General features: G+C 45.6%; 2 protein-coding genes across 2 annotated transcripts; both read left to right on the forward strand.

The window, feature by feature from the left end:
* The first annotated feature begins 29,014 nt into the window (after positions 1 to 29,014).
* LOC125756226 (adult-specific rigid cuticular protein 15.7-like) lies at positions 29,015 to 32,736 on the forward strand. Its single transcript, XM_049412083.1, has 4 exons — positions 29,015 to 29,093; positions 29,813 to 29,908; positions 30,283 to 30,727; positions 32,483 to 32,736. The coding sequence occupies exons 1-3, from the start codon at positions 29,082 to 29,084 to the stop codon at positions 30,655 to 30,657; spliced, it is 483 nt and encodes a 160-aa protein (XP_049268040.1). The 5' UTR covers positions 29,015 to 29,081; the 3' UTR covers positions 30,658 to 30,727; positions 32,483 to 32,736.
* Positions 32,737 to 41,688: 8,952 nt separating this feature from the next.
* On the forward strand, positions 41,689 to 50,719 carry LOC119372954 (adult-specific rigid cuticular protein 15.7-like). Its single transcript, XM_037643169.2, has 4 exons — positions 41,689 to 41,718; positions 47,114 to 47,212; positions 47,998 to 48,354; positions 50,529 to 50,719. Exons 1-3 carry the CDS (start codon positions 41,707 to 41,709, stop codon positions 48,316 to 48,318), a joined length of 432 nt encoding a protein of 143 aa, XP_037499097.1. The 5' UTR covers positions 41,689 to 41,706; the 3' UTR covers positions 48,319 to 48,354; positions 50,529 to 50,719.
* The last annotated feature ends 21,370 nt before the right edge of the window (positions 50,720 to 72,089 follow it).

Below are 72,089 nucleotides of genomic sequence, written 5' to 3' on the forward strand. Positions count from 1 at the left end.
GGATCGCGGGTAGCAGCAAATGTCGGAACCGCTGTCGACAAGGAACCGCTGCTTCGTGATTTGGTCGGTGACGAAGATGCGACGGCCTCCGGGTTGGCAGCTTGCGGCCGTCTCTACGAGCTGCCGTTGGAGTTTTCCGCATGCCCAGCGGAACAGGGTGGTCGACATTGCCGGGCTCTGTCCCCGAAGCGTCGGTGGTAGTAGCACGGGCCGTTGTTGTCGGGTTGCCGCGACGAACTGGTGTTAAGGTCGCGGCTTTGCGAGTGGCGGCGCTGGTGCATCGGAAGACGTTCACCCAAGCGTTGTTGAATGGAGTTGAGCTGTCGATCGATGTCGTCGATGCGGCGTGCAAGCTCCGCGGTGTTCAGCGGTGCGGCGACAGCCTGGATGGTGGGTTGGCGAGAATATCCCGGACCTCGATGGCATAACGTGCGTCGAGGTGGGCGACGACGTAATCGTAGCGGGTGCGGTCTTGCGTGATGCGCGCCAGGGAGAACTGGGCCTCGACCTGGGCGAACCAGACTTCGGGCGAGTCCGCCCAAAACGGCGGAAGCTTGACGGCGACACGCCAGGCGTCGTATGAGGCAGCGTGCGGGATGCCTTCTGCGGGAGCTCTGACGTCCTCAGCGGAGCCGGCAGGCACGGCCTCTGTTGTGGAGGCGCTGCGGGAAGGCTGCTGTTGCTGGGTCTGCAGTGCCTGTTGAAGTTGTTGCACTTGCTGGCGCAGAGCTGTGAGAGCTTCCGGGTCGGCCATGGCGGTGCGGTTTGTTCGGTTTCCGGGTCACCAGATGTGGGATGCCGTGTCGATGGAAGGACGCATACCAACATAAAACGCAACTGTTTATTAACGTAGTAGCAGCAGCAGGGCAAGCATGCCGATGCTGCGCTTCGGAAGGTTAGAGAAACAGACATGAAACCAAGCTTGGTAGCTTGGGTTATATAGCCAGCAGTGGTGACGTAAGCCTCCGACGAAACTGCGTGGCGCTGTCTTTTATCGGAAGCGTGTTGCAGCAGGTAGCTGTGTCACGCCGGGCTAATCAGTGACGAGACGGAGGCTGCGTAGGTCTGTGCGCAGTGGTCGCTACAAATTTATGGATTAGAAAGGATTCTCGGACTTCGCGATCATGGTGCGATTTGAAGCCTGATTGTAATATCGTCACCATGATTTTGTCAAATGAATGACCTGTTTGACAATGGAAGATGCGGCAAACTGTTAGTGTGTGCTCTGTGATTGTTGAAACGGATACGAAATGATGTTTCGGTCTGACCGATGTATTGCATGTGACACACTGAGCATTCAAGTAAGTAGATTACGTTAGTGCTGTCGCAGGGGAAGTCTCCGTTAATCTTAATTGAAAAATTAGATACTGTGCTTTTAGCAGTCTTTGCAGTAGTCATATGCACGCAAACTTTACACCGTGGTTTGTTGCAGGGATGAAAACCAACAGGAGCTATGGCTTTAGTCTTGGATGAAGTTGCCATGTCGCGCAGGTTCCTTGATCGGCGATAAACCACTCTTGGTGATTCAGTGAAAACGTTCTTAAGCCGATCGCTCTGTGTCAATAGGTTGTAGTGCTTACGAGAATGTGCGACACGTTAGGAATAGATGCATAGGATGAGGTTAGTTCGTGAGGTCGGCGCTAATCGCTTGTCAGTGCTGATGAGATCTTTACGGTCTAGAGAATCGGCCCGCTTGAGAGCGTCGTCACTTATACGTGAAGGATTGTGCGGTTCTGTAAGTGCTTTACGAAGCTGGTCACAGTTACGAGTGTATTCACTGTCGTCCGAACAAAGTCTTTTGAAACGGATAGCTGGGCTATAAGGGATACTCGTTTTGCAATGTTTGACATGACTGCTTTTAAAATGGAGATATCGCTATCGGTCAGTGGGCTTTCTGTGAAGGTTCGTAGTTAGTTCACCATTGCACAAAGAGACAGTGACGTCAAGGAAGTTTATGCTGAGTGGTGAATAAGAATGGGAAAGGGAAATCGGTGGTTCTGCATTATTGAAGTCAGCAATGAAAGACAGCAATGCAGCTTCACCGTGGTGCCAAATTAAGAAAATATCGTCGATGAAGCGTCTGTAAAAAAAGCGGTTTAAGATCACGAGTGGCGAGGAAATCGTTTTCTAGCATGCCCATGAAAATGTTCGCATAGTTTGGACCTATTTTTGTGCCCATCGAGGTGCCGCTGGTTTGAACGTAATGTTCGCCGTCGAATTCAAAGTTGTTAAGCTCGAGGATTAGTGCTAAAATAATGCCTAGGGTGGTATCGTCGATGGGTTTGTCTTCTACGGAGTCGTTATAAGCGTGGAGTACAGACTGAATCCCATCTGCATGGGGAATGTTCGTGTACAGTGATGCCACGCCCAGTGTGACCAGAAGAGCATCACCTGGAACATGCAAATCAGCTATGTCGGACAGAAAGTGGTTAGTATCCTTGATATGTGAACAAAACTTGGGAGGAATGTAACTGATTATGCTATCTACGTAACGGGACAGGTTTTCCGTGACGGTTCCTATCCCTGAAACTATTGGTCGGCCTAGGTTAATTGTTTTATGAATTTTAGGGAGCAGATAAAATCTGCCAGCTACCGGGCTCAAGGGGACTAGGGATTTTAGTGCAGATGCCTGAATTTTGTTTTCTTTAACTAGGTTTTCTAAAGTTGATATATATATATATATATATATAGTCGTTGAAAACAATTGTCAAGACCGTGGCGCCAACTCAAAGTTCGCATGCATTTGTTAAATAGTGCATAATAGAAAAATTGATACAAAATTTATTTTTGCATGTTCAACTTCAAAACAGCGCTTGCACTACTACAGAGGTTCTGTTTAGTTGTGCTATTTAACGATTGCGTTTCACTGCCAGTTACATATTTTCAAAAACAACGAAAATCTTCACGGTTCGCGATTTCTTCTTAAGCTAACTCAAAATTTCCTGAAGCGATCTTAACGTTAGTGTGGTTTTCATAAAAGTTTATTCTTGCACAAAAATGTTTAGCGGTGAAATAGAGTTCAAATCTACTCGGACAAAATTGTGAAATCAGAAAAAATATGCAATTTGTCGCATATTTGACCGTATTTTTTGTACTGATGCGGTCCAAGCAAAAACCCTATATATATATATATATATATATATATATGCAAGATCGACATATTTGTTGTGGGGGGGAGGTGTTGTACACCCCCGGCTACGCCAATGCCTGTATTCTAAGTGAAGATTACTCTCATCTCCAAGAAAAAAGAAAGCGCCGTTGTAGCACACGCGACAAATAGTCATTCCTCTTTTTTTTTTTTTTGAAGGAATGTTTCCAATGAAAGACACATCTGTTTTTGGATGCTTATAGATATAAAGCGTCCTCGACCTTTAGAGGGCAGCTTTTGATGAGTATCATTGCGGCCCAGAATGTAGGACCCTTGAATTATACCTCCTTTAAACGGATGCTGACATCGGCGGCTCACTTGGCTCATCTATAGTTCATGGTGCTATGTATAAACGAATTTGACACCAACGTCCCCTTTCGTCAAACTATGGTAACGTTTCCACTCTTCTAAACACGTTGCAAGAGAGAACCCCCTACAGTGGCAGCCCATTGCGTCTTGTATTTAATGTTGTCTAGTGTACTTTCACCACATATGGACAAAAAAAAAAAAAACAACCTCACCTCACCTTCTCTTAGCCTCACGTCTCTTCATACCGCCAGTTATATAATTCTCTTTTTTAGAACAGAGCCACTAGGAATTCGTGGCCCAGCCTTTATTATATGGCATTAAATTGCCGCACAGCAGGGTTTACATTTAGCCTATTGGCGATTACTGTTCTGTTTTCCAACTTTCTCAAAAAAAAAAAAAAATTAACCCGCAAGGCTGTATGCTTCGCCTTCTCTTCTTGCATATAGAAATGACCTGCCTTCCAGCCTTTGTTTTGCTCACTATATACTCTACGCAAACGGCACCAACTTTTATGCTTAGAATGACAACAGAAATGAAGTCATATCGAGACGGAAATATCAGATTTGCGTAATCCAGCACTATGACGTGCTAATAATGAACTACACATCAATTTTGCTAAAAAAGAGCCGCCACGGTGGTCTAGTGGTTACGGTGCTTGACTGCTGACCCGAAGGTCGCAGGATCGAATCCCGGCCGCGGCGGTCGCACGTCGATAGAGGCGGAGTGCTAGAGGCCCGCGTACTTGGATTTAGGTGAACGTTAAAGAACACCAGATGGCCAAAATTTCCCGAGACGGCGTCCCTCGTAGTCATATCGTGGACCTGGGACGTGAGACCTCCAGCAATTATTAGTAATCTTGCTAAAACAAAACTTACGCTATTTGAACCTCACCGGCGCTTTCTTCATTCTCTCGCAATTTTACCTCTTCATAATGATGTCCTAATAACGCAAAAGTACTCGTATTAGTTTAGTTAACCTCCCTGCCTTTCCTCTTCGTTTCTCTCTCTCGTATTAGTTTTAATTCCTACCTAACTTTAAACTTTTTGCTAAAGCCACCTCACATATAGTTGACTTTGACCTACGAACTCGAACGAAAACACTATGATAATTTCTCCAGTACCTGTCCGTGCCTCTTTACGAGGCACTGCTCTTGTTTACTGTGACGTCATTCTTGTATAGCTCATTTTCTCCAGTGTTCTTGCGTTGCTGCATTTATACCAACTATGCCGCCGTGTCTTTTTCACTATTGAATTTCTTGTTCAATTGCAACCTCATCCCCATCTCCAAAGCTGCGGCGATCCGAGGTACCTGAAATGAAGAAATAAATAAAGTTGCATTCATATCCCATTCTGCCTCTCCTCGTACAAGAAAATGTTCACCATACACATGTACTTATGAAACACTTGCAGAACCATGCACTGGGGCTTGTCGCACTTAATCCACCCAGAACACTAACAGTGCCACTTAAACTTTTTTTCAATTACGTCACCCATATGTCAATTACCCGAGTTTCACATCTGTGATCGCATCTGAATTAAAATTCGAATAGCAGCATTTGTCCCAAATTTCAGTGTTCGTCAACTTTTGTAAATGTAAAGTTGTTATTTGTATATTTGTGATCATTTTTCACCTTTTTTTGTGTTGTGCAATACTTCACGTTCGGTGAATCCGTTACGCTTAAAGGGTCTGTGCAACACTTTTCCAAGTAATCGTCCAATGGCTTCATTCAAAGCACTTATTGCCTCACGAATAGACCGCCGCAAACATTTTTAGAATCCCGCAGTAGGAGCGGAGTTATAGGGATGTGTCGCACGCTTTGAGCGCTTTCTCTCTCCTTTCGTACTAGCGAGCGCTGTGAAAGCTACGCAGAGAGAGGGATGACAAGGGGGCAAGAAGACCTTTCGTCAGCGCGCGTCATGACCTTGAGCACTTTTTCTTTCTTTTTTTACAGCGAAAGGCTGTTATGAGATCACAACAACAGTGCTGTAGTTGTCCAACGCCGCCGATGTACGTAACCGCTATCGTGCGAAATAAGAAAAAATGATCAAGGATTGGATGGGATTTGAAACACAGGCCCTATGCGTGGCAGTCGGTGTATGCTACCACAGAGCCATGCTGGTGCTTGAAACTCCTTTGTAAAAACCCTATTCAGGCGTCATGTCGGGCAAGGAACCGCGTTAACATATGTAATATAGGGTGGCAGAAGAGTAAAATAACATTCAGGCGTCACACAATGCTAACTTCGCAACGAGTGTGTGGTTTAAAGCTTCCCACCCACTAAAAAGAGCTCAGCCCTAATTCTTCGTCGTCATCAGCCACATGCAGCATCAACAAAGCGCACATAATGCCTTACATGTGTGTAGCGAGTACCTCGCTTATCCGCAGAAAGAAAAATAATGTCATAGTGGGAGCCTCCCTACTTCACAAAAAATATCATTTGTGGCGTAGGGGATAGGTTACATGTGTAGTTGTATTAGATGCCCCAAGAGAGTTTGGAACGGGCTCTCGAAAGGCCACTCTTCGAGCTTTCGCTGTGACTGTGCTGCGCGTTGCGCGCAGGCGTGGCGTTCTTCTTCGAACGCACGGCTTACTTTCAGTGTGATCGCTAGCGCTCGCGGGGGCATGTGGCGGCATCCCGCGGCGGCTACGCTAACTAAGCAGCTCATGATGTTCAAATCAAACAATGGCCGTGGACTTTGGGTTTATGGCGTGATCATTTGTGTTTATGGCATCATTTGTCGAGAGAAGGGGGAACGATTTTTCGCTGACTCTGAGAATTAATTGTACATTCCAGGCCGCGCACTGCGCTATAACGTTTGGCTCACGTGTTCTCAGGAGCCTCGACTACCAATCGCAGCGTTTTCTGACCATGATAAAAAGTATTGCAGGGCCCTTTTAATGTGCATTTGCGCCCTACGGAAACAGACACTGCACCCACAGCGAACCATATTTGCGCCATGGCGTTACTATTGCATAAACAACGCGTCCTATTTGCGTAATTAACGTTAGGCTTGAATAACCTCTCTTTTTTTTTCTTTGCGCAAGAACCAAACAAAACGATAGTAAGCGAAACGAAGCTTCACTTACTATCGATACTTACACAGGCTTGGGATCGGCCCAATTCTGTCAAAGTTCGCTTGATGAACAGGAACCAAATTCACATATCTGTATTCTTTTGTAATTGCATATTGCCATTGGCCGTTATATGCCCAGCATCACTATCGGTTGAAATTTTCTCCCATGAACACTTGAAGCGTAAGACGTATTCGTGTATATGGGTGCTGAGAAATATATTTATTCAATCTTTTTAGATGTTCTTAAGAGAAGAGAAGCATCGGTGACCAGTGTAAGGTGATAATTCTTGCTATGTTTATTTGATTTAGTCAATCCTAATGCTGCGGCGTTTTGTTCAAAACTGTACAAAAGTTCGTTCCATGTTCCTTGTAACAGGTCAGAACCTGCATTTATAAAACTCTGTTACGCTATAAGAGTTCGCAAGAGCAAAGTATAGCCAATCCGGATGCTAGGCATATTATCTTAAAGGGAAATGGACTGCAGAATTCTCAAGAGACCTGAAAATTTTTTATTGAGAGAGCTGACGGCAAAAGCAAAGAACATGAAGTTAGTCAAGGTGTTCCGGAAGGTAGTGTACTCAGTTCATTTTTACTTATTTGCGTTATGGCTGAACTGTCCTACATCTTACCTTCCCCTTTGAATTATTCACTTAATGCAGAAGGCCTGTGCATATGGGCATCGGACTCGAGTACCCAAGCGGTTCAGCAGAAGCCCCAAGCTGGCCTAAAAATAATTAATGATTTTTTTTAAAGCAGCGGCATGATTCTTTCCCACGAGAAAAAAGCAGCACTTGCTTTTATAAGATTATGCCTCAAGGAATTCAAGCTCGAGACAGACTCGCAACGTTTACAACTTGTGCGAGAGCCCAAGTTTTAAGAGGTAATTTTAGACAGACGGCAGTCCTGGGCTCCTCAAATAAAAACACTAGAAGAAAAAAAACGTCAGCTGCCTAATCAATATTCTTCGTTGATTTGCCAGAGTGAGATGGGGTAGTTCCCGTCCTTCTTTGTTACGTGTTCACTCGGCAATCATTAGACAAAAAATAACTTGCTCTGCCCCCTCCTGCACGGGATATCCCGTAATTTAGATTAAACAATCCAAAGATTGGTGGCCAGAATCCTTCGTATATGTCTTGGAGTACCACTAGCATCTGCCGGTGCTCCGGTAATTGCTGAGTCTCGTCAACCAACTTTCCATGCCCTGAGATTCACTGAAATTTGTCGACATTATTTTCGTTTGGCAACTCAACACGCTAACGGTCCTTTATGCCGAGCTATTCAGGATAGAACAGCCGAACAGATCCAGGAAGGTATAGTACGATGCAAAAACTTACTGCCTACGCACGAGTACTGGCCCCCATGCGCAGCTAATCCCCCGTGGCGGTTCGCAATTCCAGAAATTGTAACTTCGATTCCGGGATCAGCTCGTAAGAGTGCTGTGCCCATAATTGCGATAAAGTAATTAACCTTGTCACATCTTTATACTAAATATGTAGACCGTATTCACGTCTACACCAATGGATCATGTTGGAAGCAAAGTTCCACGGCAGCATTCTTTATAGCTGCATACCAAGAGAAAAAAGCTTTTAAGCTTTGCCAGTTTACAGCATTCGCAACAGTAAAACTTTGTGCAATACGCTGTGCTTTACGCTTCATATGTTGACAGCCGGGTCCTCTTCACTGGGTAGTTCTCAGTGACTCGCAAGCCTTATTACGCTGTTTAAAAATAATCAGCTTAGGAAACAAAGGTAGCGCACTCACTTACAAAATACAGAAGACATACGCCATAGCGAGATATTTAGGCCGCAACATAATTTTCCAGAGGGTTCTAAGTCACTGTGAAATTATAAGAAACGACACAGCTGATCGCATGGCACATGCAGCCCATCAGGAGAATAATTTATCACTACTGCCTCTAGCGTATATAGAGTGATGCGCGATGTATACTGAATAGTCTGTGCTGTCGATTGTCCAAGGAAACTTGGTTCGCAAATGGAGCACAGAACACTCAGTTATGTAGCATTGATCCAGGCGTAGAATTTAATATTCCGATAAAGATTAGCCGATCTGTAAAAACAGTCATTCTTAAGATTCGGCTAGGCACGGCCTATACGAAGACCTTCGTGCATAGAATAAGAGAATCTGACAGTGCTACATGCTCATGTGGAGAAACTTAAGAAGACATAGAGCGCCTACATCTACAATGTAAAAATTATGATGCTCCTCGAAAGAAATTTTTCCAAAAACTAATTTGTTTGGATAACGGCCCCCACCAATAGCAAGAATTTTGTGCCTATGGCCAAGAGGAAATTTTCAAAACATTGTTGCGCACGCTGTAGTGCAATTTTTGGAGAAATCAGAAATATCACGAAGGTACTAAATCTGATAAAAATTTTGTTCGCGTTATTATCAACCGGTATATGGATACACGATTCTTGTATTTTCGTTTTAGCAGATAATTCTTTGTGAAAACATAACTGTTGCAGTTAGAGCGCGGCACTTAAGGGACAAGTCCCAAGTGACTTATGATCGGGTATGACAGCATATTAGCGAACTTTTATGTTACATGTGGACATTTCAATTTCATGAACACTTGTGTTTGTTCAACTTTTGCGTTGCGTGGACACATTTTTGTATTTAAGAACTTGGACTGAGCGCGCGAGTGTTGCACTGTGTGGCTTTGTATAGCTTCGTGTTTGTTCTCCCCTTTGTGAAGACAACTATTATGCAAGAGAAGGGGAGTAACCGGCGCCATGCATTGGCATCAACCTCTCCTTATACTATACATTTTAAAAAAAGGCAGCCGGCTAATAGCAAGCAGCACCTGCGAGCGAAAAAGCGTTCTCAATTCGGCCGCATAAGAACGACATCGACATACATGGGAGGCCTGCAGTGACCTATAAAAAGTGGTTGATAAGGTCACGCGAAATCCCTAATTGTAAGAGCGGACCATATCAGAACTGCGAGGTTAAAGGCCCCGATGATTGGCCAGGTGATACACCTTGGCAGTTGTCTTTTTCAGCCTGCCAGCGACTTTCTCAAAATAACTGCTTCGTCGCTTATAGTGACACCTTGCCGCGACGCCGTTGTGTCATATTTGTAAGACCTATGGTTATATTGAACATTATTTGCTGAAGTGCAGTGAACTTGATAAACATCGAGGATGTTTCTTTGAAGCATTCCAACGTTTAGGCTCGCCACACGACGGAGTGAACGAAGTGTTGTTTCCGTGTGGGCAGTGGACATTCACAACCCAGGCAGCACGCCGGCATTGGACCAATCTCGGAACAATGTTGGTAAACATTGGCAGAAATATTGGTCCTGCGTTGGCTTTTGGGGGTTTGCTACACCTAAATATGCATTGGTCCAATATTGGATGCCAATGATTTTCCAATAATGGCAAGGATGGCTGTAGCCAACATTGTCCGTCCAACATATCGCCAATAATGGCAAGGATGGCTGTAGCCAACATTGTCCGTCCAACATATCGCCAATAATGGCAAGGATGGCTGTAGCCAACATTGTTCGTCGTACGTATCGCCAACATTGTATAAATATTGGCAGCTCCAATATTTTTTGCTAGCCTTTATCGTTGGCTGCACCATCGTTCTTTCATTTCCAGCGTTTAACGCTGGAAATGAAAACATTTTCACTGAATGTGTAGTTTAACGTGAGGTAGATTTTTGTGCACGTAAATAAATGCATGTTGCCCACGCTTTTGCTTTTAGGCAAGCAGCAGGGATAATGAGCGTACAAAAGCTGAGAGTACACACAAGTTTATTCTGCATGTATACATATGGCAAAGATACTGCAAGTTTTGAAAATAATTTCGCATTTCGCGCTTTGTTCTGCTGACCGCTTGCTGGCAGATAACAGCTGCACAGAACCTACACTAATTACCTTCAATAACGTCCTTATATTAGAAATCGGGGAAACGGGACCACTCACAAACACACACAGCCTCCCTAGGTGTTAGCGCTTATTTGATTTGTCAGTTCACCGAAGGTTCTAAAGGAACTCAGTGAAAAGCGAAGCGTGATAGAAAATGAAATAAATGAACACGTACACGTGAACAGACATTCGATACAGCCGAGATCCATAACCACCTTGAACTACCAGAAAGTTCATCCCCTATTTATTAATTAAAAGGTGACTGCGGCAAGAGCTTGAAAGTCTGCGACAACTTCACAACTAATAAAAATTTGTGTGTTACAAATCCATCATTTCTTTGCGCGAATCGAGCGGCGAAGGGCAAATGAAAAAAGGGTGTTAAGCTGACGCACTACAACGCGAGAAAAGAACAAAATAGCACACGCAAATGCTGACAACATCGCTGAGGGCGAGAACTTAACCAACCTACTTCGAAGCGCACAATAAAGCCCACCACATCGGTATTCACAAACTAACAAATTATAAAAAAATTACGCGGTAATGTAGACAATAATAAACGCAGCACACATTTCACTTACGAAAAACACGGAAAGTAACATGCGACGAAGGAGAAAAACGACTTACTGAACGCGATACGAACACAAAAATCCGGCGGAAAGTTAGCGAGTTGTCAGAACACATCGGCGCTCATCTGCGGATCGCTCTTCAAAAGTCAAAACAGTCAGGTCCGATGAAGAACAGGGCAGCTGCCTTCTCACTGTGGCATCGCCGTCGAATCTCGGTATCCGTAGAATCGTACCATCCTGTCTCGGTATCCGACTCCGTTTTTTCCCGATGACTCTCGACTGAATACTGAGGGGCGGGTGCCCGCCGATGCTGGGAGCCCGAACGAGGGAAAGTAACCGCAACTGACTGAAAAGGAATAGCCGCCTGGCAGAAAGGGCCGAAGCGCGTCGTACGCATCTTCCGAGGTGCCGTCGTCTCCCGCATCTCCCTCAACCCCCCCCCCCCTCGTTTTCAAAGGCATTGAAAGCGAACCGTCGTGGGCGGAGCAGCCGTCAAGTGACAAGTGTTTTATGACCAGCGACCACCGCGCTGCCCCACTGCCACGAGGAGAGGGCGTGAAATTCCGGAGCAAAACATGGCGCCGCGCTGCTTCTCCGGCCTCCCGATCACCGAGAACATTTATTTAAAGTGAACACGTCTGGTTGTGCGAAGCGTTGAAAGTGCAAACATAACTCATCGATCATTTAAAGATTCCGCGGGCGATACCGTAGTCTTGGACAGCACGTCGCTGTAGCGCGCACACAAAGAAGTTATAATCCTGTAATCCAGCCAGTCGTGTAGCAAACACGAAAATACACAGCGTGGTTGAAGTCACATGAAATGTTTTGAATGTTTGCCGCTAATAAAGCCGTGAGAATAATTTCGGTGCGTGTGCGGTGCGTAGAAGGCGCACCAGCGCAGAGGCCCATGGCGAAGCAGGTGACTTCTATTCTACTCCATTAACTCGTCAATGCTATGTACAGCTTCAATCAATGTAAAAGTAGGGTTTTTTGGTTGTTTTTATACAGTTGCGAAGTATACGCTGGCTGTATCACACAATTAACGTTAACTTTCAACAAGCATTGCAAAGTGAGATTTTGTTTTGTGTTTCCTTTCTCATAGATGTATTTCCAACAGCGCGCAAAACTCAGTTGAGAACTTGGTACTTATTTTACATTGCTCAACATCTGTAAAACGAATTTTGTCCAACTATTTAGCATATATTTTGTGCCACACTAAATGCCAACTTAAAAATCAAGACCCTGTGTGCGCCATTGTTCCCTTTCCTATAGATTGGAATTTGCAGTTTTGTTTGTTGGCTGACAACGATGGACTGTTTTTGCCATCTTTATACAGTAAAAGCTCGTTAATTCCACACTTATTAATTCGGAAAGTCGGATAATTAGGACGCGTTCTCTGGTCCCTGCAAGCATGTTTATTGTTTAACGGCATCACACTCTCGTTAATTCGGCCATACCTGTCCGCAACCCGGTTAATTCGGACGAACCTCTAGTAGGGTGGGGGGCGCTGCGACGAACCTTTGCCCCCCTAATGGGGAACCCTGCGCACGCCTATGGTGATAAGTAACCAGAAATCTTCTTTGAGGTGCGCTGGATGCCGGACAAAGTGATTTTCATAATAGCGTGCATGCAGGTGGTGGCTCGATTCGGGCTAACCTTCCCTCAGTGATGGTAAAAGGGGAAAAAACATTCTTGCCGATTAATCATGCATATATGCTTGCCAGTGTTTAAGACATTGGAGCGACAACGTGTAAGTCTGGACAATATTGTCCGGCGCGTAGCATTGGCCGTCCAATATTGTTTAACCAGTCAGATTGACTGGACAATATATCCGATCTACTGCCATTACTTAACCAATATTGTTTTACCAACGGATAAGCTGGTCCAATATTGCCATCCATACGGCCTGGTTCTGCCAATATCGTATTTACATCGGCAACCATGGGCCGTTGTTGCCAACCTCAAAGAATAGCACGACCAATATTGTATGTTGGCTGGCAAAGATGGACCATTATTGGCATCCTTGTAGGCTGGCTTGCCAACATTGGTTTTATAGTGGTTTGTATGGGCCATCATTGGGCCATCGTTTGCCAACGTATAAACAATATTGGACCAATGTGCTGTGCTGCCTGGGAAAGGAGGTGTCGCGGCTACTCTAGAAGTTTTTAAACGTGACAGACGTCGAATTTGACTGGTGACGAACTACATTCGCTGTTTTTAAACGCTAAACCTCGTATGTGATTGAGGATGCATGACACTCACCATTCACACTCGCGATCACACTGGTAGCGATCACGAGCGCTGAACGCTTACTACCACCGATAGATCCAAAGGAGCAAATGTGGCGAGAAAACAAGAAGGTGAAATTGTGCAAGCTGAGCAGTCATGCAGAGTTACTGTTAGAGGGAAGGCGTGTTTTACAAAGCATTTAAAATATTTGGTCGAACTTGAGCCCAGACAACATAGGGCAGCGGCGGCGCTTCCGTGGCCCAGCACGCATTGTTACAACAGGTTATAGCAACACAGGCGACTGGATAAGCGAGCGGTGCAACAACTGGGGGTGCGAGAAAAGAAAGTATGCTTAAACGGTAACACCTTCCGGGAGCCTCCAGAAGCGAGAATTCTGCGAACGATGCGAACCTCGCTCCGCAAGACTTGCCGACTATGGCAGTACGGCGCTTTCTGCGTGAATTACGGCCGATGCGGAAAGAGTGCAGCCAGTTTGTTAGCCTCCTTTCACAATTTTGCTTTCAGTTTCTTTATACTACCCTGCAGCTACGACGAGGAGGGTCGCACGGATCCTCTCCCTTGCGTTCGCTTTTCTTCGTGTAAAACGAGAAAGCAAAGAGTTTCTGCAAAAACCCCTCCACTCGTATGTTTCTCCTATTTAATCTTTTTTTTTTTCACCATGGCGATCTCGAACAAGCAAGCTTGAGGACAAGGAGAAACATACAACCGGGAGAGAAGCACAGAAAAAAAAAAACTGTGAGGGACAAAGAATTGCGGCAGAAAGCAGTTCTCTCCAGAATGGAAGGGGCAATCAGTAGGTAAGTTGGTTCTCTTGCTTTTTTCGTTTCCTCCCTTAAGCGGACAGGTCCATGCGCACTGCTTGATTTCGGGCGCTCGTGTTTTAGAGCTCAAAAAAAAAAAAAAGAGCAAGCACGAGAGAGACAGCTCGGAGTGACCCGCCCGAGAAGCAGCGAAGCGGAGCGGGCGCTGGTAATTGTGTTTCCTGGGACAATCGCCCATTTCCGTGTTTTTTCTTCGCACACGAAGCAAGACAGCAGAGAGAGCGACGGGGGAGGGATAACGAAACGGGCCGGTCGCGCACACACCTCACAAGACGCGAACGAGATGTAAGAAAGCTGAAAAAAAAAAAAAAAAACTCGGAAATTAGGAAAGAAAGAACGCACGCATCGGGCAGAATGAAAGAACAAGAAACGAGAAAAATCAGGCGCGGTACGCGGGTGGTGTAAGCCACGAAGCCACGAATATCGAAGACAACAGTCCATTGACGGTGCCGCTTACACGATAGCCTTGCTCCGCAAATATACAAATTCATCGGCCAAAAAGGTCTTGCGAAGATATGGCAAGAGCGAGGCTGACACGAGCGGTGCGCATCGGGTGATTGTGGGAATCGCACGCAAGGTTACTGTTTCGGGGCGTTGTGGGTGCGATGTGTTTTCGTCCGGTTGCAGTCGAACACGTGCACGCAAGTGGGTGGGATTGGGGGCGGTTGCCTACTTGTGGCGTGGGTGGCTGCGCTTCTCTTTTCCCCCGCCTTAAAATCGATAACACGCACAACACGAGCGTAAGAGCTCACGTAACACAAGTTTAAAAAATGTGATGTTGGGCAAGAGCAATAACGCTGAGAACTTTGTCACTTTTGTGGGCCGCTATTGCTGCGCTACTTTAAACCACCGGGGCTGTACCCACCAACCGGCATTGTAGATAGCATCAGTGAGTGAGAACGCTTTTCATGCAAAACGGTCATTTCCTAGTTCTCCCGGGCGTCTTAGGAGAATCCACTTATTCCAGCAAAAGTGTACATGAAAGCGATCCCTCGCACAGTGTGCACACATTTCGTCTTCCTCGGCTGCTCATTTTATGGCGTCGACCGCTGCTTCACCGTTTCAGGCGTCAAAAATAACAAGTCCAGCCACGAGTCGCTTGGCCCCGAAAGCGAACGCGTACACTGTCATTTTTCTTTTCTTTCTTTCTTCGTGCATCGCAAACCAGAAGCGGAAGCAACGCGTGATCTGAGACAGATCCAGAGTGGCGCTGCTTGGCTTTGATGTCCGCCGAGTGAAGCCACACAATGAAACGGCGCGCACCGCCGCCTGCCGCCGTGCGTCCTTCATTCTCTCCTCCATTGTGGCCCGAAATTGCCACTTTCATCGCAGTTCAACGATTCGAGCCCGTGTACGTCAGGCAGTTCGCTTCGCATCTAGCAGCAGAGCAAAGCGAAAACAAATCGAAAAAAAAAAAATGTATCCGAATGTTAACTTTAAAGTAGCGACGCGATACGCCGCGCTAAACGCAAATTAAACCTCTCTGTCGACGAAATCACCAGTGGCTACAATGACCATCTCTGTCGATGGTCATTTTAGCGTGGCGTTGATATCTATTATGGTACAAATACAGCAAAAAGAAATATCCTCGTTTCATCCGCGAACCAAATTCGTTTTTAAATTGACTATTACTGCAATGGCTGTCACAATCGATCTTTAGTTACTTTCTTATAAGAACACAAAGTGACAGCGCCTAGAAATTATGGTGAATACGTGTAGTATACAAAAAGAGCTCAGTTGGAAGCATACATGGACAGTTGGATATTCTCAAAAGAGCGTCAGTAATGTTCCTGATAGCGGGCGCAGCAAAAGACAATTATTGGTGAGCCATGCCGTCGAAGCAAATATCCTCTCGACTGTAGGTTTAAGATTGCTTTATTCTTGCGGATTACGGAAAATTTTATTTACTCTTTGGCAGAGAAAGACTCTTTCCATGGACCAGCGGTTTCGCGAAGCCGAATAAGACTGTAAATAGCCCACGAGAAGTCGACACCTGCAAGAGGCGGTTTCACCTGATATCACAAGGCTACAAACTACCACGACTTTATATTACCTTTACTAAACTGTCTTACTAATAATAGAAAATTACCATAGTTTCATTTTCCAATTTTTACGACCGTTCTAAAAACAGCATCTTTCTACCCGGGAAGTAGGCAGCAAGCGATTAATGCGTTTTCGTCTCTAAATCGTTCTTTTCAATTGCGTGCTCGCAAACTGAACCTATGGGTGAGCGGGATAATCTTCCACTGAATGCATCTGTAGAATCTTCATGAACCTGTGTACCCGTCTAAAGCAAAATAAAGAGTGACACAGTGCAATAGTTCTTGTACTGGCGTCTTACGGTCACTATTTTCAAGGCATATTGGTGAATAACTCGTCCACTTCGAAAGTATAAACATTCTGAAAAAGCCCGAGAACCTTCGCACGCTGGTTCACTACCGTAAGTGAGTACAACGACAGCAAAATCGCCATCTTGGACTGCGCGTACTCGAACCGGTGCGTTATCGGTTGGTGAGATCCCTGCTATAAAGCCTGTGTTCGCTTTCGTTTTCGTTTGCTTAGACTGTTTGATATCGTCGCCGCCACTGACCGATTCGTCGTTGTCTGAACTGTTCAGCAGCGTGCATTCGAGCTAGCGACGCAAGAATGAGCTCCGTGTCTGCGAACGGTAGTGCTTCGTCGTCGGTACCACTATCAGATAGCGCAGTACCAGGTCCATCACGACGTCAAGTGTTAATAAGCGGTAAGTCGAGTGTCATTTTTTCCCCTTTCAGCTTTTTACCGCTTTGATTTGATGGCGCCGCGAGCGAGTACTTGCTCGCTGTGCTCACTCACGGTGCGCAAGTTTGTCAGCAGTAATCATCTGGCTATCCTACTTGTTCGCAGATACCTTGACCTACACCCACCCCGATGATATCGAGGACTGGGTCGAGGCACGCGCGAGTGGGCACAAATAGGACAACTGAACATTGCCTACTATTTCGTTGAGGTGAATGCGTGCGACCTTCGTCAGGTCTGGCACACAAAGTCAACGATGAGGTCGTGATAGTGAAGGGGGCAGTGACACCGTCGCAAGCAGTCAACAGTAGGCCCCATCGTGCGTGGATTTCCGCAAGGCCTTCCGGCGAAGTCCTTTCGGCGAAGGCAGAGTATGCAGCCATGTCGGCGCTGTCTTACGGAAAATAGAAAGTGCCGTTTCGCGCTGCCTAACCGTCAGAGTGTGCACAGATGTTGCTACAGCCTGGAATAAAGGGACGAAACGTAACGTCGAGCCCTCGACAATTGAAGAGGTAAACTTCAAACTGCCGAGCACGGTTGTTGACCCCGACCCCGTGGCACAGCGTCGGTCGCGAGATATCCTCGTACCACTGGGAAGAGAGGAAATACAAGCATTGCATCGAGATTCTGGTTACCCGGGGCTGATCAACGTTCCAGGTAAGCCGAAAGCGTTACACGTAAACGCGTGTCAAAGACGAAATAGAGAGATCATGCGGCGCAGTGAGAGCAAGCTAAACCTGCCTTTTTACCTGGCCTGTAGGGGGGTGGGGGGTGGGGGGTGGCAGATTTTATTTTTGGTATACCTGTTCACGACTTTAATTACCATGCTCACAGAGTTGAAAGTTCCATGAACAGTTACCACAACTTTCCGGCCTGGTTCATAAATTTACATACGGCATCTGATTTCTAGTTCATTCTGTAAAGGTAAATAGCACTGTCCGAGCACTATGTTGTAGCAGCAATACTTCTGCCATTTTTTTTTCAGGGACGCTAATGTTGAAAACATTCAATGCTCCACCGCAGCCACCCAGAACAGGTGCCGCCCAGCCTGTGCTGCATGCCTCCAAGACAACGTTGACGCACTACCTGCCAGCTGTGCCCCTTGCAACGAATTTTATGAAGAGTTAATTAAGTTGTCGTCTAGAGCTGCAGCATTACTTGAGGAATGCACGAGAAGCCAGACCACAGCCGTTTGGCATGCTGTAAGACGCATTCGCCTGACTGCATCCAACATAAAAAAGTGTCAAAGATGAGCTCCACAACCTGCACGAATGCAGTCAACTCAACTTTGAGCTCCAGCTTTTCAGGAAACTCTGCAACAAAGCATGGGCAGAAGTATGGGATGTTGCGCGCAGGCAGTTCACATATGGGCCTGGCTGTAGCACTGTGTGGCACAATTGTGCGCCCCGACATTCCCTCGTTGTCGGCGTCTCTAGATGGCCTTTTGAGCAGTTCTCAAGCATTGCTAGAAATTAAGTGCCCATACGTGATTGACTGTGTGGAAATGGCAAAGAAAAGCAACTATACGATGTGAAATGTGCTGTAGGTGATTACTTCTTTCGCCGAAGGTGGCCCTAACTGCTATTACGCACAAGTGAAATTCCAGATGTTTTGCACAGGACGAAAGCTATGTTACTTTTATGTCTGGAGCGTGAAAAGTGATACAGTGGTCCAAGTACCCTTCTGTGAAAGTTTTTTTAGAGCACGCATGCCAAGGCTCAAGACGTTTTATTTTATAGAGCTTCTTCCAGAAGCAGAGATGCGCTATATGCAGATAAATCACTACCGATTTCCACCGATTATGTCAGAATTTCCAAACTCTAATGTACATACATTTGATGGTGTACCGGAAGGTAGAAGCTTGCGAAAATGTTGGCTTTGACGTCGATGTTGGCTCACTGTGTTGATTTGCCATGACTGCATTCCACTTGTTTTCACTGTATAATTGAAAGCATACAATCTAGTTGGCTGAAATTTTAAAGCACCTGTTTCTCTGATTGCCACAATATTCAAATCAAATCAAATCAAATTTATTCCTTATGTAATGCTCCGTTGCTATCAACTATATGCCAACATGTTGCTCATTTACAACAGCTTCATTTGTGTTAACATGCCAAAGTAGTGCAGCGTTCGCCTTAAAAATAATCTTTTCTTTTTTTGCACATGCACACTTGAAAGCAAGAAGATGTCAAGAGCTCTCGACAAAATAGCGTCTTGAATAGTCAAATTCATGCTGCATGAGGGTCCCATTTGGGTAGAGTGCACCGATCTTCTTTGTAATGGTCTAAATTTCTGTAAAAAATAAGGCGGCACGTTTGAGACCCGTGCTTACAAAAAGCGGTTTAGTTCAATAACTGGTAGAAAAATATTTGATTTAGTCATTATTCTTTTTTATTCGATTCACACACACTAATCTTGATGCACTTGGAGTGCTTTAATGTTGATACGGTTGGAATTGCTTTCTTCTAGCCAATGTAGCTTTAGGGGTACCATGAAGGTTTCATGGCAATTTTTTTTGCCATGCCCACTGTAGACATTGGCATGATTTTTCAACGAACTACAGTAATTTGAGCCTTGCATTTGCCTTTTAGTTCAGCTGTTCTTACCCCGCGTATGTGTGGGTGTGCACGCCAAGCATGATGTCTTTCATATCTGTCGACTATTCTGCCAGCAAGCCATACCCTTTTTCCAAAACTTCGAAAACTAATCCACGTTGTTCCTACGTAAGAGAAAGAGCCAGACGAATGCTTTTTGAATAATGAGGATGACAAGCACCGCTCTCAACTGCGTGATAAGTGCGCCACAATTTCTCGTTCCATGTCCTCAAGATACGCTTCCCACGCTACTCGCGCCACCTGCGGCGCGACAGCTGATTTTGATAACGCCAAGCCCCCACGGTGTTCAATCAGATTCCGATTAACAGCCTAACACCCTCGATGTGATATTTATACTTACACTCACGATATAGTATAATCTGTCGAAAATGAAGCGCAACATTTATTGGCGCACACATGTCTTTCCTGTGTCAGATTTGAACTACGTCAGATCGCCTGGCTCTTCAATATTGGCTGTATTTTTATTCACATTTTAATGTTGAGTGGTGGCATAGTGTTAAATAATACTGATTTATGAAGTCATTCAAACAAAAAGAAATAATAAAGTCTAATGAGAGCATTTCACTGCCGCCGACATGAGGCAAGAAAGGTTGGCAGAAATGAAACCCTGTGCAAAGATTGAAACGCAATTCCACCAAGTGTCGTGTTTCTACAGCAGAATCAGTGTTCTGAATTCGCGAAAAGGTCTCGCTGAGAGCAATTTCGCCCGCAAATTTTGGGAAATTAGTGCGGCACACGTGAGCTCGCGTGCCGAAAACGTCACGGCCAAGAGAAATCTCATAAGTGGCCAAGCTCTGCGTGTACGATTTCGCTGAACAATGAATGGAAGTAAAATCACCAGGGTGGTCGTAACATCGCCTGAGCATTAAGAAAAAAAAACGGGTATTAAAGTTGAACGAATTCTGACTGATTGAAGTATTTCCAGAGCTACTATGTGGCAGTTGCGCATTTCGTGAAGCTTTAAACGAGAGGGTGGAGAGAGTGATACGTACCCGTATTCGAGGAAAGTTTTTCGGCGCAGGCAGCGAACAAATGTAAGAAAAAGAACACACATGCCTTACCCTGAGTCTTCGTTTTTTTCAGCGTGGAGTAGTCAGAGTATGAATCGCCAATGAGATAATGCTGAATGTTGCCACCGCTTGTTTCGAGTGTGTCCTTTTTTGCTGGGCTAGTCCGTTCGCACTCCTTGCGCCGCAAAAGACGAGAGAAAAGTTTAAGAAACGACTGGACAAGAAAGAACGCAACTCGTAAATCACTTTGATATATGGTGTTTGTATCAGTTATACATATGTGGAACTGCCCAGCAATGAGTACACCTATATGCTCTGAGCGTGCATGTTAGGCTAAGCATGAATCCTGGCAATTGAAGTTACACTGCTATCTGGGCACTTTCCGGTGCTCCCATGTGTTTGCGCACGTTAGCACCTTTCTTAAAAAATGCGCCTGTCGATATATGGCGCGATCAAAAGAGACGTTGAAGCGAACAAACAAGCGCTGCGTCTTCAGCGTTTCTTTGACAACTTGACTGATACCCTTGTTACACGGGCACGCTAACCTCAGTTAGGGCAAACCTCAGTTCCCTTAAACCGCAGTTACGTCCAGTTAGACGGAAAGCTTTGACCGCAGTTATCCCACTAACTGTCGTTGCTCCGAACTGAGGTTGACCACCTCAGTTAAGGAAGCTAACAAAATGGCGGCACCCAAGTCGGTGGTCGATGGCAGCGTGGCTCCACTGGAGGCTGAAACGTCTTCCCGAAAGCAAGTAAACTTGCCTTTTTCAAGAAGAGAAGCGCTGACACGCGAAACAGTCCGTCAAAACAAACCACGCACCAAACACGGCGATAACGGCGATACCAAACGGATTGTCTTGGCTTTCGCGCCGACTGTAAGTTGACTTCGCCCATAGTCGCGAGACTAGCCCTTATTTAAGCCAGACATTGGCAAAACACTTGATGGAATACGCTCGGGGACTGCAGATGCAAGGAGAAAGGATTTATTTAAACTGAAATCAGTTTCAGTTTCAGTTTATTGCAATTGAGATTACAATGATCGGTACAAAAAGATATGCAGACGAGGGTCCCAAAGTCAGTGACTGTATTTTTTATAAAAGACCAGCTAAACGTTTATATTTTAATCACGAAACTTAGTGTCACGTGACCTGCTTCAGCGACCCAAACTAAGGACAACTTGTCGCGTGTAACATATGCCAACCACAGTTGGCGCTAATTATAGTTTATTCCGGTTAACTGAGGTCCGTCGTAACTGAGGTTAGCGTGCCCGTGTAACTACACTCTAAGCCAAAATCGAGTATTTGGGGGGTATTTCTGCCACACAACGATAATCGTCATCTGGCTTGCTCGCGTTTCCTTTCTTGAAAACCCAGCTCTCGTCACTTTCCTGTCAAGAATGCTATGTCACGCTGATAACGCGCGCGCCGTTCGTGACCGGAAAGTGCCGCGACCGCGGTGATAACGCGAGGAAAGCACGCGAGGTGGATGACGATTGTTGTTGTGTGGCAGAAACACTCCCAAAATACTCGATTTTGGCTTAGAGTGTAGGGTATGAGTCTTTTGTGCACGCCAAGATAACTGAATATATTACCTTGAAGAGCCAACGATTAACACGCCTTAATTCCAGTTCACCGAAAGTGTAGCTGTCTTCCCCGAATAAAGTTGGTTGCAAATGATGCCCCTTTCTGCCCGGTCATATCTACAGATTGTTTCGTGTCTTTTACACCACGATAAGTTTTCGAACGTGGCATGCGCGCTGATTCTTCGTCTCCCACCCGTGACATCGCTGCTTCATCGAAGAACGAGTGGGTTCCGATTAATACTACAGTTAACCTCATTAACCTAAGTAGCTGGAATACTTTCCCTCTTCTTTTTCAGTGTGAACCTATAACATTGATTAAAAGGGATAAACTACTCGTAGGTTGGTCATCAGAAGTAGACCAAGCAGATGTCAGTAAAATTTTGAAGGGTGCGACAAGACGCCCACTCAGAGCAAGCAGTGTATACTTTACTCAGCCAACCGCGCCGGCGTGTGGAAGTGGTCCCGAGCTCCGCACCTGACCTCGAAAGTGGCGCAACACAGCGTCCTTGCCCCGCTGGACACGGGCCCCTGGAGCTCCGGAATCCCATCGCTGGCGGCCGGAACGGACTCGGCTGCGCACGCCAGCAACTGACGTAACGTGGCTCGGGCGAAGGCACGCGTTCCTCTCCTTTCGTCCGCGCCAGGGCGCAGTGGCCGGCGGCGCTGTATGGCACGGCGGCCATTGTATTCCGCCCGAAGCTTGCGTGACTCTCGAAGCGGTAGCGAGCATACACAAGACTACGGTACTCATTTTCTGGCAGAACAGGGTGAACGAAATTATCATGCTGTTTACACGCTGAAGCGAGCATCTTACAGGGTTTCCGGCTTCAAGCTGTACGAAGCCGAGAACCGCTGGCAATTTCATTTTATCGAGAGTGAGTGTTGGAAACGCAAAGTGAGAACACTGTACAGAGCTGCACCGAGCATCATAGATGCAACGTTAACCCCTGTTTATGGGCGTTGCAATGGGCTTGAAGATTAAGAACGCACTTTGCGTAAATTTGCTAGCGTGATCCTGATATTGATCCCATAGACGTGGGCTTGCCACCTTTCGTAATGAACAAGGAATAGTAGTATAAACATGGCGAGGCACATGCTTACCACCTTAGGCAACGTATTGAAAGGGACAGGATCGGCAAATCTGAGAAAGCTAATCCGTTGTGTACGCAGTGCGCAAGGCAGCAGGACCTCTCCACTACTGCCATTTCGAAGCCAGGCTGCCCATGGCGCCTCGCTACTGTCACGAATGAGCCCACGACATGTGGCATCGCCCCTCTGAGGGCTACCAGCAGACTACCTGAATGACCCAAGCAGACGCACTGAAGACAGTTCAATCTCGTGCAGAGGTTTTGTATGTCACTTTAGCTAAACCAGAACGTCATGAGATTTTACTGGCCACATTACAAACATGTAAAGTGCGTCGTAAACAAATACAAGAATGTTAAGAAAAGAAAAACCCCGGTATTAAAGGAATGATATTCGCAGTTTTCCCACATTAGTCGACTGAGTCTACCTCCTCAGAAATAATGTCCACCCACGCACAGACGGCTGCATGTTATTTCTTTTGTGTGAATCTTCAGAAAGCTTCGTGTAGCTAAGAATAAGACTGATTTAATGGAAGGATTTCTTTTGCTAGATTCCTTAGTTAGTTCTTTCTTACCTCGCTCCGGTCATTACCGACTAAGCCAGAAAAAAAAAAAGCTAACAGGTGCGCTACCTGGACTGTTGAAGAAGTCTACAAATAGAGTATAGGATAGGAGTATAATGATTTTATCGCAGTCGCTAATTAGCACCCTTCTTTTTTCTATTTTCTTGTCCAGAGAACAGAAGAGACATACGCAGAGAACCTAAAGAAACCAACAGACGATGAAGGCAAGAAAATTTTAGGGGCATTATTTTCACTCTAACTGTAATTTGGTAATTATGATATAAATGTAAAGAAAATGGAGTTGTCTTTTCGTCTACTTTAATTTCTTTTATTCTTCGACATTTTTCTGCTCTTGCGCAAACGAGCTAAGGGTTTCAAGTTATCTTACCGATCGCGCATCGTATTGATGAAGATTACGGCGATGATGATTTCATGCCGCGTACCCACTAAGGGCGATGGTCCAGGAAGCGAGAGGTGTGAGGTATATGGCAAGGATATATTAAGTTGAGAAGGACAGAACATATAAATTCAGATAAAACATCGAATGAACGAACATATTGAGAGAGTGATCAGCTAGCCCAATAGATGGAAAAGCATACAAGAGGTAAAGAACTCGCAGGGTCCCTTATGCATTCACCTAAGACGACTCGAAGGCGAAAGCCATCTTCTTTTTCTTCCCTGCCGATGTACTGATCCTGCCCCGCCACCGCTCGAAAGCTTTGTGCATATAATGTGGCATTGCACTGCCTCAAAGATCCGAGGCACCTCACCTGGTTTTACATTGCCTCCGTGATCGGACCACTTTGGACCAAGCTACGATGTCATGTGATGTAAATCATGTAACGTGACGTCACGTGACGTCATCACGTGACGATTATGCTGCACCACCCGTCCCCGACGCCGTGGGACGCTGACGCCGACGGTCGAATTTCGCGTTTGATGAGGCATTTAAGTCTTTCGCCTTAAAACACGGCGGATATTAAAGATGATAAAATGAAAATTTTCTGCACCTTAGTTTTTCTGCACAGCCGACGGTGCAGAAAGCTTCAAAGCTTTCTGCACTTTTTACAAGAGCGGTTCGCATTTACTATTTTTGGTGAGTAAACAGCGCTCGTACTCAAAAGTTATTACAATCAGTGTGCCTGTCTCTGTGGTGCGTGTCATGTGTTACAGTTCATGTGCGATAAACACTTAAATGCATCGAAAAAGTTACGGAGGTCTCATGCAAGTAAAAATATGTCAGGCGACAGCATTTGTAATCAGGGTGCACATCGTTATACGCTGCGTGCTGCTCCGCACACAAGAAGAGATTCTCAGAGAACTAGTGGCACCCGAAATGATATCACGGTGTTCAACCTGCATCTTATTAACCACTGACATAGAGCCGAGGGGTGGTGGGAGAGGGATTCAAACACCCCCTCCGAAATTTGTCAATTTCGCATGTGTATATATACATGCATACATACAAACATGCACGAATATAAGATGGTCCCCCCCCCCCCCCCCCGTTAACGTCAATTTCGCATGTGTATATATACATGCATACATACAAACATGCACGAATATAAGATGGTCCCCCCCCCCCCCCCGTTAACGTCCATAACATATACATGCAACACATACACATTTTTCTATGTGCATACATATACGTGGTACATTTCATCGCGACACGACTCCTGCCACGGTGGTCAACTGCTTAACCAAAGGTAGCGGGACCGAATCACAGCCGCGGCGACCGCGTTTTTATGGATGCGAAATGCTAGATGCCCATGTGCTTAAATTTAGGTGCATGTTAAAGAACCCCCTGATGTCTAAATTTCCGGAGCCGTCCCTACGGCGTCTTACACAATCATATCGCTGTTTTGAGACGTAAAACCCCAACAGTTATTATTATTTCATCGCAACAGCGGGCGAGTCGTCATACTCCCGCCGTCGTTGTAACTGTGTCACGACCATTCCTTCTACTGTCGTGCGACAGGCCCATCGTTGTCCTCACTGTGCCGCGATTGTCGTGATCCTGCCGTTTTTGTCACGCGATCCCAGTCGTATTGATATCGATGCCATCTTCGTAGCCGGGCTCCTCGAGGAGCTCGGTGCGCTCTTGTGTTGTCTGGGATAGTTGTGAAACTCTTAAATGCTGGCGAAAATGCTTGTTGGTACAACACTGGAGGCCTCGCAACAGGTTGAAGCTGCTAGTTCCGTTGCTGTTGTCGTTGCCGGGTTGTCAGAATTCCCGAAGAAATCTCGGAGGTTCGAATAGATAGATATGCCTTTCTGAGTTGATGCTCGCTGATCCTAGTTTGCTACTACACCCTATACTCCCTCTGCCGTTCTTAACTATGAAATTACGTTCTTATAAATTATGTGTAATGTTATTCACGTATTCTCAGTAGATGACTTGAGCCGCTTTGTCTCTTAATTTTCTAAAAACTATAAGGACGTTTCTTTGTTTACGTCGGTAAATGCGGAAGATTCTGCAAATATATATCCGGCCTCCTTATGAGTGCGGGCCCCATACTTTGAGCGAGCGTGCCACACAGGCACATGTAGCGACATTTCCTTTCATCTTCAACGGGAAACCGCTTTCTCTACACTGTGAACCAGTGAACGCTGCCTGAAATGAGCTCATAAAACACAGAAAGCGTGAAATAAACTAAAAAAAAGACACGTTTATTAAAATTTGTTGTACCTGACCATTTGACCACTCGATGCAGAAAGAATAATACATTTACTATCAAACGACTTCAGTAGTCAAATTGGCATTATAATTCAGCGGTTTGGTCGAACACGAAAGTTCTGCTTTTTTTTTTTTGCTTCTCAAAGACCACAACATTAGGACTCGCCGTAATTTTTATTTCCCACAAGATTTGTCCCTCGTGCGGCGCAGAGGGAAAATAAAGTCGCAACGGACATGGTCTGTCCTACGCATCCATGCGTGCACGAGCACAGCTTTGCCGAGAGAAATCTCGCTCCATTAACCGTGTTTCATTGCCATACAGACAAAATCCCAATCAGTGATCTATTGCTGCTCATAACGAGGGCAGCAGCCGACTGGGTTTTTAAAACGTATTAACCCGTCTGGTGCAGTGATTGCCGCAGGGCGGAAATAAAATAAACGGCCAGGGAGGTAGGTATATGGACAGCGGCTAGACAGGGAGGGCGGGGGGGGGGGGGGGTATTCATGATGGAACGCACAGGAAACGTTCTTTTTCCACAACGTTGTTGGAGTGGAGTGCGCGGTTTTTAACCCCTTCCTGGGTTCAAAGAACACTTTACAGAGGATTGTGCAGCTGTGCGTTTCCCCTCCGCATTTATTGCCGTCCAGCGAACTTTATTTATTTATTTATTTATTTATTTATTTATTTATTTATTTATTTATTTATTTATTTATTTATTTATTTATTTATTCATTTATTTATTTATTTATTTATTCTCTCAGTGCCTGAAGCTGACGTTATAAAGAGGGAATGAACGACTACATGCCACATATCAACACGTGAATGGCAGTTTGTATTGCTTTTGTATTCGACGGGATTTTCGGCGGATCGCAGCTCCCTCGAGTATGAGCATATCAGTGAGGAATCGAAGCGGCAGCATTCAGCTACAATGACTCCGCTTCAAGTGGCCTAGTATTCACATTATTTTAAAATGGCATTGAGCATGCTATTTTTCAAGCGAGCATAAAGGTTTTTGAAGTAATTTAACAACACAAATCGATGAAGGAACTGCGCATGTGATACGCAGTAATTTTCTTTAAATTGTCGCCCTTCCTCTCCTCATTTTCTCTTTGTATGTGTACACACGGGAGGCTAGGATACGTCGGAGCCGGCTGTTCCAAAATCACCAATTCGTTACTCAATAAAGAAACGAAAAACAAATAGAAAGGGAGAGAGAACGGAAAAACGAGAATATTTAAAACCACTACACACAGATGGACGCAAGCGCGCAAAGAAGACACCTGTACGGGCACCAGCACCGAAAGCGCAGTCCAGAACATGCAGGATGGTCACCAATCGCACAGGAGTTCACACAAGTGCTTGTTGGTGTATTGATATAAATACAAGTCTACAATGAGATCACCCCGTTTAAACCGAAACACAACAGTGTTAAGGGGACAAACACTCGGCTACAGACAGCACAAGGGTGCATTCTTGTTTTGAATCCGCAGCGAGTCTTGATCAGAAGATAGAACGCTCTGATCTTTCCTGAATTGTACCTGACGTTTTGCTATCGGTAGCCTGCAGGTCATGTAGCGGCGCACTGTTTCCTCCTAATGATGCGCGAACTGTTTCGGATTGCGTTTTGCGCAAAAAACACAAACACTGCGCTCGTCTCGTGGTTCTTCCCTTCGTGTTCGTGTTTTTTGCGCAAAATGCAATCCGGAATGCAATACCAACTCGCCCAACGCTCAGTTCTTCTAAGCGAACTATTTATGGGAGCTCGATTACGCCAACCTTGTGGGGCGAAATCTTATATAAAAAAAAGCACACTTTTCAATGACATGAATGTATCGACTATTTTGCTACTAGATTTCCTTTACGTAATTTTGCCTCATGCGTTAAAAACTTCGCCTTATGTGTCGTTATTTAATCTGCATCCTTATCTATGTTCTCGCTGGATCGTAATTTCGAAGTGCATGTCATCCTGGTGCCCATCACCTGGTACAGGAAGCACGCACGGTTTCACCGACCAGACGTGCACGGAGCCTGAGCGAAGACAAAGTGCGGTTGACATTGGGACAGATTTGGTACAGTGTTTGAACGCCCTCGCAGCTCTCATTGTCATCCAGAGGGGCAATCACTTTCGCTCCCTTGGAATTTGTTCGCGCTTCGCCGCGAGCAGCGGGTTGCCATTACCGCCTCTTATATAGTATTGTTACTGTCACAGACAATAGCGCGACGCCCAGAGCGATGTGTTCTGCAACCATGGAGGCAGCTATAAGTTTAGAGGGGCGCCGGATCTCAATGAAAACCACACGGCTGCATGTGACAGGGCCACCGTTACTTTCTGATCTTTTTTTATCGAAGGAAAAACTAAAGCGAGCGCTCGACCTGAGAAAAGAGAAGCTGTGGAGAGGGCTCCGATTTCAGAGGGTACGATTCAAATCTGCCACAGCCTACGTGGCCCAAGTCAGCCAAGGCCGCCAGTCAAGTGGCACCTTTTTCTTGTGTGTACCTGACTCGAGCTTCGATTGGGAGTGACGCAGAAAAGGCTGTACGAAGGGCGGCATTCCTCGAGAATGGCACCCGGGCTGACTGGAAACTGGCCCTTTTGGAAACAAGACAACGGGGGCGTTTCTGTAGAACACGCTGCTCGCTTGACTCGGCACTATAAAAGCACGCTCCTCGCTGACAGCCATCATTCCCAACCAACGCTCTCCATTGCGAACATGATCGCTCAGGTAAGCTCGGCACCGCATGGCACCGGCGGCCGACTCGAGCCGGGTCGATCGGCGAACAGGGTGCGCTCACTTTCCGCCACCATCGCCGCCACTGGAAACGGTAGTTGACGGGTCGTTGCGCACTTTGGGATCGCGCTGTGCCGATGCGTGTCGTCGTGACTCACCACCCGGCGCCTCACCGGCAGGTAGTCACGTGGGACACGGCTAAAAGAACGCTCAAAACACTGGCATATAATTATAATAATAATAATAATAATAATAATAATATCTGGGGTTTAACGTCCCAAAACCACGATATGATTATGAGAGACGCCGTAGCGGAGGGCTCCGGAAATTTCGACCACCTGGGGTTCTTTAACGTGCACCTAAATATAAGTACACGGGCCTCAAACATTTTCGCCCCCATCGAAAATGCAGCCGCCGCGGCCGGGATTCGATCCCGCGACCTGCGGGTCAGCAGTCGAGCGCCATAACCACTAGACCACCGTGGCGGGGCTATAATTATTATTCATGTGTGGTAGCGTTACGCCGTATTTGCGGCTTCCTGTGTGCACCTCGCAACTATTCAGTAGCTACGCATTGGACGACTGCAGCTTCGCACACTGCACGATCAAGGACATAGCTTGATGTCACTACAGACCTCAAGACTCTTACATGGCAGCAGCGTTACGCTTTTCTGTGACTTACTTTGGTGTTCCTTTTTTTCTTTTCTTTTACAGTTGACGGTGGCGCTGGCTCTAGCGGCCGTAGCCTCTGCTGGCTACGGTGGACACGGACACCATGGTGGTACTAGTAGGACCTACAGGAAACAAAACGTTTGTTCACTTTTTACTTTATACGCATATGCTACACTACACAAATTTGTTAGTCTTCGCGATGCGTGACCTCCGCAGTAGCATGCGCATTTAAAGTCAAGTACACTATCAAAATATTGTATAGTACAGCCGGACAATTCCACCGTTATTGCTGCAATATACTACATGTCTATGGTTGGACTGACTTTACGTATCATTTCCCTATTCTTAGTTTACCTTGCAGAATGCGAAACAACACAAATTTCTTATTCTGCGCACCAGTTAAGGCAGCAGTATTCTCTCTACGTAGAGCGCAGAAGCATAATAGTAGTGTTAGTATAACGGTATATATCTGTTGACGGCACACACGTGAACCGCGCCGTGTTTGTTCTCAGGATCACGGCCACTACAGTTTCGGCTACGACATTGTCAATGGTTACGGTGCCGTCAACGGCCGCCACGAGACCGGCTCCGCGTACGGCCCCGTGCACGGTTCCTACTACCTGGGCGACATCGATGGCCGCCACCGGCAGGTGCACTACGTGGCCGACAAGCTCGGGTTCCGCGCCGTCGTCAAGACCAACGAGCCCGGCACCAAGAGCAGCTTGCCTGCGGCCGCCCCTTACCACTCAGCGCACGGCAAGACGGTGCCTGCCTACGGACACGGCGGTTACGGAGGATACGGTGGATATGGCCATGGATACGGCGGCTACGGACACGGCGGATACGGTGGCTACGGAGGCTATGGTGGCCACGGCTTCTACGGATAGATCATTATCGTTCCATCAATATTTCAATGTCTTGACGTTGCGGTGAGCTGTCCCGTCCGCGTTCCATGTCGTAAGTATACTGCGTATAGGTGTGCCATGAACTTGTTCAGCAACTCTCTATGAGTTCTTTTTTCTTTACATTTACCATAACACACTGACTAGATGTAGATGGGAAGCACAGCGATAGAAGAGCAGTAAGGCTAACGTCAATTGCCGAATGTTCCGGTTCACTACCCTGAGCTGGACGTGATGAACTTACAGGAATATGAAATGAAGCGTTGATGATTACAGAGGCAAGCAGAATACTTTTAGAAGTGGATCGTGGCACTGAAATTTTCATCTTGTTCTGACTGCATACTTTTGTGCGTGCGGACGCGTCCGTACGCCATGGTTCCTTTCAGTGGGGTCAGGCCGACGTTATTGGTCGGTCTGTAAACGCTAGCAGACTACTTTTGCTTGATAAATGCGCAACTTGTGTCAGTGCGGGATAACGTATATGTAAAGAAATCTTGCATTTCCTCGACAAAACTTCCACAAAATATACGCAAGAAAACAGTGGTCTAGACGAAACAGAATGTCTCAAGTGAAAGCTTAAGTGTGCTTCATGGTACCTCGCAACTGACACTTGGGAATTTAGGAACCTCCGATATATTCGGTCCTCTTTTTCTCGAAAATGTCGTAATCTAAATATGGGGCTCTTTTTCTATGAGTTTGCTTGCCCTACATTAGTGGGAGTTGATTTCACGCACCAGAACATTACACAGCTACCAAGGTCGTTCGTATCGTGCATTTCATATACTCCGTATTTATATTTCTCGAAACAAATCTAAAAATGGGGTGTCTCCTTGTAGAACCTTGTAGAAATGGGGTGTCTCTTCAAATGTAGGTTTTCCACACATAATGCACACGAAGTTTGTTTCATTCTTTGTTTCTTTTTATTTACTTAAGTCAAAGCTCCGTGGAAGCACTTGTACTCCTAAAGCAATGTATTCGGAAGATTAGCACTATATAACAAAACCCTGAAAGAAATATAAAAAAATACTTGCATTCTAGCCCCTCCATCTCAAATATTACTGTACGTAAACCTGTAAGCATCAATGAATATCAATTTTCATGCATTATAGTACGTACAACCGTGGCAATTAATTGTAATAACAACAGCCAGCAGGTAGTTCCCGGTCCCAGCCAACTGGTATCTGCATTCCTGCCAACGGGTGCAAATATCAGTGGTAAATATTTAAGGCGGAAAGTTGGGCTAGTTGGTAACGTGAATAATAGGACATGTTTACTAGCGAAAAAGACGCTAGTAAACATGTCATGTTATTCACGTTACCAACTAGCCCAACTTTCCGCCTTAAATGTTTCACTTGTCAATAGAATGGGCCCTGTTCTTCCACCCTTTTTATGTGTTAATCCTTCTATTACCTACGTCAACCTATTAGCCATTTCTACGTTCAAGGCAAGGCTTTGCACCTTTGCTCTGAACAACTACTTAGTGACCCCTGAAGTACAGGCCTAGCGTTGTCCCGTATTCCTTCTTCTCGTCCTCGTCTTTTTCGCTAGTAAATATTTGTCTCGCACGAACACGTTTCCAACTCTCGATCACAGAATCACTGTTTCGAAACCATTGTATATAGAACATGGCGCCGTCTTCTTAAGTACGCGACTTTAGTAGAACATTACCTTAAGGAAAGATTCCTATAGCGAAATCTCCCCTGCCAGCTCTCGTTTTCTGCGCAGGGCCGTTGTGCAGAAATGTATGCTCTGTAGCCGCATTACGAATCAGCTCATCCAGTCTCAAATCTATGAATTCCTTTTTTTTCAGACCTTCTTCTGTGTTTCCATCTTCCTCCTCCTTTCGTCCCTCGAGCTGCTCTTCAACGAAGCAATGACGTGTAATCTACAAGGTGGAGAAGACCCCGTGTGCTCGCCCATGTCGTAATGTAAACGGACCTTAGAAACATCTTCTCCTGTTTGCTGCTGTTGCCCACTTTGTGTTTCTTGTGATATGGAGGATTTGTAATGTTCCCTGCCTGTGCTTGATGTGTGAAATGTGTAAATACATGTACCATATGGTCACACGTGTACGTGCGCCTCAACTTTCTTAACGTGGCTCGGCAGGCGCCTTGCCCGTATTATTTTCACGCGGCCCTTTACGCAACGTCGCCCCAAACTGGATCGAATGGTGATAATCGGAATGATTGAACCGGTCGGTCAATTAACAGGTAAGAGTTCGCCTTGACCTGATGTAATCAGACATGTGTGCGGACCTCCGGACAGCCAGTTGTGCCCTCGAAAAGCTCGTTGTAGATCAATGTTTCTCGAGGCTTGCCAAACTTGCCGCCAGTTCTGTACCTTGCATTTCGAGCTCAGAGGTGTCGCGCAGTGGCTAACCTTCATTATACAGCTTGGCAGATTGCTCATTTATTTGGCATTAGCTGAGCACTTTAGTATTTTAATACAGCTAATTCTGACAAGCCCCTTGGGCGTGGTATGTATCTTACAAAGTTAGAGCAGGAATGTGGCAAATCATTCATCGGCGAAACAGCTATTAAACTCCCCGTACATGTAGATATGGACTGAAACTCATCAGAAGAGCCTCAAGATACGTGAGTAAAAATGAAATCAAAGACATTTTCGTATGGTAGTTTATAAAAGAAAATGACAACATTAGGCTAAGGTGATTCGTCATTACAAGAGTTGTTTAGATTAGGAGCAATATTGAGACTGCAGCAGAAAAATTGCTGAATTCAATCTAATCCACTTAACCTTTATTTTCAACATGAACATGGAAAGAAAATGGTGTCGTGGACTGTGGACAAAATGCCACGAAACTGGACTTGAAAGCGTCCACTGGCTATCACATTCGACGCAAAGCAATAGAACAGTGCAAAAGGTAACACGAATTACGATTGTTCATACAAATACATCGAACAACAAGCAGAGTACATGCTCTCAAGTTGTGTGTATTATTCGTGCGTAAACAGTATGCGATTATTGTGTACATATATCATAGTCATCACCTGACCCGTGGAGTAGCAAGCCAGGCGATAAACCAGGCTAACATCTCTGGGAATATGATTAAAATCTATCTATCTATCTATCTATCTATCTATCTATCTATCTATCTATCTATCTATCTATCTATCTATCTATCTATCTATCTATCTATCTATCTATCTATCTATCTATCTATCTATCTATCTATCTATCTATCTATCTATCTATCTATCTATCTATCTATCTATCTATCTCCAAATGATTGTGATACATGCACGGTTCAGTGAAAAAAGATTTAAAAAAGAAAAAGAAACGATAGACGAAAATTTAGTTATAACGCAATAAGTGTTGCAGTAGCCGAGCGCAATTTAACAAAACTATGAGATAAACAATTCCCATGACGCGTACAAGATAATCGTAGAAAGATTTGTACCTAGTGTACAGAAAGTGTAAGAAACATAAGGAGAGCAAAATAGGACTAAAATGAGCCATATAAGATATAAGTCATTTATTAAGGCGAAAGCCTTTAATGTCTCGTACTCGCGGCGTCCGTCCATCCGTGCCCTGTAACGGTGCTAGCTGTGGCCTCTCCCCCTCACACTCTCTCAGCGCTCACGTGATGTGACTGAAGCAGCAATCTGTAGCTGCTGCAGCTCAGTTCTATGCCTGAACTTTGCCTGAACTTTGCCCATGCCTTTTTTTTTATTGTTCGAAGTAAAAGAAACCAGTTTATATCTCTTAGGTCAATTATTAAAGGGACCTTTCAATGCCATCTTTTCTGGGGTATGGTGTATCTTTTAGGTTGGCGCATGACAGAGTAAGGAAGGAGGTGTTTTATAATAGTGCAGTAGTACTGGGTTCATTCCAGACGTAGCATGGTGAGCAATGGACCGAGCCCGAAGACTGTGCAAACCGCTGTCGCGTACATCGCACGCATCGCGTGGTATGGTCTTCCGAGTCTTGCTGGTTTTGCGGACATGTAATCGGTATGTTGCAAAACGCTATGCAGAGGGGCATATATATATATATATAATATATATATATATATATATATATATATATATATATATATATATATATATATATATGTGTGTGTGTGTGTGTGTGTGTGTGTGTGTGTGTGTGTGTGTGTGTGTGTGTGTGTGTGGTGTGTGTGTGTGTGTGTGTGTGTGTCAAGTTTAATGACCGCTTTTCGCAATTACACTCGGCCGCAAAAGTTTGGAGAAGTAGTCGCTAGCAATAGGTTCGACTCACTGGCTTCGCCAATCGGTTAACAAACCTTGACGTACTTCCCGTTACAACGTCTCTTTTGTTACGAATATATCACAAAGGAAGTTGTACGGGTTCCGGCAGGGTATCGTTCAAAACCTTCTCGCGCAGGATGATCGAAACTTCACCACAGTGAAAATGTAAACACATCAGCTAACTGCTCTCGTGTAATGCTTTGTAAGCATTAACACGAGAGCAGGTGACAGTGTCATTAATCACATATGTGTCGGCGCGTTTGCTGAGCCTTCCCAGATCGACGAAACGACACGAGCAAATTAAGGCCAAACTAAAGCTGCCCATCAAGATGAGCGCACGCTGTGAACACAGTGGCGTTCGGACACGCTGCTACCGGAGGTGGATCTTAGGCGATCGGCAACGGAACGCACCACTCACTTCCTGGTTAAGGGAAGAGTGGGGAGAGGAGAGGGTGGGGTGGAAATAAACGCAGCGCGGCCGTGTTTGTATAACAACTCTCTGACGCGAAGACCGGCCGCTGGACTGGGGCGGTCGTCTGAAGGCGGCGCTCTGTCAACCGTTGCCAGCAGAACAAAAGCAGCCCTGGCGCCGGCGTTCGCGACTTTTATCGCCGCATTTGTGCGGTCTCGTAGAAGGCGTCCGAAGGGAGACCACAACTCTTGCTTTTCAGAGCGAGTCCTCGGATTTCCGGGACACTCGGCGCGTTTTGCACGTGTGCTTTAAACGACGGCTCCCTCTGGTATAGAAATGCGCGCGAACGAGACCCATAATTCAGAAGGCATTTGCTCTTTGTTTCGCCGTCCGTGCTTCTGAGTGCACACGTAAGCGCCACGGCTCGTCAAGCGGAAAGCGACAAGCAGGCCACTTAGGGCTAATGCCTCTGGGTAGAAAGCCACGCGTTCGAAAGAAAGGCCGCCTTTGCGCCGTGCTCCAAGGAGCGCCCAGAAAACTCTTAAGACGTGTTTCGTTTTTCTTGTTCCTTTTTTTCACCCATAACCGCCAGCTAACAGTTGTCAATATATATATATATATATATATATATATATATATATATATATATATATATATATATATATATATATATATATATATATATATATATATATATATATATATTACTTGGGGATATCACTACCTCTAATGCGCACACCAAGCAAGTCCTCGCGGCTAACTCACGTATTAGCCAAAGCTGATGTTAATCGACTACGGGGTCACATCCAAGCGTCAACTACCATCGCATAAAGGAACATAAATTCTCACCATCTTCAAGGATACCGTCGCATTCTATTCGCAAGAAGAGAGGGAGAAGGAATAATAATAATATCTGGGGTTTAACGTCCCAAAACCATGATATGATTATGAGAGACGCCGCAGTGGAGGGCTCCGGAAATTTCGACCCTCTGGGGTTCTTTGACGTGCACCTAAATCTAAGTACACGGGCCTCAAACATTTTCGCTTGCATCGAAAATGCAGCCGCTGCGCGGCCGGGATTCGATCCCGCGACCTTCGGGTCAGCAGTCGAGTGCCATAACCACTAGACCACCATGGCGGGGCCGAAGGAAGACAACACAACCAATGCTCTCACCTACTTTCAGAACCGGGTAACCCGAGTGGCCGATAGTGCAAGGGCAGTAGAAGCTATGCTCTGCTGGAGCAAGGAGGAACGTGCCTAGGCATCGTATCACGTAACGTTTGACCCAGAAGCATGTGTGAAATAATTTAATTCTAAGTTGGTCGCTTCAGAGCATGCGGGTGTTAAGGCCACCGTATTTGTTGAGTCTCCAGCGAGTATTGCTATAAGTTTGCCAGCGCGAGATGCGGTGTACGTATACCTCGACAAAAACAAATTCCACAATCACCTTTCGCTCCCCCTTCCCCTTTCATCAGCACAGGGTCTGAGAACTGGCTAACCTTCCTGTCTTTCCGTTTTTCTTCTTCTCCTCCTCCACTCCAGCCAGTTCTGTTCCTATATCTCCACTACCGCTTAATATAAAACATGTCAAACATAAAATAACTCATAATTGATGAGATAACCGGAGTCAGCATAACAGATAAAAAACGCATGTATGATTGATTTCTTACATTTCCTTAACTGCTTATCCTCATTAAAATATTTTACGTCTCACTGACCCACATGCGCCCACAGCGCGAGATTTTTCGTGTTTACATGACAAGTAGAACAAATAACCAGGGTCTAGTGATTCATTCCTTCGAACAACTAAACTGCAGCGCAGCAATAATAATTTTACAATCCAGCATGCTGCACCAACACGCCCGTTCTTGAACTCTATAATTTCCCAACTCACTGAAACACTTAGAGAGACCCATGTAATCTTGTAGATAATTGAATGGTGCTCATAGAAAACATTATCGGAACTCCTGTGTCAAGAACCCTGTAAACTCTCTACCAAAACCTCACCCGTAACCGAAAAAAATGTGCTTGCATGCAGCAGCACATGCGTGCTATCAGCAGCGTGCAGAGCATGCAAGCGGAGCATGCAAGGCACACCCGTTTAGTAAGTTTGTAATGCCTTCGAGGAGGTCGTTAATGAGTTCGCTGTTTTACCCTGACGCCCGCCTTCGACTCGCCACGTCGGACCTGTGCCGCCGGCGTGCGCAGACGGAGACGTTAGGAGGATGTGACGCTTCGTTGCACTGCGTTCACTGCACCCGGTCAAGCGCTGTTTGACGACCGTGCGCGTGGCCTCTCTGCCTGCTCCGCCAGCGTGAAATCAGTGGGGGCTTGCTGTTTGCCTAATACACGAACGAAAGTTAGCGTCACAGCAAGACGCGCGAGACATGGCGAGCGCAGCCGCCCTTCCTTACTGGAGCAGTTTAGGTTTTCGTGAGCAGGTTCTGAGAGCAGTGGTTCCAGACACATGCACTCTTCCTATTCCTGTATCTTAACGTGAATACTTCCTGTGCTTTGTCATCTTCCATCCCCTTTCCCTTCGTTCTTCATATACAGTTAAACACCTCAATAACGAAAGCCCTCAAGAACTAAATACTCGCGGCAACGAAGAAATCTGGCGTCCCCGGCGAGCGTCCGCAGAGTTCAATACATTTGGCCCCACTCGCCAGCAAATAGATTTAAAAATCACTACGGCAAAAATGAAAGTTTCAAGTAGCGATCCACAACATTTTTTTCAACCCATGAGATAGTTGGGAAGAGTGTGAAGTCGTCGTACGGAGGGAGGCTTATCCGGCGGATGCCATTTAATGTAGACATGAAGCGACCGACGCATATAGACCTTTTAAGGCCGTAGAAATGCTTGCCGCGGCGTGGACTGTTACTTCGGCAGCCGCCATCCAAAACTGCTTCAAGCACGCCGGTTTTGCGATTTGTCCACACACGCCTCAGCAGCATGCAGCCACTAGCTGAAGCATGTGATGCGCTTTGCCGTGTCGACGCAGCGACACCAGACGCTGTTGAATTGCACGACTCTTTGTGTGCTGACACCGACTTGATTGGGCACGAAGGGTATACAACGACGACTCTCTCATCGAAAGTGTGCGCAAAGAATATGAGCAAAAAAAAAGCAAGAAAGGCAAGTAAGTTCGCGCGAAGTTCTTGATGCTTTCTACATGATTCGCACGTGCCTGGGCGCCTACGAAGACGACGAAGCTATGCAAAGCTTATTAGGCTGCGAGGCTCCAGCCCTTAAGCTGCTTCAAATTTAAATAAATTTTGTTTGTGCGAAGTAATTGGTGTGCGTATTTTTCTATTTTCGCGACAACAAAATTCTCACGAGAACGAACAAAAATCGCTTCCCCGGCGATGTCGTGGGGTTCGACTGTATCTGACCAATGCTGACGTGTCGGTAGAGTATAACATGCATCACCCAGCGTGTGTGGTGATCGAAAGAAAGCCTTTCTCTTGTGGAAGCGCCGAACCGATGTGAAGGCGCAGAACTTTGTGAAGCGATTGACGGTCATGTCAATATGACCGGCTGTTCCCCCAATGTCCCTATAGCCTCGGCAAGAATCCTCCTGTTTAACTATTGAAAAAAAGTCGCGCTGACTGATTAATAGCAAGAAAATAACGTTTCTATATTTACGCAGTAATAATTCACCACAGGTCGCGGCAACTGTCTTTAAACAAGCACGTCGACATCCCGCGAAATTGTTGTTCCACTTTCAAAGGCTTCTTGCTTCTAAATTTCCAGGCGGCTAAAACGATGTTCCGGACCCAGGCGGGAGTTCCGCAATCATCTGAATCAAAAGAAAACCTTTACAAGTGAAAATTTCCGTCTAGTGTATTTCATGAGTTCTCGAATAGATGCACAAAGTGGCAGGAATCCGAGGAGCGTTTCATAACGCGTTATTAAAATCATTATTATTTCTGTTATTAAATGCTCGTATAAACCGGCCCCGGAATGTATCGCCCCTGCTTCTACTACTGTAGGGACTTACGAAATGGTCAACTCGATGTTGAGAGGTCGCACAAGCTATTAGGGCTCAACCTAAGGATAACAGTGCGAAAGAGAGAGAGAGAGAGAGAAGGAATGTAGGAAAGACATGTCACATCACACACACACACACACACACACACACACACACACACACACACACACACACACACACACACACACACACACACACACACACACACACACACACACACACACACACACACACACACACACACACACACACAGTGCCGAGTTTCACAGGCGGTCGCTCAATAGGGTTCTTTTCAAGTACCGCAGGAGGGCTCGTGTGGCTTTCTGGGCTGATATGCTACGCGACCAGGCTGCAAAAGTAACTGAGTATAACGCTTTCGTATAGATGTAGCATTCGCGTTCCTTTTTACAACAGATGCGAGAAATAGACGAGATAATACGAGCCTTGTTTTAAAACAGCAAAAATCATAGCGAACGGCAAGTTTCATTATATCACTAAGCACGCAGGTTCTTTTGAGCACTGCGGGGAAAAAGATAACCTTACGCGCTCGCGTTATAGACTTTTCCATATTCCAACGTCCGGTCTCCTTTTCCTTCCCTTCTTCCTTCCAACGTCTGGTAGATACCACTTATTAAGGCGGCATTCTTCAGCAAAATCAATGTCAAGGCCGTTTATTTTGCAAGAGACACTGATTTTCATAAACTATTGCGTATGTTAAACAGCAGCCATTTTACGCGCGCCAAGCTGTAGATATCTCAGAGCCGGATTCCCTTCGCTGAAAAATTACATCTCGTTTGAAGTAAGGAACAACAAAAGAGGCGTAAACAACATGTAACCTTCAACTCCTACGCACTGTAAACAAAGCCTGGGCAGCAGCACATAACCGGGTCATGGTACACACGCAAACAATGGGACTGTATACAATGGAACCGGGGGCGCTCCCTGCTATGTTATTTGGTGGCCGTGCTGGCTAACCTCTCAGAGGAAGGACTTATAAACTCATTACATCTTCAAAACATTGCAGCACATTCCGCCAGGTAGACTATGAACGTTAACGTATCATAGTTTATTTTAGTGCGAAACATTCTGTCGTGCATACTAGACACTTTTCGGTAGGTAGGATTTTGTTTACCATCATTTAAGTCCCGCCGTGGTATCTTTGCAGGTAAAGTGTCGCGCTGGTAAGCTTGAGGACGCGGGTTCTATTTCCGGACACGGCGGCCGCGGCGCATTTCGATGAGGGCTAAATGCAAGAACACCCATGTACCTAGATTTAAGTCCTCTTTATTAAAGAACCCCAGGTAGTTAACTCTAGTTCCTCGCTACGGCTTGTCTAATAATCATATCATGGTTTTGGCACACAAAACACCAACAATGCATTATAAAGCATTCTTCCTTTGGGAGCCTCTTTTATATAACACGGCCGTGTTAGCTCAGAAAATAGAAGAATGTATAGTTAATTCAGGGCGATTATCGCTCAAAGTTCTCTGTAAATCATTCTTCATTCATTTCTTTCCTAAATGTTGTGCTGACCTCAACATCAAAGTGGTTTCCATTTAACAGCATCCGAAACATGGACAATCCCTCATAGTGGGGATGCGCCACCAATATTGTAAAACGAAATTGAATTATTCTTGCACACACGGCCAAATCTTCAAAGAGGGTATATCCCACTGTATCTAACAAATGTCTACATCCGCAAATAACGTCTCAGGACGGGCAGCGCGCATTCTGATGTAGAAATCACATCCAATAATTTGTGCCAATGAACGAATGATTTCATAAATAAAGGGTTCGTTCAGTGGGTACAATGCTGCATAACGCTTTTGTTGAGAGCCTGGACTTAGTTTTGTGTGCCTTACCTCCCAAAAAATAATTTTTTCTCTCTCTCTTTCTCTCTAAAAAGTCGCCATCATTTTCTTATATCTTTTCCTCGCCTCAACCTCACCTCCTCTTCTCGTGTCGCCGTGCTCATATGCCAACTGAAACTAACTCTGCCGGTACACTATGTGCCGCATGCACTACGAGGACTAAGTGGCCGACTAAGTGGTCAATGGATTTCTCACGAACTGGGAGACAGTGCAATCTCCAGCGGACTACAAATGGAGCAAATCCAGAAACACGTGGTCAGAAATGCCCACACAAGTTATCTCGACGTTTTCAGCGAAAGTCTTTTTTGGAAGTGAACATTCGCTGACGTCACACCAGAGCTCCGGTGGTGCAGCGAGGTTCGTAGTAGCGACTCGGCCACTCTTCCGAAATCAGCAACTGACAAACGAGAATTCGTAACGATTCAATGGCTTTTGGAAAGGGGGAGCAACAGTTGGCTGGGACAGCTATAAAAGCCGGACAGCGGACCGTGCCAATTCATCCGCACCAGCCACTGTGGACATTGCAAGCATGGTCAGTCAGGTGAGAGAACGAGCACTGCCGCGCAGTCAGGCGCGCTTTTGCCCGCCCGCCTTCCGCAACGACGCAGCCACTTCCGCCGCCCGCACGTATAAGCGCGTAAGGCACCGCCGAGATACCTGGCTCGCACTGCATTTGAAGGCAGGAATTTTCCTCGGTGTCGCACAGTTACCAAACAATACCACTCTTTCCCGGCGACTCCAGTACAGAGCGCGAAAGACGACATCCTGGAATGGGCTTCTGTTTTTGTGAGTCACTTCAGGACGTGCCGACAGGTTTTCTTTCCTTCGACCAAGTGCAAAGCTTGTCAAGGATCGGCCTACGTTGACGAGCTCTGCACTTTTATGTCCCGTATGTGGATGATGTCGTTGTGCATCCCAGCTGGAATACCCGTAGATGACAAAGCGCGCCTGACCGTGAAGTCGCTTTGTAACAAATTTATTTTCGGTTTTCTGTAATCGTTAAGGTTTTTCTTTTGTCATAATATCCCTGCCAACGTCCGTCCCAATATGATGGATTGATCAAAGTGGAACCATAACATAGGTCTATCTTGTGCGGCAAGGTCTGTTCCAACGCGCATCCAGAACCCCCGTCAGCTGTCATATCACTTTAAGCTCAACTGCGTAGGCGGAGGCATGTATAGAATGCCTGTGCCGCGAAGCCCTCGACGAATGAACCTCCTGGACGCGTTAACTTACTAGAACTTGAAGGCGTGTAAGTAGGGTCGCAACCTTATTCAGTGAAATCGTATGGCGGCCATGGCACCCAGCAAGACAGTGGTGGGAAGTAGAGAGAAAACGGAGTCAGTCGATGTTTTATTCGGCGATAAGAGGGGGGCGGGGGGGGGGGGGGAAGAAGCTGGGCGGGGAACATAACGCGTAAAGTCGGTAACAGATGGTTAACCCGTTAAGAGGTTGTGGAACTATCAGTGTTACATTATATGTGTAACAGACATGAGCGCCGTATCAAGAACGGTAGGGAATTGGGTAAGGCCAAGTAATTATAAAATTTTCCAGGCATAAGATGAGACCAGATGGTGTAAGGGAGGGTTTCGTTCTGCACTGGAAATAGATGATGACGCAGCAGTTGAGATTACGACGCAGAGAGAGCCGGTCATTTTTCCAGTTGATGTGAATGTACCTGGTTAATGCCACCACCCTCTCTAAGTCAGCTCTCAGTACCAGCTCTATATCAGCCCGATGGACCACTTATTTCAGAAAAGTATGTTTGATTCGATCACTTATTCCTGGAGACATCCGTAAAATTAGTACAATGTGCAATGTACTGTGATATTCTTTTTCCGTTGCACTGATAGTTCTCGGTCGATATAGTATATGGTACTCTATAAAATCCTCTACTAAGGCAACAGAACTACTGGAAATTAGCATTGCGATGAGCTAATATGGGCCACAAACATTTGACGACAATTTTCTCAAACAAGTTATTGCGTGCTTACCTACGTAGGGTTTACCGAGTTCTATCTTGCGCATTCAAAGAACCCAGATCGAGAAGTAGCTTATCTGCAACACACCTTCTAGAGTTTTTACAAGCGGTGGTGGCTGCTCAATTTAGTGATAATGCTACCAAATTACGAAGGTGGAAATATGTACACGAACGTTTCCACTTCAATAAGCAAAAGTTGAAGAGACGTATTTCCGAATGAGCTCCAGCGCAAAATGAACACCCCGACGCCACGAGGAAGGTACATCGAAAATTAGTTTAATATGATAACCGCTATAGGTCTCGTTTGTGGGCATACGCGCAGTTTTCTTTTCTGGCTCTTTCCCGACTGTTTAGTGGTTACACTGCAGACCTATATTCGTTGACTCGTCAGTCATTCTTTATTTGAACCCCGTACTGTGTCTGGATTTTCTTCTGGTAATATCGCAGTGCAAGTATGCTGCGGTCGAGCTTATGGGGGCAACTGAAACAGCGCAAGGACGCTGCACTGTCACTGTAAATATGGAAACCACTATAGAGTTGTGCAGTAATGCCTTTTCCAGCATCTGATGGTCATCGCAATACAATAGCGTAACTCACCGGCAGCACTTTAAATAGGATATATATATATATATATATATATATATATATATATATATATATATTATGGGCGAGTTCCAAGAAACTTCCGGTGGGAACACCGAGCAGGTACCTCCGTCAAATAAGACGCGCACAACATGCACTCAGCAGTAACTTTTGACGTAGCCAACTCACACTCGTTAGAACTCGGCCGATCTTTTCAAATATAGCTTTTTTTAAATGCTCCCCATTGAGTTAGCCTGGTGAACTGCGGTGAAGTCTAACAGAAGGTAGAAGTGTTAATGTCCAGTATTTCAGAACATGCACATCATTAACGCAAGTGGCGCTCTTCAGCGTAACAGAACGATCCATGTGGCCATCATGCGCGTATGTTTTAGACATGTGGACATTATATGTTATTATATAGATCTGAATGTTGCATCACTGTTACTTGTATTCAGAGTTGCAGCGTGCACTTCTTCAGTGAATACCAGTTGCTGTGCTGCACTTGCGGTAAAATTGCACCTATAAGCAATGCTTGCAGTCGACTTAAATCCCACACACAGAGAGACATAAGGAAACCCCAAAACTGGACGGAACGCTCGCTTAGTCCACGTCTTTCCTTTCCATCTGTCTCAACCATACGAAGCAAACAGGTAATGTAATGATGCGAAGGAAGGTGCAGCGGGTGTTCTTTGTAGGGCTTATTGAAGTGTAGTAATTATCAGGTAAAGGGAAAAGTAATTAAAGGGGATGAAAATATAATTCTCTAGCTGTGGGAACCGAACCCACAACCTTCGCATTACGCGTGCGATGTTCCATCAACTCTACGTGCGGTGGCGGTTGCTCTCCCGCGCAATTTATTGGTTAGTAGCCATGGCGGCGAGTGGCCCTCGCCGCCATGGCTACGAGGGCCACTCGTAGCCATGGCGGCGAATGCGGAACATTCTTCTTGGCATATGACGTCACGTGACACGTTATCTTTCACCAGCTGTCAAGTAACCAATATGTCATTCCAGGCTACCTAAATTAAGGCATCAAACCAGCCGGGTTGAGATCCTCGCTATGAACTGAACCAGAAAAGGGGAATGGATCGAGGTCGGTAGAGCATCGCAGGTATGATGAGAAAGTTGTTGGTCCGATTCCTGCAGGCAGCAAGTTGTTTTTTCGTCCACTTTATTTAATTTTCTTTTGACCTTATAATTACTAGGCTACAAATCAAACGCTACAAATAACACTCCTTATGCTCTTTATAGCCTCGCTATATGCTTGCTTCGTATGGTTTTATCCAACAAAAAACGGGCCCATTGATCCATTCACTTTATTTCGTTCACTTCCAGGCCGTATTATCGCCTTGAAAACTAGCGGTGCCGTTCCACATGCACACTTCGCATGCACACTTCGTGCGACGGAGATGGCCGGCTCGTTTCATCTCTGCTTCAGCCGAGTTCATCCCCAGAACTTGCGCGCTTTAACTAGCGCGTAGAACATACGATGCGCGGGGCGATGTTATCGATTTGAACTTTATGCGGAACATGACGGTGACGGTGACGGCGAAAACGCGCCGAGGGTGTCCACATATATTATTGCTATCGCAATAAAAGGGATTTTTAGAAAGATCGGTCCTGGGGGTGTACGGTCGTACTTTAAATTGATTCCCGCATTGATTCCCGTTCGCTGAAGTGAATGAAAAAGTTAAGTCTAAGATTACGTCTTCAACCTTTTGAAGACTGTCACTTAAGGGTACCTCTTCATGTCTCGAGAACTTTCAGATCCATCATGCTTGCCCAGAACGAATCTCGCTGCAATTGACTGAATACGCTGAAGTGCATCAATATGTATTATGTGAATCGACATTTTTCCATGTGACCACTTATTCGTGTCTAGGTCTGTGTTATTTGTTTTTTTCCCATTTTCTTTCCTCTTTCTTTCCCCGCTATCTCCCTTTGCCCTGTTTCCCCTTTCCCAAATGTGCAGGCAGGCGTTGTGCCCCTTTAGGTGGCAGTTGTCAGCTTGTTCCCTCCCTATTTCCTCTGTGTCTTCGTGTTTTCCATGTATTCAAACCAAATAAATAAATAAATAAATAAATAAATAAATAAATAAATAAATAAATAAATAAATAAATAATAATCCTATGCAGGACAGGTATATTCAATATAGGTCTGATATAGGCATGGAATGCAGTCTGTTTCCCTTGTTAGTCACATGCTTAAGGTTTCGTCGTAAAAAGCCAAGGACATTTCCTGCCCTCATAACAACACCTAATATGTTCATACCGCCCCAAATTCCGAACACGTAACGCCGAAATACATGTATTTGCCTTTCCTAATATCTTGGTTGTTTAAAACGTACTGATTCGTGAACCTATTTACCACTTTAGTAAAGCTGACGTGAACACACTGCCTTTTAGTACTATATCATTATTTTTACACCATGCCCCCACGTGGAAATGTTCCTGAAACTGGGCGGAAGCCGTTTGATCGGTCAGGTCAGTATACAAAATACTATAATCAGCAAATATCCTAATGTTATCCCTGATTACATCCGCAATATAATTTATAAACACAAGAAAGAAAAGTGGGCTCTGGGGTAACCATGAAGTGACAGAAACTAAACATGAACGGAATCACCTAAAACCACTTTCTGTTTACTTGATGTCAGGTAGTCCGTAATCTATCTGCAAATGGCTTTGTAAGTGTTTAAATTCTTCATATTTTCCACCAGAAGTGAATGGGATACCTTATCAAGCGCCTTTTGAAAATCCAAAAACAAACAATGAATATGTCCCTCTGTTGTTCAAAGCCGATGCTATATCCTGATAGAATTCAAATAATTGGGCTTTGTATGCAAACCCTTTTCGAAATCGGCGTTGTCTAGAATTAAAAAATCCAACTTACGTCACGTGATTCATTACGACGGAATTTAGGACATGCTCAAGTAGTTTGCAACAAATCGGTGTCAGGGAAATGGGCCTGTAATTGGGCACTTGTAATTTAGAGCAACCTTTAAACACAGGCACAACGTTAACAACCTTTCAGTATTTATTTGTTTTGCTACTTCCTACATACACACTCCGCTGCATTTCTTGCGAATTATTCGGCAGTGGCAGCGCAGATGACGGCGGAATTATTACTACAGCGCATTCAGTGAATGCTCTAGCAATCCGCTTTGTTATAGCGCTGGATAAAGAATGCTATGAAACTCCATCAGCCCGCTGTGATTTGCTAAACGTAGTATGCTTAGCGTCGTGCAAAGAAAGTGTTTAATTCAGTGCTCTACAAACTCAGAACGAGCTCTTTGCCCAGAAAGATAACTTGCACAAGCAAATTTTAACTTATTCTTGCGTCCACAACTTTACGTTGGGGCACTGTAATTTCAGCTAACCACGACAATTCTGTTGGCCTTGGTGGCTGTTGCTCTTGGAGGCCATCACGGAGGCCATCACGGAGGCCACAGTAAACAGTACAGGAAACAAGATGTAAGTAAGCGCTCGTAAGTTCCTTTTAATGCGTAACATTTTAGTTCTGAAAGCACACACACACACACACACACACACACACACACACACACACACACACACACACACACACACACACACACACACACACACACACACACACACACACACACACACACACACACACACACACACGCGCGCGCGCGCGCACACACACACACACGCACGCACGCACGCACGCACGCACACGCACACACACACACACACACACACACGCACACACACACACAAAGAAATATTCCCTATAAGACGACCGCATAAAACATGCAGTCTCGTCCGTAGAAGAAAATAAATTCTGTATGAGCCGCATGTGTGCGCGCGTTCACTCATGCACGTATTTATACTAGTGTTTTCATACACTCAGTTCGACTTTCCCTTGAACTCTGCCTCTTGGCATGATTTCCCCTCTCATGTAAGCATTACTAGAAAACCGCAAAAAGATATGAAAAGAAGCATAACACGAAACATGAACGTCTCCCTCCGGTCGTACCATTCAGCGCTTTACTTGCAATATTTCGCGCCTACAAGGCCGACTTTCTACTCTTCGCGTGTAAACAGCTTATCCTCCGCAAGACAAAGCTATTCTCATTCTCTCGACCAGGAAAACATTTGTGATACCATATACGCAAACATTTTACGCGTAACTTGCTGTACCATATCCGCTGTTTTTTGTTTCTCTCTCTTTTTTTTTTTACTTTGGATTGAAATTCTGTATTCAGGGATACTTACGTTAAGAGAGTGTGCAGGACTACGGACATTACAAGTTCGGCTACGACATCGTCGACGGCCACGGCTCCATCAACGGCCGCCATGAGACAGGCTCCGCGTACGGCCCCGTGCACGGTTCCTACTACCTGGGAATCATCGACGGCCGGCACCGGCAGGTGCACTACGTGGCCGACAAGTGGGGCTTCCGCGCCATGGTCAAGACCAATGAGCACGGCACCAAAACGAGTCTACCGGCCGCCGCACCCTACCACTCGGCCAACGGAAAGCACGTCCCCGCGTACGGCATCGGCGGTGGGCATGGACATTATCATCACCATGGACACGGATACCACGGCTAAGACTTTACCCACGCAACAGCCACTATGAATGCTAACGTACGTGCCAGGTTGTGCTGACGTCCACGTCATGGCAATTTCCTCGTTATGTACTCGCATTTCTACGAGCCTGGAGGGAAAACAAACGGCCCGCGCGATCATGCACCTTATCCTATGACGGCCCCCTATGCAGTCTAATTAAACCGGATCCATTTATAATTCCCTTCGTTACAGGCAGGTACGACTTGAGGGAGCAAAATCAATAAGGCTATATCATATTTTGATCATATAATCGGCTTAGGATCGTGACGTCAACTTCTTTTCCTTAAGGAAGAGTGACGTGCCGACGCACGGGCACTATATGAGTGCGTAGCATACTTTAAAAGGATGCCACTGCATATGTCCACAGTTCTAACTAACATGATCATCAATCCTTTTAACACATCAATGTTATCCTAAAATAGTATCATCAGTGAGCACTCGATCGTCTAAGAGATGCTGTGCTTTATACCATGGTTGAAAATATTATCCTCAGGCGTCGAGAGCGTTTGTGTAACGCCGACCACATTAGTTCCAACCCTGGGCGTTCTCAGGTGAGTGATCAACTGTGCAAGACACACCCTTTCGACGTAAGTACCGTTCTTGTGGGCAACACCTCCGTCTCACGTGCTCCAGCGCAGGTATGGGGGGCGTGGGGGGAGCGAGGGTCTGCAGAGGATAACTGCGGCAACCGACCGTTCTCGTTACACTCACTATTAGCTCCTGTGCAGCGCCCGCGTCACAGAATGATAAGGAATCGCATGCTCATACGGTATGGTAAATAGACCGCGCACGGGTTGCGAGCAGAGCACTTCATTATTCTAGTACGCGATGACAGTTCTAAAACTGGAAGACATACTTTTGGAGAACGTCGCTGGCTGCTTTATCGAGTAGGGCAAATCTGTGACAAAAAGAAAAGAACGACGGTGTACCCGTTTCGTTGATGTAGAGTCTGGTTTTGACGACAGCGTGCCCATAGTGGTCCGAGTTTAGCCTATAAATATAGCATACCAAAAACCACAAGCACTGTCATGTTGTCTCAGAGGTGGAGTGAGGACCGGCAGCACAGCAGCGGATCAGCAAATTGCCAGCATACGAAGAGAGATGCCTTATTTTTAGCAGCGGCAAGTTTGTTTTGTTTTGAAGTTTATGCACGAAAAAATACACTCTAAATAAAGATTTTCATAAAATGTTTGCTTAACTCGGGAGTTTATTTTCCTTAATGCGTAAAATTTGCTCGGACATGCCTTTTTCTTAATGCCACGGGCGGTTATAGGAAAATTTAAATCTTTAAATCAAAGCATGTGCAACATTGTGCATCATCTGCGACCAGCGTGACGAACTGCGGGGGCGCGAAGAAACTACGTCACAGCCACTTCTTATCTTAGTCACCTTCAAATAACTTGACCAGCGCAGGAAAAGACACCCACCAGAAATAAGCCCACACGAACATTCATTTCTGCCATGCGCACTGTTTGCGCTGTAGTCAATTTCGTGTGACGTGCCTCTTTGAGCTGTTTCGTAATTGTGTCATGTCCGAAGAAAACCTTCCGAATCAAAAATAAATTCTGCCATCCAGTGAACATAAAGTAGATATTCGTGCAGTTCTCACGCGAGCTTCCTTAGAGTATTTCACTGTTAAGCTAAATCATAACGAGGACGGACGCCAAAGCGTTCAAACGCATAACACTTAAAAATCAACATTATAAGACTGATCTTGTATATAACGTATAGTAGTAAGACAACCATTGCTAGTAACTGTGGATGTTTGAGCAACTTCACGATGCACAAACACAGGCTTATTTCAACGTTTCGGCAGGGAACCTATCACGAACAATTAAAAAAAATTACACATCGCAAAAACGCAACTATACCTAATCTCAAGCATTTCACTTTTGTGAGAGAACTCAATAAGGTAATCTCACAAGGGACGGTGTTTCGAGCAGGGTTGTGTTTTACTCGCAATGCTTTTCGCTCTTAACAATAATATGTCACTTATTGACGCATTCCATGTTCGTATCGAGCGTTGCATTATAGAGTTCCTTATAGCGATTGGCCGACGCCAAACCTTACGTAGCCTTCGTGCGCGCTATGAATGTTCTGAACCGAATTTCTGGCTGGTGGTTCCTGTGCACTGCGAATTCCCAGTCAGTGTTCCCCGCGAAAAGTCGTCACTCACGGGCCGATTGATGCAGGTCGAAAAGGAACCGACCAGCGACTCCACTCCTGCCTGTGAACCTCGTACGTGCTGCGTGTTCCTCGTGGCTCCCAGAGAGCACGACGTCTGCGTCTTCTGTCCATCCTTGCTCAGTCCGTGCTTCATGTGGGTGCTTGCCGTATATTATACATGTACATAAATAAATTATTTCCTGCTACCGCAACGAAATCGTCGCCCGCTATTGGTCCTTTACTGCTACTAGCTCGCATGCACTACAGCCCACACATCCTGCAGGCCACCCTGGCAATTCGCACAAGAGCGTCTTGCTGAAAATTTATTATAATGAGCCTTTAGAGCACCGTGAACTGGGCTAGTTGGTGGTAATACGTTTTGCTACAGCGCGACAGAGAAGAAGACTGAGGCGGAGGCACACAAACGGTGGTACACAGCCCTGACTATAGAATGAATTTTTATTAAGGAAACAAGTTCTTATGCGAAAGGCCAAACTTTCGCGCCTGTGACTCCATGACTTTGGGCGAGCGGCAACAAGATTCCCTCACTGGGTTTCTTGCCCTTTCTTTTCGTACTTGCCTATTTTAGGTTCTCGCTTATGCCCGTCGAGATTACAGTGCGCAGGTGCGAAAGATTGGCCTTTTATGTAGGCGCTTAAATCCTGAATGAAAATTCAGTTCATAGTCAGTGCGGTCACTGCTGTGCCCCGTCGTTTGTGTGCCTTCGCCTTAGCCTTCGTCTTCGTCGCGTTGAAGCAAAATTAGTAATGAGCACGATAAAATATTAAAACACATGAAACTTGCGTACACGCGTACAGACACCACCACACCCTTTATATATATATATATATATATATATATCAGGGGCGTAGCTAGGGGGGGGGGGGCTTATGGGGCTTCAGCCCCCCCCGAAATTTTTCGTGCTCTCATACACCACCAACCAGCGGCGTCACCCGGGTGGTGGGATTTATTGGGCTTCAGCCTGATTATCATTTATATAATTATTTATCTTTTTATGACCCTCAAAATGTTAGCAAAAGCAAGTTTGATATCGGGCTCTACACAGATGGCTCAAAAGTGGATGATGACACAAAACATCAACTGCTAGCTTCTCCTTGGATTCCTCCGCCATGCTATATGTTTAAGTCTATGAACGATTTTAAGCAGAAACGAATGTTTACGTGGCTTGGCTGGACAGGTACCGATGGCTTAGCTTCTCAGCGCTTCAAGAGGGTGCGTTTTGCTGAGTGTGTGTCCTTTTTAGCAGAAGTGAGATTGGCAAGGGCCAACATGCGCGCACTAAGGCCCTCGTATCCAATCCATTTCAAAAGTGGAAGCACGCCCTCGAAGTCTTCGGTGCACATGAAGTCACTAAATATCACACTGACGCTCATCTGGTAGCCGATAGTTTTCTTCAAACCTTCTCAGGATGTGTGCCCAGTGTTGTTGATCAGCTGGACCATGCCAGGCAAATTCAAATAAGAGAGATCCGAAGGAAGTTACAGCCTATTGTTGAGACAGTTCTCTTTTGCGGGTGGCAAGGTGTGGCTCTCCGTGGACATAGAGACAGTGGTCCCATGGATTCGAGCACAGCCTCCTCTACAAATACAGGCAACTTCAAAGAGCTGCTTCGCATGCGCGCGGATTGTGGCGACACAGATAAAAAAAAGCATTTGGAAAGTTGCCCAAATAAGGCCTCATATTTTAGTTTATATGTACAAAACCACATTATAGAAATCTCTGCTGCAATCATCAAGGAAAGCCTAGTCGCAAAAGTAAACGCTGCATGCTGCTTCTCCGTACTTGCTGATGAAACGACGGATGTTGCGGGTATCGAGCAGCTTACTGTTTGTGCAAGGTACCTTAATAAGGATGCGAACGGAATCGAAGAAGTGTTCTTAGGCTTTGTGCCAATTCACGACCAAATGGCAGGGCCCTGGCCGACACCATCATAAGGCTCCTTATAGAAATGGGAATTAACATGCAGCATCTCCGTGGTCAAGGCTACGGTGGTGCAAGTTCGATGGCCGACAAAACGAATGGTGTTCAAGCTGCTGTCCGTGAGAAATATCCAGCCGCACTCTATGTATTCACTGCGCGTGTCACTCCCTTTATCTAGTTGTGTGTGCAGCATGCTCCATCACAGACATTCGAAACTGTTTTGGGACTCTGAAGGCGACGTCAGCCTTTTTCCGTAAATCTTCTAGCCGCTCACACGTTTTGCGAAAAGTGATAAGTTTGAGCTGTCCTGAGCCTACAAGGCAGCGCCTTTTGGGACTCTGCGAAACGCGCTGGGCCGAGAAGCACGATGCAGTGCTTTCATTTGTGAGCCTCTTTCAGCCGTTGATCGCAGCACTAGAGGAGACTAAGTTCAACGGAAATGGCGAAAGTCCAGTGCAGGCAAACAGTCTAATGTTGGCACTCTTTTCACCAGCGTTCCTTGTAAGCCTGCATGTGACGGAACACGTGTTAGCACTGACTTTGCCACTGTCAAAGAAGCTGCAGACGAGGGGTATCGACATGAGCGCTGCCATTGACGACATAGAAGTGATACAGCAGACAATTGAAAGTGACCGCAAGAACACGAATGTTTCTTTCTCAAAAATATTTGCACAAATGCAGGCATTGGCAGAAAAACTGAATGTGGAGATCACCAGCCGTCGAGCTGGTGTCCGGAAGCAAAACCTTGGGAGCAATGCATTCGAAAGTGCGGAAGAATATTTTCACAGAACCCTGTTCATTCCGTTCATGAACCACGTACTAGCCCAGTTAAACCAACGGTTCGAACAGCACAGGACACTTCTAAAGGACTTTTCATTAATTGTATCATCCGCAATACCACCAATGCAAGATGATCGGGAGAACGGAGCAGAAAATCTCCTGACCGTTTTTGCGCATGACGTCGAAACGAGGGCTGGTTTGGAGAACTGCGACTATGGTGGACAAAGTGGGCGAACAAAGCAGCAAACCAGAGCCCCCGGTACAGGAAACCGATGCCCTCCTCTCATTGCGACAGCAGGTTCTGTGCGAATGTGTACAAGCTACTCCGGATTCTAGTCACCCTTCCAGTGACCACTGCCAGCGCGGAGGGAACGTTTTCAAGCATGAGGTTACTTAAGAAATACTTACGCTCCACGATGTCTGAGGAACGCATGGTTGGCCAGGCACTTCTGTACGCCCACAGAAATGTCGACATCAGCGTGTCGGAAGTCATTGACCGCTTCGCTAAGCTTCCTCGCCGGGTCAACGTTGTCCTTTGATACCGAGCAGGACAAAAATCAGCGCAAACGAAAGGAAAAGACACTACTGTTCCAGAGTTCAGGTCAATGAGCCCGTAATTCTGACGCAATATTATTGTTCACCACCTTTTAAAGCCGTGAGGATTTTGTACCTTTTAGCAGTTAACACTGTGACCTAATATAAACATAAGAATACGGGCATCAGGTGGACATTACCAGCCAATCGACAGCTTCACCTTGTTCACTGAGAGTCGGCATACGCGGCGTTACCAAACAAATTCAACTATTGGGAAGCCGTACTAACAGCATTGTTTGTTACTTTCATTTGTCGTTTTTGTTCTTCATTGCTTTTGAACTAGAAGCGGCAACCTTCCTTTAAATTGAGTGCACAATAGTGGTTCGCACTTTTAAAACAGTTTTGAAGTAGTTTCTTTCGTTATTTCTGCGCTCTTCCTTTATAGTTCTGTTTACATGGTGCGTCCGAGACAGCAGCTTGGCCCAAGGACATATCAGTTGGCCATTATGTATAGTGATCATGCTTAGTTCCGTTTATTGATTGCATATTTAAATGTACATTTGTGAAGTTTTGCGTCAGCATACTGCGCACTGTTTCCGGTGACTTATATTTTGCCCGTATTCGAGGTGTACTTTCCCATTCTTGCTTTTCCCTGGCCGCATCATTTGTGCAAAAAGATTAACATTTTGCGTAAACAATCTGCATTAAAATCCTGGTTATTTCGTGGACTTCATTTTTTTGTTATCAGGCACCTCTTCAGTTCAAAGCTGATGCAGTTCCGAAGTTTACGTGATATTTGCCGTACCTGTTACACACACACACAAACACAAATATTGAAAAGATTGAAGACAGTTATTCCTGGAAAGATTTCGCGGGCATGCCAACATAATACTTTTACGAAAAAACACATTTCTTACTCGTTCTTAACAGAGGGCAGCATTCAAGAAGTGATTTGCAGCATCTAATACAAATTGTCACTGGTAATACATATTAATGGTAATACCAGTGACAATGTATGTACATGGTAATACATGTACATACCCACGCCGCTTTTGGAAAATTATGAAACCGGACGACAAAACCACAGTCTCTCTTTGTGACACTTCTGGATCCCCCGTTGCCGACTGCGACGTTCCATCCGTCAACTCTGCATTTTGTTCAGTCTTTACTAACGAACCTAACAACGAACTTCCTGATTTTCCGCATTCTGCTTTTCCGCCAATGCCAAAGATTACAATCAATTCAGAGGGAATTGTAAAAGTTATTAACCAATTAAAGAACTCTTCGTCATGCGGTATAGATGGCATAAACGCCAAAATTCTGAAAAATACTAAACATGTATGTAGTTCCATATTGTCAATCATTTTTCAGCAGTCACCCGACACAGGTGAAGTCCCATTAGACTGGAGAGTTGGGAAGGTCTTTCCGTTCTTCAAGAAAGGTGACCGCTCATTTGCAGGTTACTACCGACCAATCTCGCTCACTAGTGTTTGTTCAAAGATCATGGAACACGTCATCTTTTCTCATGTTGCTACATTTTTATCATCCGTAAACTTCTTTCACCCAAACCAACATGGCTTTCGTAAAGATCACTCATGCGAGACCCAACTAACATTATTCCTGCACGACATTCACCTTCATATGGACCGTAACATCCAATTGACACACTGTTCTTAGATTTTGAAAAAGCCTTCGATAAGGTACCCCACTCCCGTCTCCTTCAAAAAACCTCGCGTCTAAACCTTCATCGGCATGTTCTTAACTGGATTAAAGCATTCCTAACAAACCGTAAACAATTCGTGCATGTTAATGATCACTCCTCCGACCTCTCGCATGTCTTGTCCAGCGTTGCCCCAGGGTATCGTCCTAGGGCCTCTTTTATTCCTAATATACATTAACGATATTCCGCTTTTCCGTTGAATCTAACATCCGTCTTTTTGCTGATGATTGTGTCCTCTACCGCCCTATAAATAACCCCACCGATGTCTCCTCTCTACAGCATGACCTCTCACGCATTCAGCAGTGGTGTACCACCTGGTTGATGTCCCTTAATGCGAAAAAACATTACTAATTTCTTTCCATCGTCGCCGAAACCACACGCCGGCTACTTACACAATCAACAACTGTCATATAGCTGCTACTGACTCGATTAAATACCTGCGTGTCCATCTTTCGAGTAACCTATCTTGGGGCGACCATATAAATCACATAATTCACTCCGATAACCGCGCTCTCGGGTACACACGCCGTAACATTTCCATGACACCACCTTCCGTTAAACTACTCGCTTACAACACCATTGTCAGACCAAAACTTGAGTATGCAGCTGCTGTCTTTGACCCCCACCAAACTAATCATATCGAAATACTTGAGTCAGTACAGAACCGAGCAACCAGATTCATTGTTTCAGATTATTCCGCTACTCGAGCGTCTCCGACCTCAAATCCCAGTTAAATCTTTCTACCCTCGCTCTTCGTCGTCGTATTGCACGTCTCTGCCTTTTTCACAGATTCTTTTATTCAACCCCGCGTGACAACCACCTCATCCAGCCGGTCCATCGAGGTCATCGCACAAGTCATCCAAATGCTGTGATTCCGCCATGTGCCCACACCACCTCATTTCAGCAGCCCTTCTTTTTGCGCACCACCCGAGACTGGAATGACCTTCCGAACGAAGCAGCAGTCATCCGCGATTTTGCGCGCTTCAAAAATGCCATCCAGGAAGCAGACTCAACCACATCCTAACATACACCTTCATCGATACCGCCATTTTATGACGCCCACCCCTCATGTAAAGTCCCATATGGGACCTTTGAGGATATAATAAATAAATAAATAAATAAATAAATAAATAAATAAATAAATAAATAAATAAATAAATAAATGTTATTCATATACTTAGTCGTTCTAAAAATTCAACGAGGAGGTCGCGCTGCAACGTGAGCCCCCCCCGAACAAAATTCCTGGCTACGCCACTGATATATATATATATATATATATATATATATATATATATATATATATATATATATATATATATAGCAGAATGAAGCGAAATAAAACAACAATAACCTGCAAATTATTCCTTCAACCCGTTCTTGATGAGTGGACAACATGTCATCATCAGGAACGTTTTGTCGAGGTATTTCTGTGTCGACTTAAAATACGGAACGCGCTTCTAACACATAATCACTTATTGACGGAAGATGAACAACCAACAAGTAAAAAAGCTGCGAAGCATTAACACAACTGCATATTTTCATTACCTGCCCACATATCGAAACACAAATACAAAAACTCTCTGCCATATTGTATAAGTTACACATACCATTTCGCCCAATATTACTCTTAGGCGGTCATCCACTGGTACCTCTGGCTGATGTCACCAGTTTTTTAGATGAAACAGATTTCTTAAATAAGGAACGTAACTCAACCTAACTAAGTAGCTAAAACATAATACCATGTTCTAAAAGTTCGAAAACAGATGCTGGGAACGTTATGCAAATGCATCTGCTGCTTGTTTAATCATAAAAGCGCACACAATGCAAGTATAAACATCATCCTAAAGGACGAGGAAAATGAAGCAATAAGGAAGTGTAGTGATAAATTGCACGCGCAAAGAATAACGCAGCGTGCATTTGCAAGGTTAAGGTGCAAGTGTACGCTTATGCGCTCAGCAGGACGTAAAGACTAGATGACAGGTGGCACCTCCTTTTGTACCACCTCCAGAAGTTCATCTATTGAACGCTGTTATGTTACAAGCCGGCAGAGACCATACTGTTCTTACGTGGATTTTGAAAAAAGGAATAGTGGAGTGTGTTTTCTTGAAGGAATATTCTTGAAGTGTGAGATCACGTGTATGATAGAAAAAGAAATACGGCTCAGCAATGCGGAGAACGTTACGAAGAGGAATAAAACAGTACGATGTCAGTACAAAATCCATTGGTACCTAGAACTGGGTTGCTGTATTTTTTATTCTTATTTCATTTCGTCAGTAAAGCGGGAAATCACCAAATTGGAGCAGAAATCACTAAGATTTTCATTAGTTTATTTCTTTTTTCTGATTGTCTGGTTGCATCCACTAATATTATGTCCGGAATAACGAGTGGCTAACATTAGTTGATATAGAATCCTAGTGTGAGAGTGTTTTGGGAATATCAGTCCTGAACGCTTGCCCGAGTATTGGGCGCGAGGACGTACCGTGGCGCCGCTATGCGGAGGCGGCCGCCTGACGTGCAAGGTTGGATTGTTTCGCCAGCCCTCTCCCGCTCAGCCCGCAGCCACTTTCACGTCTTTTTTATTAATATCGCTGTACTTCACTTTGACGAAGTCAGCAAAATACTGCTGTGGCTTCGTCACTGAATGTACGAAATGGGAAATAGCTGCTCCGAAAAAATAATGCTTTCCTAGAAATGACTTAGACACCACCTTGAATGCCGGCGTCGTCTGCTACGGCCACCAATATGGAAGCCACGGGGGCCGAGCGCGCTGCTTTTGTGAAAGGTGAAGAACCATTTTGTCTCGAAATGAAACTAAGCATCTAATGGACTTTAGCTTGTGCTTGAGGAAAAAAAAACATATTATAGCTGCAAGAAATGCACGCAACGTGACCAATGTATAACATTATTCATTTAGGTTCGCATTTATGAAGGCGAGTCGTGGTTGACACCAGAAAGAAATGGCATGAGCGAATTTACGTTCCTCTTTAGTACGCATAGCCTTATAAAGCACGATGCAAGCGGTTTCTCCGCTTTGTGGGAAGCAGCCCAACATGCTTAGAGCTGGATGCAATTATTGGAGGCAAACGCATAAAAGCGCACACGCGCGCTTCATTCAGAGTTGTAGCTTTATAAAATTTTACACGAGAAAAGTTTGTCTGCGGCGCAATTTTATTATTTATTTGTTGCTCCTTATTGCGCCAATTTTCTACGGTTGTCACGCGGTGAATTTTCCATCGCCATCGAGCATCATCGGGATGAAAATTTTCGATGATTTACTGCGTTCTGCAGTTTGCAAAAAGAGGCCAATCGCGATCGAAAAATATGGTCTTGATAGGGCTCGATTACGATAGGAAATGCACCGTGTGCTAGCCGGCCGTATTACCTTGCGCATTTGAATGCACTAGCAAGCTGCAAGGGGTGGCTCACTATGGTCTAGATGGCAATTTTATGCTTATGAAGCGCGAAAAACATGGGGACCAAGTAGAGATACACACAGGCCAAGCGCTTGTCCTGTATGTATGGCTGCTTCTCCCCGTGTTTATTTTTTAGCGCTTCATAAGCTTAAACCGATTCTATCTAGGTCAGATGGCTGTGTTGGCAGTTTTTTGTTTCTGTGAAAATGCCAGTGTCCAGCATTTACAACTTCGTTGATAAGCAGTATGACACTACGCGGCTGCTGTTAGACGATGAATCAGTAATGCTTGAGGCCCGTGTATAGATTTAGGTGCTCGTTAAAGAACCCCACGGAGGTGGTCGAAATTTCCGAAGCCCTCCACTACGGCGTCCCTCGTAATCATATCGTGGTTTTGGGATGTGGAACCATAACAGTTATAGAAGGTGAATCATTGTTTGAAGCTGGCCACATTGTCGCCTCTAGCGCAACATGAAGAAGAAATCATACTGGATGGACTCGTTCTACAGACATCCTATGTAAGCAAGAAACCCCATGAGCTGGAAGTAACAATAAAGGAACAATAAAGGAAAGGAAGAGAGGGATCCTTCATGGGAGGAAGAAATACGGTAGGTGTAATTGGCGACACCCAACGTTGCACACAGAGGTGGTGAATGGGACAAGGAATGAAGGAAAAGCGAGAGGAGTTGGTGCCGTGGAGAACGGAACAGAGCGGACATTGCGGGTGAGGACGGGAGGAGGATGCATGCGATAGCGCGCCCCCTCGAACATTCTGTGTGCAGGCTGCTTCTGACGAGTGCTGCAACAGCGAGAACAGATAGAGACAGCGGTTTGAGGCTGCGAAAGACGCTTGCCCACGTATCTTTCCAGCTACAATTACCAACATAATTTTGTTTTTGACATATATGTAAGTGCACCATGAATACGAACCACGCATAAGAATACTCCCCAACTGTGATCACAACATTGACGAACTTTTTTTTAACACGAAAGTGTTTTATGCCGGGGTCCACCAAGTACATCCGTCACGGATATGACGTTATAAAATGGACGCCAACGGGTGAGAAAGAAAAAAACCAAGAAAAATATACCCCGCTGGGAATCGAACCCACGACGTTGCGGCCGCGACGGCAAGCGCCCGACGCTCTACCGAGTAAGCTAACTCGAAAGATGCCACACACGGCGCGAACGCGCCTTATATCTTTCACACATTCTCTTTCACGGCGGGTGGAGCGGGGCGGTGCCGCCGTCTGTGAGGTGTGAAAAGAAGTAATGCTTCACGATCGACACTTACTAGCGTTTCCTCCGAGATTGCACGCAATATCGGAGGTAATGGTTAAAAGCGTCTCGATACCAGAGAGGTAGACTGGCCGCGCTGGCGTCGCCGAGGCACGCTTGACGCAGTTACGTTCTTTGCCTTTGGCTTCGTGTTAGCGTGCGTCGGCTCATCGGAGTAGTGCAGCTTCCACGTGCAGCAACGGGATTTCTCCGCGGCCGACTGCTTCAGTTGTGAGAGCACTGACTAACAAAACTGCTGCAATATGCGTTGCAGAAAGGACGCGATTTCGACGGGCAAATGTCGTGCCTTGGTGGAGCGGGAGCCGCGCCTGCGAGACAGAGGCCAGCGGAACGCACGCGTTTGCGGCTCAGGCTACGAACCTCTACCTCCCGTGTTGCTGAAGCGCAGTGTGTGTTATGTATGCATGAGCACAGGCGTCGGCTACCCATTGCTAGAAAGCGCACACCGTGCCGTTTCTCTCCTTAATTGACGACGCTTTGAAGAAGTGCATACGGGGTATCAGTGTTGATTATGAGCTTGTTGATATCATCCTTACGCGGGATTCACGATTCGTTGTGTCCAAATATATGTTCACATCGTCAGCTACCACAACGGTTTAATAATGATCATGGGCGTTAGTCGTCGCGATAGAGACATGCTGTCAACATGGGTCCATCCACGTCAAACGGTGCTATAGCTGCCAAACACGAATAGACATTGTACAAGCTCTCATATATCACTACACAATAAGCACTACTTCTGTGAAGACACGTTTAACTTTCGTGTTATACCGATTCCTATGACGGAGGGATCAGCCATGTTTTTTTCTGCACCTCGCCCAATGTCCGCAGTTAGTTCGCCTTTCAATCCTTCTCCATCACCCAAAATCCTTGGCAACGCCGTCTGGGTCACCCTCCTCCTCGCTGAATTTCTACCGTGCAAACGGGAAACATAGGCCTCTAAACGAGCGTTCGAAGCGGCACTTGATCATATCTGTTCATATTTGGATGTGCGATCGACACATACTTGTTAATAAGGAAATGTTTACTTCGATATATAAGTCAGATAACACAATGAACCTTGCTTTTTTTTTAATACATGGCGGTCATCAGCAATTTTTCGATCGGCTTTCGGGCGAATAAGCTGGGTTTGGAATAGTTAATGTGCTTTGCTAACTTTCATTATTTTACACAGTGTGACATATATGTGTAAACAAGTGTTATGCACGTTGTCATCAAATTTACACATTCTTCTGAAACACGATATAGATGTACATTGAATACACATTGCTAACTGTATGTAGTTACTAAACGACAAAAAAGCGAACGTGTAGATTTTGATAACGAGACTTTGCGGTGGCAATTAGGGCTCTTTAACTTCTTTGTTGCGGCGTGTTTTCCCATCAGGAACGGTGGTCAGTAATCTGAGTACTTTAGTCACCACTAATTAAAATGCACATGGTCGTTTGACTCTCTCGTGTACACTTAATGTCAAATGAAATCAGGCATTGCATGCCTAATACCCGTCTAATGACACATTAGGAGTGCACTATGTCGACATTATACTCAAGAGTCATTTTCATAAGGATGTTCACTACAAAATTACGCAATAACGCAATAAGCGCTACCTAAGTACGGCCACTATAAAAGATACGCTTCGTTGTCAAGCACGTAAACAAGCGTGTTCAGACGCTCGGTGCGTTTTCCACAGCGCTAACGGTTTCCTAAAAATTTTCCTTCGTGCAAGCAAACGCGCTGAGAGGCTTAGCGCGTTCTCACAGCCCTGACGGATCGTCGTCGAGTCGCCGTTATGCTTTTTCCACTGACAATGATAACTGACATTAATACTTTTCTGCTATAATTTTTTTATTGATACCTGATAGTCAGTAAAAGAAAGTAAACGAAATAGCTATATACGGTCACCGATCGGATCCGTACCCACAGCCTCTGCCGCTGCCGATAAAGTCACCTTCGGTCTTTCTGCATTTACATATCGCCGATTAATTTTATTCGGTGAACATAGCATTTCATATTATGTAACAATTTTATTGAAATTCCTATCGTTTTCTATATTATCAAATCATGGCTGTGCATCACCAGGATCAGCTAATCGCGAGGAGCTGTGGATGAAAGAGAGGAATATAATCACATGATGACGCAAGGGGCGTTTTTGCACGTTTATATTAAAGCACAACACTTGCCACCGACAGCCAGAAAACGCCGTCGAATGCCGTGAACAATACAAGCCTGCGTGAACAGAAACGCGAACAATGGCGTGTCGAGCACTTTCCCATATTCGCGTGATCTATTATGAACATGAGCAAGGCACATTCGACGTGACTGCATCGGGCTAACTCACCTCGGTGTGTGAATTGCAGGAAAAAAAAAACATGGCTGATCCCTCCGTCATAGGAATCGGTATAACACGAAAGTGAAACGTGTCTTCACAGAAGTAGTGCTTATGATATATGAGAGCTTGTACAATGTCTATTCGTGTTTGGCAGCTATAGCACCGTTTGACGTGGATGCACCCATGTTGACAGCATGTCTCTATCGCGACGACTAACGCCCATGATCATGATTAAACCGCTGAGGTAGCTGACGGTGTGAACATATATTTGGACACAGCGAATCGTGAAGCGCGCGTAAGGATGATATCAACAAGTTCATAATCTGCATTGGTACCCGGTATGCGCTTCTTCAAAGCGTCGTCAATTAAGGAGAGAAACGGCACGGTGTGCGCTTTCTAGTAATGGGTAGCTGACGCCTGTGCTCATGCATACATAACACACACTGCACTTCAGCAACGCGGGAGGTAGAGGTTCGTAGCCTGAGCCGCAAACGCGTGCGTCCCGCTGCCCTCTGTCTCGCAGGCGCTGCTCTCGCTCCACCAAGGCACGACATTCGCCCGTCGAAATCGCGTCCTTTCTGCAACGCATATTGCAGCAGTTTTGTTAGTCGGTGCTCTCGCAATTGAAGCAGTCGGCGGCAGAGAAATCCCGTTCGTGCACGTGGAAGCTGCACTACTCCGATGAGCCGACGCACGCTAACACGAATCCAAAGGCAAAGAACGTAACTGCGTCAAGGGTGCCTCGGCGACGCCAGCGCGGCCAGTCTACCTCTCTGGTATCGAGACGCTTTAACCATGACCTCCGATATCACGTGCAATCTCGGAGTAAGCGCTAGTAAGTGTCGATCGTCAAGCATTACTTCTTTTCACACCTCACAGACGGCGGCACCGCCGCGCTCCGCCCGCCGCGAAAGAGAAGGTGTGAAACATATAAGGCGCGTTCGCGCCATGCCTAGCATCTCCCGAGGTTGGCTTAGTCGGTAGAGCGTCGGGCGCTTGCCGTCGCGGCCGCCACGTCGTGGGTTCGATTCCCAGCGGGGTATCTTTTTCTTGGTTTTTTTCTTTCTCACCCGTTGGCGTCCATTTTATCAACGTCATATCCGTGACGGATGTACTTGGTGGACCCCGGCATAAAACACTTTCGTGTTAAAACGCGTTCACGACAAAGCCTTCCGTTACGACAACCAGAGCCCCTCCGCAGCACCGACGCGTTTGTTGATCGTGAGAAAAGGCGTACAAGCTCTACAAGCCGCTCGTAACGCAGTCTTCACCTATCAATTCCGCGTAGTCGATGATATGCCCCAATTCATCGACAGCTGCAAAATAAAGTAATGTATACAAAATGACAGGCAACACAACTTTTCACAACTGGTCGCACTGCAGTTTCTATTTCACATTATCTCGAAGCAAGCGCTGTAGAAGTTTGTAACTGTACCGTGTGTCCCAGAAAAATTTGTCCAAAAGTCCTCGATATATGGGAAGTGCGATGTTTTCACGAAACTTTCGGCCTTACTGTTTCTGTGGCGGCAGCTATCTTAAGTTGACTTGAGACGTTAATTTAGGCAGTAATAATAAAATTAGAATAACTGAATCTTTAATTACAACAGACATGCGGCCGGGTCAAATGGGATAATTGAAGTCCGTCCCGCGAAGAGCAAATTGCCACTTTGAGATTTCCGAAAAGCAGCCGCTCGTAATTCTTGCGGAGTGATGAAACCAGACCAATTTCGTCTGCGAAACCGAAACACCAAAGAGCGCAATCGCCACACCTTTCCGAAATATCCACGACGAGCAAGCGTCGTAAAATCAACCATCGATGCACTTTAATAATAACTGTTGGGGTTTAACGTCCCAAAACCACGATATGATTATGAGGGACACCCTAGTGGAGGACTCCGGCAATATCGACCTCCTGGGGTTCTTTAACGAACACCTAAATCTAAGCACATGGGCCTCAAGCATTTTCGCCGCCATCGAAAATGCGGTCGCCGTGGCCGGGATTTGATCGCGCGACCTTCGGGTCAGCAGCCGAGCACCATAATCACTAGACCACCGTGGCGGGTCGATGTACTTTGCTCTGTAGGTGTGCGAGCGGCACTTGCCACTGCAGCGAATGCAGAAGAACGAACACCACTGAAATCGATGTCGGAAACAGTGGTGTCATTTTTTATAGTCTGCTAGGGTATGTCAGTTGTGCTGTTGGGCGCTTCGGTTTTGGTTTTTCCGGTGGATTTGGTTGAATTTTATCACTCCGCAAAAATTACCTGCGGTCGCTTTTCGAAAGTCCAAAATCAGCAGGAATAAGTTCAGTTCTCCCACTTGACCCGACCGGCTATCTCCTATAGTAAAGAGCTTGTTCTTTTAGTTTTTATAATTAACACCGTAATTAACGTCTGCAGTCATCTTAAGATGTCTGCTTCCATAGAAAAGCTAATTATAAAGGTAGCGAGCAAATATCGCATTCCCTTTATTTTCGAGGATTGTCGGACGCATTTCTCGAAACACCCAGTATGTGAAACTGCCCCCACGTTAAACGTCACTGCCCGTTCAAAGCGCTGCTGCCACTCTCTATTGGAATAGTGCCATAGTTGCTTACTGCAATTATGTTTCGCTTTGATTTTTTACGCTGCTAGCGACATAAGACTATAGCGGAGAGGCTGACCTCTCGTGACCCCAAAAAAGTTGTAATGAGAGTCGGGGAAATAAAAAAAAGTTATAAAACGATATTTATGGTTCTGGTTAATGGTTGTATAGGATGGATAGAATAGGTTCAAACCCAGTCACGCCAAAGAACGTCTACTTTGTTTTATTCATTCATTTCATTATGGCGTTGATCGTCTTACGTTCGGTCGGCATAGAAATGCTCACGCATTTAAAAGTGAGGCGTGGGGACACGCGCGCAGGAAGAGGGGAACTGAAAACATAATCAGCGTTTGCCTGTTTCCATTCTGTGTCCACGTCAGCACGCCTGACTTCTTCTATAGGATCTACGAGTTAGCAACGGTTTATTAAGAGGGCTAGCATTCTGGGCCAGTTGGTAAAAGATATGGCAGCCTCGCACTAGTGGTGACAAGCCTGAAGGAAGAGCGCAGTTGGGTGGCCTTCCTTGTGTCTCTCTATTTTTAGGGGCGAAGCTCCTTAAGGCGGCACCCGTTCGTCCCTCGTAGTCGTAGTCGTAGTAGTCGTAGTGCGTAACCAGTCTTACGCTTTGACCTCCAAGGTGGTGCCGGTGGGAGATTTTTCCTGTGCGTTGTTGAACAATAAAAAACTCGTAGCGTGCGCGTTAACTAAAAGCCGAATTCTTCTGTCTCTCATTCCCCATTAGCAGCCATTGGCATGTTCCAGTAGGAAACGTTAGTAGAAGTAGAAGTGTAAGTGTTAGCTAAAAGCCGACAATTCTTCTGTCTCTCATTCCCATTAGCAGCCATTGTTTACCTCCAAGGTAGTGCCTGGTGAGATTTCTCCTGTGCGTGATTAAACAATAAAAATTTTGTTCAAAACGCCGTTGATTGATTAAATAAACCAACGAAAGACGCCAGATGTTTTGTAAAAGCAAAACGAAAGAACGCCAGATGTTTCTAAAGCAAAACGAGAAGACGCCAGCTGCTTAACGAAAGACGCCAGATGTTTTCTAAAGCAATGGTTTTCTAAACAATGAAAATTCACAGCGTACATGGAAAATTAAAGTGAGCTGCAAGTCGTCATAACTCATCGAACCTTTAGTATAAACGCGCCCGATCTCACGTCGGTGATGATGTACTGGGCAGAATTCACGGAAGATTCACGGTTTACCGATGAACCTCCGCAGCTTCGCCCACTCATCATCATTCACTCCGTGGATATGCTGTGATTTCTTTCTTTGTTTATTCTCTTCCTTTCTCTTTCTCTTTGTTTCTTGTATCTGTCTTTTGCACCTGTTGCTTTCTATTTTTTTTCTTTCTCTCTCTATTTACTTCTCTGCCTCTCTCCTTCTATCTTTATTTCTCTTTCTTCCATATCTCTCTCTCTCTGCTTCGTTCTCTCTCTTTCTCTGTTTCTCCGTTTCTCTTTATTTCTCTCTTTCTTTGTCTGTTTCGTGTCGGTTTCTTTCTCTGTCTTTCTCGGTCTTTCTCGGTCTTTCTCGGTCTTTGTGTGTCTTTATTCCCTTTATCTCTCTCTGTTTTTCTCCTTCTCTTTCCTTCTATCGCTTTCTTTCTAACTCTCTATTTCTTTCTCTCTATCAATCTCTTTTCTCTTTCTTTCTTTCTCTCTCACACTTTCACGTGCTCCACTTTGCCGAGCGGAGTTTTTGTTTAACGCTCGCACCTGCTGTACTCGGCAGTGGGCCTTGTCCAATTCCTGTGGCGCACACCCACGTGAGGAGTTTTTTGCAAAACCAGACAAACTACAGCAAGCTACAACAGCTTCGCTGTTGACAGGAGCGTAGACCGGACAAAATACGGTCACACACGGCAAGACAAGGAAATGAACGGTTTCCTTCTTTGTCTTCGTCTTGTGTTAAGCTACAGTACTCATAATGAATTCATAATGAATTGCATCAAGGTAACTGCTTATAAAATATAGAAGGAAAAAAGATTGAACGTCAGCGTTCGTCCTTGTTTGTTTGTTTGTTTGTTTGTTTGTTTGTTTGTTTGTTTGTTTGTTTGTTTGTTTGTTTGTTTGTTTGTTTGTTTGTTTGTAAGTTGACCCTGAAATCTGAGACGATGGTGTGTTATTGTTCAACTTACGGAAAGAATGATGTAACCCGCAGCCAGTGCTTCGGCAAGTGTGCTCCAGCCAACAACAAAAAAAGGTCTAAAATTACCAAGGAAAGCCGTTTGCGTGCGCGTCTTTACCTACATGCGCTTCCTTCTTAAGGAGGAGAAATTACACTCAACATCCGCTGCGAGCGTTCGTTCCGGCGGCACGCGAACTTAGGCTGCATGAACTAACTGGAGCTCCCAACGCTGGAAAGTGCCGTTTACTTAATCTGTAGTCTGAGCTAACTAAGCCCACGGAATTGAGAAAATAGCTCGTGACATAACGGCCAGCTTCCGCCCAAATGGAGAAGACTAAAGAGACAACATCGACGGTCGTTGCTGCAGGAAAATGCGTGCCGCACTGAAGGCATCAGGTCTCGAGTTGGCATGCGTGCGTGCCGTGCTGTGCGCCAGCAGCACATAGCACCGTTGTTGTTACTGTTGTCAGCCTCAATGCCTCGGCCTATCTGTGCGTGCGATAGCATGCAGGCGCGCTTTTTTTTCTTCTTCTTCTTCATCTTCGCCTTGTTCGGCAACCATTGCGCAGCCTAGAGCAAGCCGAGCATGAAAAAAGACGAGCACAACGACAACAAAAAATCTAAACAAGGTAACACAGCCCTCTTTAAGCACTGCTTAGCCGAATGTCCTCCCTTTTTCTCTTTTTTATGCGCAAACGCAAGCCGTTGCACTGCCTTATTTTCGGAGTGCTGAGAGTCAACCTGAGCTGCAGCAACGGCAGCGAATACGCAATCATTCACTTTGCGCACACGGCAGGCACATGCTGGGTGGGAAGGCGCACGGAAAGAGCTGATATGGTTGCAGGAAGTAAGGGGTTCAGGCTGGAAATGAACGAACCAGAAATGAGATAAGAAAGGAAAATATTCTGACACGCCCCGCCTTCTGCACGCAGTGAGTCACGTGAGAAAATAAGGCCAACGTGAGCGCGCCTAGTGGAGCTTCCGTCCGTCAAGGCCCGGCTAAATAGCATGCAGCTGAAGGGATTCTCGGCAGCAGGCTCCCGTTGCGCAATAGTCTGCTACAAAGTAGCACTTTCACATTGTGGGAAAATGCAGCTAATTCAGTCCTTTATATTGTAACAAATACCGCATGCGAACACACACACTTACATATATATATATATATATATATATATATATATATATATATATATATATATATATATATATATATATATATATATATATATATATATATATATATATATATATTCAGACATAAAGAACAAGGACTGAATTGCTTTCCAGCATATGAACTTGCAGCGTAATTAAGCACACACTTATTTTATTCCCAGTTTAAAAACATTTGCTGCAAGAGGGGGGCTATAGCATCTTTAGTGCAACAGGAGATAGCTCATTAGCCTGTTTTTGGCAAGACACTAAGGGGAAGGGACACGATATGGGTTGCACCCACAGCTTTGAGGCCGCTGACGTGATAACAGACAAAAAAATATGCCAGGAAGTAATGCAGCTAAGAACGCAAGTCTGAACTAGCGATTTCATTTAAATAACAGTCACTGCCAAAAATGGCATGTTTAATGCCCCCCCTCCCCTTTCCTCCAGCACGTGAGACATGCCAGGCACGTATTTCCTAATAGTGCGCTAGCGCAACCTGTTTCCCAGCGATATCGCCGTTCTCTATCTGCTCCACTTTGCGAATATTTGATTGTTCTTGCCTCCGGGAGACACATACGTAACCACGTTTGTTGACGTGAGTGAAAAGCAATTATGCGTAAGCGCTCGATGGAAAGTAATGGTCGCGGTACCTTGCGCGCATGTTCCTCCTTGCTACGGCATACACTTTACTTTATTAGAGCGTAAAAATGTTATCTATGATATCAAAGCAACGGAGCGGTGAGCCACCGCTTTTGTTCGGTATCATCGTGTGCCTATTCCAAAACAATTAGTCGTCAAGGCTACTCTGTGTCGGTTTTATATCTTTTGAATAAGAAAGCTGATATAAGTGTCATTTTATAACCTGGTGCTTGCGTGCGAGTGTGTATGTGCGTGTGTGTGTGTGTGTGTGTGTGTGTGTGTGTGTGTGTGTGTGTGTGTGTGTGTGTGTGTGTGTGTGTGTGTGTGTGTGTGTGTGTGTGTGTGTGTGTGTGTGCGTGCGTGCGTGCGTGCGTGCGTGCGTGCGTGCGTGCGTGCGTGTGTGTGTAAAGTGCGAACTTATCCTCCCTGCCTTTCTCTTAACTTCTGCACCCCTCTCTTTCCTGTCTCGCTCTACCCACCACACTAATAGCATCGTGGTATGTGAGCGGGAAAGATGTGGCATTTGCAACGCGTTGCACTTACGGCAAAAAGATGGCAAATACCGTGCACTAACTTGCGCTTTTGATTTCGTGCGAAACGTGACTGCATGACAGGTCACGGAAAGCACTGTAATATTATAAGCCAGGCTTTGTACGAAGCTAGAGAACATGCTCGCCTGACGAGCGCCAGGGCCCGTAACTACAAAAAAAAAAAAGGAAAAAGAAAACCTTATGCTTGTATTACTCGTAATGGGCAACTACAGAGCATATACCTACCGAGAGATACGAAGAGATAGAAAGCTCGGCAGTGGCGGACGAATGGTAAGGTGGAGCGACAGAATTAAGACATTTGCAGGCATCAAAAGGAATCCCCTAAAGTGTAGAACAGGGTGGGTTGGAGATTATTGGGAGAGGCGGTCATCCTGCAGTGGACATAAGGCAGGTTGATCATGATGATGATGATGATGATGATGATGATGATGATGTCCAGACAATATCAGTGTTGGGCACATTATCAGGCAATGCTGATGGCTAATGGCAGAGGTTACTCAACAGAACAACTTCGCGGATTCAGTTCCATGTCACGTGCTTTGAATAAATAAGGCGTGGAATATTTCGATTACAAGGTCAGCTGCACCTGGTGGGTCGCAGTAGCCGACTGAGTCCATGTGTGTGCCTGACGGAGCAGCTTGGAAGAGTTCGTGTGTGCGTAGCGTTACATTCTACAAGGGCTTGAACGTTTTGAGCAACGCACGCCTGCATTATTTACCAATCCGCCAGGATGAATAGACGCGCCACTTAAAAGAAAGAGTAGCAGTACAGAAGCTTTAAATTTCCTTAGATGGTGCGTCGTAACCTTAGTACCAGAATTGCTGATCGATGGACTTCCCTGCGTCCTGTTGCCCTTCAATTTCGTGAAGTTGGCATAAAGATATTAACTGGATAGCTGCCCTGTCGAGAAGCTCCTGACGGTTACCACTGAGCTAGGTCAACAATCCAAAGTGCTACAAAGCATCTTCGTATGGTAGCCCAGCAAATAATGCTTTCTATCATCATAAATCAAATAACTGAAAAGTCTGACAAATACCTTTCATTATGATTCATTGCGCAAGTAGTGTGCACTACTTGCGCAATGAATTACAGTGGAGACGGAGACAGTGGTTCGTGCACATGGTTATCCTAGAGCAGGGGTCTCAAACTCACTTCAGCTAACGGGCCGCAGTCACGAAATTTAGCCCCGCAAGGGCCGGCACATGGAGGAAGAAGGTTGAAGCGGAAGGAGGGGTGGTGGTGATTTGAACAAAATGTCACCTAACGTTGCCATTTGACCGAGCACATTTCCCATATCTCAAATATGGATCATTTCTGAAGGGGATTTGGCGTCCGGATTCGAGAAACATGTCGATACTGATATCTAGAATGACTCAAATCTGGACGCCGATTCTTATGGCTAGAGATCTCGTTCCACGGTAATGTTTCAACACATGGTGGGTGTGCCTCACGAAAAAAAGAATGCTTGAGACCAGTCCCGCCACTGTAGGTTACCCGAACAAAGCGTTAGTAATCGCAAGAGGCGAGTAAATCATGCGAGTACCATTTAGCAAAGTCACAACCGTCTTATGCCTTGCGAAGCTGCTGGCCGCCAGCGAAACGTCCGCGGGCCGCGTGTTTGAGACCGTTGTCCTAGAGGATAACGACGAACACTACTTCAACATTAAAGTAGCTTTAAGGATGAGCTATGCTCTTTGTTCGAAACAAAAACAGAGTGGAACAAGAACGGCGGGTGGCCTGCAAAGAAAACTTCAGTAATATATTTGAAGTACTTCCTGTAGTTCAATGAGCTGTTGTTTTTATTTTCGCACACGACAAGTCAGAACTTAAGCACAGCGCTTCCGGTTCTATTATACTGGTGGACTGGGTGTGACGGCTAATGATTGTTTTCTAGAGGCGTGAAAACCAGCCTGCTGCATAGAGTATAGCTAATGAGGTAAGCTTCGAAGTTGTCCTATACTGGTTAACCTCCCTGCCTTTCCTTCTCTATTATTTCTTCTCTTCTTCGAAGTCAGCTGTATATAAACTTGGAAAACATTAATGTCAAGAGGCATTCTGGGTGACCAAGTCCTCAGATGGTAGAGCCGAGCAGCGAGAGGTTACACACGGGACAACACCAAAACGAAGCTTTTATGACCAACCCGTCGTCGTTCTCTCCTTCCAAGCAATACTCCCACCACCCATTATTTCCAGTAAAGTTATCTCCCCCGGGAAAAAGAAGCCGTCCCAGCTACCTAGGGGTAGATAGCACAGGCGGATCGTAGTATCGCTTTAAACGTTCTGCATGCACAATATCGCGGTTTCGACGGCGCTTATCCGGAGGTGGTTCAAGAGGCTCCACGATATAGTTCACGGGAGATTTTTTGTTCACTACACGGTAGGGTTTGACATTAGTTTCGGTGATAACCCAGGGGTAGCGAACAAAGCCACACAAGCGAGCCAGGAGCACAGGATGCAGGCGCGACGGCTGGATCCCGGTGGTTCTTCTGGCGCTGCTGGTCTTCTGACGT

This window comes from Rhipicephalus sanguineus, chromosome 1 (genome assembly GCF_013339695.2).
Source record: "Rhipicephalus sanguineus isolate Rsan-2018 chromosome 1, BIME_Rsan_1.4, whole genome shotgun sequence".
Lineage (NCBI taxonomy): Eukaryota > Metazoa > Arthropoda > Arachnida > Ixodida > Ixodidae > Rhipicephalus > Rhipicephalus sanguineus.

Bases quoted from the DNA above. Each gene is read 5' to 3' on its own strand.
- LOC125756226 (XM_049412083.1), top strand. The intron at 29,909-30,282 runs GTTTGTTCACTT...GTTTGTTCTCAG, and splicing joins GGACCTACAGGAAACAAAAC to GATCACGGCCACTACAGTTT.
- LOC119372954 (XM_037643169.2), top strand. The intron at 47,213-47,997 runs GTAAGTAAGCGC...GAGAGTGTGCAG, and splicing joins AACAGTACAGGAAACAAGAT to GACTACGGACATTACAAGTT.